The 72,089-nt window shown below is 43.3% G+C and overlaps 1 long non-coding RNA gene across 1 annotated transcript; it reads left to right on the forward strand.

Annotated features, from left to right (window-relative positions):
* The first annotated feature begins 16,817 nt into the window (after positions 1-16,817).
* On the forward strand, positions 16,818-60,276 carry LOC134914793 (uncharacterized). Its single transcript, XR_010177382.1, has 2 exons — positions 16,818-16,908; positions 60,183-60,276. It is a non-coding gene; the product is annotated as an uncharacterized LOC134914793 (long non-coding RNA).
* Positions 60,277-72,089: the final 11,813 nt, after the last annotated feature.

Consider the following 72,089-nt stretch of genomic DNA (forward strand, 5'->3'; position numbering starts at 1 on the left):
GCTACGTGCGATCAACTCGGAATAACCCCACAGAATTGGAGAGACAGAATATGACATTGGCATTGGAGCCATAAAACTGCACAGGTTCAGGAATAATGGAGTTGGATTACACACAAAATGGATCAAGAGCAGAAAGCTTGCCAGTTAATGGCAAGTAGTTGGGACCAATACAGGAGCCATACTGTACAAAACCAGTTGAATAAAGAAAGTAAAAAAAAAAAAAAGTCTGGAGTGACAGAAATCTGCAAGGTTAAGGTGAAGCTGAAAGTGAGGGTTCAAAAAAATCACTGAGGAAATACAACAGCATGCTCAGACATTGCACCCAACAAATGACTTCTGATAAAAGATGTGAGATCGCTTAAGGCTAATTGTGGGGCCCGTTCACTTGCAAATAGTATGAGCATGTGCACCGGCCCATGCTAAGTGCAAGAAAGATGGGGCACTAATGGTAAACACGTGTCAGACCTTCATATGGTGCACAGTCTGTGCACGGACAAGCAGCTAGAGGTGAGAACGGTATCTTTTATTTATCCACCAATTTACTTATAATGTTACATTGCTGAGCATTACAGTTTTTTCACAACAATCTACAATACTTACAGTATATTATTTAGACTCCAATAGCAGCTCTTACCATTCATATTGTTTTATACCATTAAAATGGATAATATTACAGAACCTTGGTTTATATTATCCACTGGGTTATATTAACCATTGCCTCTCTTTTTTAGCTTAGCTCTTTATATTTTCATATTGATGTTGTAATGGTTAGCATTACTGCCTCACAGCACAGAGGTCATGGGTCCTATTCCTACCATGGCCCTAACTGTGCAGAGTTTGTATATTCTTCCCGTACTTGCGTGGGTTTCCTCCGGGTAGTCCGGTTTCCTCCCACAATCCCAAAATATACTGGTAGGTTTAATGGCTGCAAACCAAAATTAACCCTAGCATGAATGTGTGTGTGTGTGTGTGTGTGTGTGTGTGTGTGTGTGTGTGTGTGTGTGTGTGTGTGTGTGTGTGTGTGTGTGTGTGTGGCGGGGGGGGGGGGGGGCAGGGACTAATGTGAATGGACATATATTCTCTGTGAAGTGCTGCAGAATATGTGTGCGCTACATAAATTACAGATATTAAATAAATAATAAATAATTTTCTCTTTGTGATACGGAGTAACTGCTGAGGCCTGCATTGGGATTTTCTAACAGGTCCTTTTCTCCAAAGCTGTCCAAAAGCAGATCAACCTTACTATCTGATGGTTTGATCAGGAAATGGCACAAAGGTCAACAGGTTCATATAATCGACATGACAATGGTTGACACATGTTTTTCGTATTTTCTGACTTTCTCCTTCCTTGACTATCCATGTCATAAATCATAACCTTTAGTACACTTGTGGCGAGTGAAGCAGAACAGAGTGGGACACCATGCCCGAAGCATGGTGGGCGAAATGAGGCAGTGAGTGGACGTGTTTCAACAGTTGGTGGTCCCAAACTCTCCACACTAACCCCAAAAAATGCAAAAAGGTATGTTGACCATTTCTGTGTCGACCATTGCAATATTGACCTTTTCCAATGTCCACCTTTCATAGGTCAAACTTTTGTCCATGTCGACCTAGTGCCTGTCTACCTTATGGGGTTAACCTAATGACTGTAGACCAATTGCATGTAAATCTTCCATACCACACCCAGTTCAAAGTGCACGCCTACTTCCTACTGTCGTAAGAGGCTCCATTAAGCCTGGGTGTATAAATTACTTTGACAAAGGTGTAGATGTGACAATACCCCTTTTCCACCTCTGTAGCACGGGTCGCAGCCGTGTCGCCTGACACTGCTGCGACCCGTTCTACAGCCCCCTTTCCACAGCGCTCACAACCCGGCATATTGCCGGTTTGGTGACGCTGCTGCTGACGTGGCAGGGGCGGCACTGGGAGATCACATGATCTCCCAGCGCCGCCCTCCCATACACTGTGAACGGGAGCCATGTCGCCTCGACACGGCTCCCGTTCACACTAGACAGCTTACCGGGTTGAACACGTGTTCAACACGGCTAGCTACCCGGGTAGGATTCCCAGATCACTTGATCCGGGAATTTGCAGGGGGACCCTTTTCCACTAGGGAAAAACACGGGTAAATGCACGCCCCCACGCATTTACCCGTGTTTCTCAGAGTTAGTGGAAAAGGGGTATTTTAATGATGCTTGCTGGCTACTAATTTCTGTTTTAGGAGGTCATTCCGAGTTGTTTGCTCGCAAGGCGATTTTAGCAGAGTTGCTCACGCTAAGCCGCCGCCTACTGGGAGTGAATCTTAGCATCTTAAAATTGCGAACGAAGTATTCGCAATATTGCGATTACACACCTCGTAGCAGTTTCTGAGTAGCTTCAGACTTACTCGGCATCTGCGATCAGTTCAGTGCTTGTCGTTCCTGGTTTGACGTCACAAACACTCCCAGCGTTCGCCCAGACACTCCTCCGTTTCTCCGGCCACTCCTGCGTTTTTTCCGGAAACGGTAGCGTTTTTTCCCACACGCCCATAAAACGGCCTGTTTCCGCCCAGAAACACCCATTTCCTGTCAATCACACTACGATCGCCTGAGCGAAGAAAAAGCCGTGAGTAAAAATCCTAACTTAATAGCAAATTTACTTGGCGCAGTCGCAGTGCGGACATTGCGCATGCGCACTAAGCGGAAAATCGCTGCGATGCGATGAAATTTACCGAGCGAACAACTCGGAATGAGGGCCTTAGAGTATGTGCCAGCAAAACAGTAAACTACAAATGCCCCATGGATTGATTCAATTATTTCTAATCATGTTTTCTACCATTAAACATCATCTTTATTTTTAAGCTATTATAGTTTTATGTGCTATAAGGCAGGAAGTAGACCATAATTATAAATTGCAATGTTTCATAATGCTTTTGTTTCAAACAGGAGCAGGTATAGTGCATGATATAGGGGATTACTGATCTGATAACACACAGAATATTTTCTTAAACATATAGTGCCTCCTGAGCCATTTATCTCACCGCACGTCCCTGGGCTACACTCTTCCACACTATAGGTATACTGTACTCAGCATAGCATTTTATCATTTTGTCATTTATTAAGATTTAATATATCCTTCAGGCTAATCAGTTTACTGCTCATAATAAAAGAAACCTTCATGTGGAAGATCGGACATTTTGTTGGAAAGATGCCATCTCGTCACAGGTCAACATGTGTCTTTCTCACAAAAAAGTTTGGACAGAGAACACTCAAATCTATCAGTGTTGAGATACCTGATGCTAAACCCTTTAATCCAATTCTAAAACACAGGCAGCATTTTTTTGTTCACTTCTTATTGGATGGAAAATGATTTCTGGAATTTCTGGGAAAATGTAGACAGGTATTGTACTAAAACAAGATAGAAGATAGAGGGACATAGAAGCAAATAACTGTGCACCTTGGTAAAACCATGCTGCACTGCAGGTGGGGCAGATTTAAAATGTGCAAGAGATTTAAATTTGAAACTCAAATCTGAATTGCAGTGTAAAATTAAAGCTGTCCAGCATTTGTGGGCTACATGCAAAAGCAGCCAGTATTTACCGAACATGCAAAAAAAAGTGTGCATTTGTACCCCTTGCATTGCAACATGGCTCGTCCTTGTACATTTGCTCTATTTTGCTTTATTCCCAACTCAGAATCAGCCCATAGAGAAGAATACAGAACAGTGACATATATGCAAATTATGTTGCAACTTAGTTATTCTGATTGTAAATGATCTGCATGCTTAGTTGACATACAGTATTAAGTGACTTGTGATTAGCATAGAGTAAGTATTATAAAAGAAAAAATATATTAGAAGTGATATTATTATCTGGGGTGGCCACCTTCATAAATAATTGAGAAATTAATCTAGCACTGGGGAATGAGGTTTGATTGTTACTAAGGAAACATTTTAACAGGTTTTACTCTTTCCCAGTTATACATGGTCAGAGTTCCCAGGAGCTGATTAGTGCCTTTAGCTTTGGGTCAATTATCTCTAGGGCATCGCTAGTTGCAGAAGTATGGGGGCCCAATCACTTGTGATGTGTGGATAAATAGAGCTAAGCAATAAAATTCCTATAATATTATTGAAATAAACATGGAATGTTTATTTCAATAAATGTAATGGAGTCCAAGATCCCCTGGGTCCAGGGGGGTGCACACCGCACATACTACACCATTGTTTAATTACTTACCTTTCCGGAGACCTGTGCAGCGCTGCACCCGTGGCAAAACTACCACCAAAATGGTCACTGCTCATGCACAGTACTGATTGGACCCAGGGACTCATGTGCACTGCACACATTCCCAGGGGTGTAGCGAGGGTGGCTCCAGTGGCGCGCGAGCTCCGGGCGCCTGCCACCTCCCCCCCTCCCTCCGCTATACCGTAAGTTGCTGCACAGACAGCTGCAGAGCAAGAGGAGAAGCAGAGGGGCACACACTGACTCGGAGACTAGGTAGGGATCAGGGCAGGCCAGAGGCAACAGCAGGAGACACAGACAGCCAGAACATGCCAGAGCTCTGCCACCCTCTTTTTATGTCTCATTGTCTGCTTGTACCTGTGCAGCAGGGTTACTTCTGTCCGGCTACATACCTCTCTGCCCTGTCTGCTGCAGCACCTCTCTCTGCATTAGAAGCTGCAGTATAACATATATAAGCAGCTCTATTGTGGCTCTACTGTGGTGTAACGTGTATAAACGGCTCTACTGTGGTGTAACGTGTATAAACGGCTCTACTGTGGTGTAACGTGTATAAACGGCTCTACTGTGGTGTAACGTGTATAAACGGCTCTACTGTGGTGTAACGTGTATAAACGGCTCTACTGTGGCATAACATGTATAAGAAGCTCTGCTGTGTTGTGTCATGTGTATAAGCGGCTCTGCTGTGTTGTGTAATGTGTATAAGGGGCTCTCCCGTGTGGTGAAAAGTGTATAAGGGGTACTACTGTGTGGTGCAATGTGAATAACGGACACTACTGGTGTCATGTGAATAACAGACACTACTGTGAGTTGTAATCTGAATTTGTACTATTTTGTGGCCATGCCCTCTCCCCAAGAAGCCACGCCCCTATATATTGTTGCTCGCCTTTCGGCATGCACTGTCCCTATTTTACACACAGGGATTATTAAATATTTTTTCTTTTCAAATGTGACATTTCAGTACAGGAGAGGGGGCACCGAAACATACCCTTGCTTCGGGCACCATGGCACCTAGCTACACCTCTGCACATTCCACCCATTATAGAAACGCCATGGCTCAGGGATGTATGTATGGTGAACGGAAACTGATATCTGATATCAAAGTCAAAAATCACCGGCAAAATGGCTGCTGCGTATGCACAGTGCCATGTTTCTGAAGATCTGCACATGTGCAGCAGACTCTGGCACAATGTCAGAGTCTACTGCACTGTGGAAAGGAGGAGGCCCACCTGAAGTCTGCACACAGACCCCCTCTTCTGTCAAAATGTCCCTGTCCTAGGGATACTTAACATTTGTGGGTAAATGGGTGTTTTGGGTTGATAATGCACAGATATTAATATATACATAGGCCCCTTAATCTTCCCTACATTGCAGAACTATGTATTTGTTCAGACTAGACCTCTGTCCATAAGTGAGTATCCATGTGCCAAAGGCATTTGTTAGGAAGGCCACCAAAAATACCTATAACAGTGGCGTATAGTCAGGGCTGGATTAAGCCTTGGGGGTGCCCGGGGCACTTAAGATAAGGGGGCCCCCAGTGGAAGGTGGGGGAGTGTATTTTAGATTGTGCATACCCCCCAACAGGAGGGATAGAATGCTGTTTACCTGGACTTCCTGGACTAAAATACTTCCTGGACTAAAATGCTGTTTACCTGGACTTCCTTCTTAATATATGATTGGTGTCACCTGTGTCAAACTATTTCATAGATATGAAAGGTGTTTCAACACAGGTGATTGCAACCATAACTTAATATACAGTAGCATGTTATCCCTCCAGGACTGAGTCATGTTAGGATGTATGGATTGTGTATATTAAATTTAATCCAATAGGGTATATTAGATTTAAACTAATAGTTGAATAATGCCAGGTTACACAGGACCCATACACCCAGGCAGGGAGCAGGAGAAGATGGGATCTCTGTGTCACATACAGCTCTCTCCACCCTCCTCTGGTCGGAAAGCTTAATCGGTAGTTCATAAAACCTGATACTCTGCCTGCAATGCATACTGCCCTCCTTGCATTCTGGCTGTCTGGTCCTGCTACTGCGTGAGAGGGAAAGCTAGCGATGGTGGTGTGCTCTGTATTGGGGGCCCCCTAACAAAGTGGGGCCTGGGGTACTGTATGCCCTTAATCTGGCTATGCGTATAGTAGCTGGTGGAAACTGTTCACTTGACTACAATAGCCCAGTCATATAACAATTCTGCACTTTAAGTGATTGTAGCTAAAAGAAAAGTAAACCGTAGTTGATTAAAATGCAAAAGTTGTATCACAGTTGCATGCAATTCCAAACGCGGACAGTCACATGATTTTCAGCTTACTACACATGCATACGCAGCTTAGAGTATTTAGTAGTGATTCTGAGTTGTACGCCTCTCGGTTGCTTCTCATTTATAGCCGAATGGCTGTTACTGGACAGCAATGAGGTCAGCAATGGGCACATTGAAGCATCCTATGGGCATATTGTGGGAATGTGGACAGAGTTGCAGGTTATTTAGAGATGAACATATGCAGAGGTCTGTCCAATATAAGTTTGATATCCTGCACAAGGATGGAGCTAATGCAAATTAGAGATGAGCGGGTTCGGTTCTCAGAGAACCGAACCCAACCAGACTTCACGCTCTGAGCCCGGTTCCGAGTCAGGCTCTGGTTTTCCAGCCTGACTTGGAAACCCGAACGCGCCAAAACGAAGAAGATGGAGAAGGTGGAGAAGATGATGTTCATCAAAATGAACTATAAATTCCTTTGGTAAGACCTTTACCAGCAATTGCCTCCAGAAAGTACACAGGGACCTGTGATGGTGGATTCCAGTGGGGACGAATTAATACTCTGTGAGGAGGATGTACACAGTGAAGGGGGTGAGGAATCAGAGGATGATGATGAGATCGACATCTTGCCTCTGTAGAGCCAGTTTGTGCAAGGAGAGATTGATTGCTTCTTTTTTGGTGGGGGCCCAAACAAACCAGTCATTTCAGCCACAGTCATGTGGCAGACCCTGTCGCTGAAATGATTGGTTTGTTAAAGTGTGCGTGTCCTGTTTATACAACATAAGGGTGGGTGGAAGGGAGGGCCCAAGGACAATTCCATCTTGCACCTCTTTTCAGTGGCGGAAGTTTGACCCAGTTGCCCGGAGGCAAGGAAAATATTGGTGCCCCCATATATATATATATATATATATATATATATATAGCAATGTAGGGACCGGCACTCTCACAAACAGCACATAAATGCCCAGGTGCCTCCACAAATGGTCAATCGGCCATGGATATCACTGGAAAAGAGTGGCACTCTCAGGACTTCAATCAGGTAAAGAAGGACACAGCGGTCACAAAGTTGGTCTAATCGACGTTTCGATAATTTAATATCATCATCAGGATGACGATATTAAATTATCGAAACGTCGATTAGACCAAGTTTGTGACCGCTGTGTCCTTCTTTACCTGAATGAAGTCCTGAGAGTGCCACTCTTTTCCAGTGATATATATATATATATATATATATATATATACACACACACACACACACTTGCTCCTGCATAGCAAGCCTGCAGATTCTAACTATTTGAAGCTACTACAAAACCGTTGCAACTAGGCAGATCTATGTAGGGGTCCAGCCACATACTACATAGATCTGCTCAGTCACTCCCAATGCTGATTATTTCTCTGACAATTAATTTGCAAGTGTCATATCCAGGATTAGAACCCACAACCTATTACACTGGAAGCATGCACCTTACTGATGGAGATATGTGCTCTTGCACAGGAAGTGTGAGAATTCTAACTATATGAAGTTACTTGTAATTGTCAAAGAAATAACTTCATATTGTTAGAATTCTCATGCTTCCTTTATAGGAGCAAATAGCTTCATCAGTAAGTTGTCTGCTTCCAGTGTATCTGTAATAAAGAGGGTGTGATTTGCAATGTGTAGTGACTAGTGGGGAAGTCGGCTACGGAAGAGATACCGGCTGCTGTCAATTAACTTAATTGATTAATGTCGCTGAACACATAGAACAGGAGAGGTGCCCCCCTTCAAAGCAGGTGCCCGGCGGCAGCTGACTCCGTTGCCTCCCAGAGTTCTGCCTCTGCCTCTTTTTCTTCTTTGCATCATGTGCTGTTTGGGGACTAGTTTTTTTTTGTGCCATCCTGTCTGTAACTGCAGTGCCACTCCTAGATGGGCCAGGTGTTTGTGCCACACACTTGTGTCGCTTAGCTTGGCCATCCAGCTACCTCATTGCACCTCTTTTTCTTCTTTGCATCATGTGCTGTTTGGGGACTAGTTTTTGAATAGTGCCATCTTGTCTGCAACTGCAGTGCCACTCCACTTGTGTCGCTTAGCTTAGTCGTACAGTGACCTTGGTGCAACTTTTAGGACTAAAAACAATATTGTGAGGTGTGAGGTGTTCAGAATAGACTGGAAATGAGTGGAAATGAATGTTATTGAGGTTAATAATACCGTAGGAACAAAATTACCCCCAAATTATGTGATTTTAGCTGTTTTTATGTTTTTTTCAAAAATCATCCAGATCCAAAACTAAAACCAAAACCAAAACACAAAAGGGTGGTTTTGGCAAAACCAAGCCAAAACCAAAACACAAAAGTGGAATTAGAACCAAAACCAAAACACAAAACACGAAAAGTGCCCGCCGCACATCTCTATAATCCAGATAATAAATTAGATGGATGCTTTCACAAACAGAGGGATGGGGGTGGTACAGTGACATGAATGACGCCGAATAATAAATATAGGCAAATATTTGCATGGATTTCCAGTCACTCGCCCAGTACTTTTGCAGACTTTAGCCTATAGGCTACAATGGCTAATGCCATCTTCAGCAATAAAGCAGCTCCTAAAGAAACCTATGGGAGCTGCTTTTGCAGTCAAAAACAGGTGATCCCCAATAGATACCTGAAATATCTGCTGCAATTCCCAATTTAGGGCATAATCAATATTTGCAGGTACCATCCGAAAACTGTTGATCTTGAGGGACAGACCGTAAAGTTTAATTGATAAATATGCCCCCCAGTCTATACCAGGAAACTTATATACTTATATAAGAGGAGAAATATTTTACAGTATGATGAGACCAAACTCTTTTTTTTTTTTAGCTGTGTGCCCAATTTGGTGGAAGACTAACACAAAGCATTATCTCATGAACACCATCCCTACTGTGAGTCATTTTGGCAGGAGCATAATGCTATGATAATAGTTTTTTTTAAAGTGTTGAATGGGTAGAGGAAAATCTAGACAAACAGTGGAGGAAAATCTTCCGCAGTCCTCAGTAGACTAACAGTATGAATAGAAAATAAGATTTTAAACCTACCGGTAAATCTATTTCTCCTAGTCCGTAGAGGATGCTGGGGACTCCGTAAGGACCATGGGGTATAGACGGGCTCCGCAGGAGATAGGGCACCTAAAAAGAACTTTGACTATGGGTGTGCACTGGCTCCTCCCTCTATGCCCCTCCTCCAGACCTCAGTTAGAGAACTGTGCCCAGAGCAGATGGACAATACAAGGCAGGATTTAGCAATCCAAGGGCAAGATTCATACCAGCCCACACTAATCATACCATGTAACCTGGAACATACATAACCAGTTAACAGTATGAACAAAAACAACAGTAACGGTCCTAGACCGATGTCAAATGTAACATAACCCTTATGTAAGCAACAACTATATACAAGTCTTGCAGAGTTTCCGCACTGGGACAGGCGCCCAGCATCCTCTACGGACTAGGAGAAATAGATTTACCGGTAGGTTTAAAATCTTAATTTCTCTTACGTCCTAGAGGATGCTGGGGACTCCGTAAGGACCATGGGGTTTATACCAAAGCATCCAATCGGGCAGGAGAGTGCGTATGACTCTGCAGCATCGACTGAGCAAACGCTAGGTCCTCATCAGCCAGGGTATCAAACTTGTAGAATTTAGCAAAAGTGTTTGACCCTAACCAAGTCGCCGCTCGGCAAAGTTGTAAAGCCGAGATGCCTCGGGCAGCCGCCCAAGAAGAGCCCACCTTCCTAGTGGAATGGGCCTTAACCGAATTTGGTACCGGCAATCCAGCCGTAGAGTGAGCCTGCTGAATCGTATTACAGATCCAGCGAGCAATAGTCTGCTTTGAAGCAGGAGCGCCAATCTTATTGGCCGCATACAGGACAAACAGAGCCTCTGTTTTCCTAATTCTAGCCGTCCTGGCTACATAAATCTTTAAGGCCCTGACTACGTCTAGGGATCTGGAATCCTCCAGGTCACCGGTAGCCACAAGCACCACAATAGGTTGATTCATATGGAACGAAGAAACCACTTTAGGCAAAAATTGCGGACGTGTCCTCAATTCAGCTCGATCCACATGAAAAATCAAGTAGGGGCTCTTGTGTGAGAGAGCCGCCAATTCTGACACTCGCCTTGCTGATGCTAAGGCCAACAACATGACCACCTTCCAAGTAAGAAATTTCAACTCAACCTTGTTAAGCGGTTCAAACCAGTGTGATTTTAGGAACTGCAACACCACGTTCAGGTCCCATGGTGCCACTGGAGGCACAAAAGGGGGCTGGATGTGCAGCACTCCCTTTACAAACGTCTGGACTTCTGGAAGAGAAGCCAATTCCTTCTGAAAGAAAATCGAGAGGGCCGAAATCTGTACCTTAACCGAGCCTAATTTCAGGCCCATATCCACTCCTGTCTGTAGGAAGTGGAGAAAACGACCCAGATGAAAATCTTCCGTAGGTGCATTCTTGGTCTCACACCAAGTCACATACTTTCACCAGATACAGTGATAATGTTTTATCGTCACCTCCTTCCTAGCCTTTATTAAAGTAGGGATGACCTCTTCCGGAATCCCCTTTTTTGCTAGGATTCTGCGTTCAACCGCCATGCCGTCAAACGTAACCGCAGTAAGTCTTGAAATACACATGGCCCCTGCTGCAACAGGTCTTCCCTCAGAGGAAGAGGCCAGGGGTCTCCTGTGAGCATCTCTTGTAGATCCGAGTACCAGGCCCTTCGAGGCCAGTCTGGGACAACGAGTATCATCTGTACTCTTCTTCGTCTTATGATCCTCAACACTTTCGTGATGAGAGGAAGAGGAGGGAACACGTAGACCGATTCGAACACCCACGGTGTTACCAGTGCGTCTACTGCTACTGCCTGAGGGTCCCGAGACCTTGCGCAATACCTCCCAAGTTTTTTGTTGAGGCGTGATGCCATCATGTCTATTTGAGGGGTTCCCCAAAGACGTGTTACGTCTGCAAAGACTTCTTGATGAAGTCCCCACTCTCCTGGATGGAGATCGTGTCTGCTGAGGAAGTCTGCTTCCCAGTTGTCTACTCCCGGAATGAAGACAGCCGACAGAGCGCTTACATGATTTTCCGCCCAGCGAAGAATCCTTGTGGCTTCCGTCATCGCGACTCTGCTTCTTGTCCCGCCTTGGCGGTTCACATGAGCCACTGCTGTGACATTGTCTGATTGAATCAGAACCGGTAGGTTTCGAAGAAAACTCTCCGCTTGTCGAAGGCCGTTGTAAATGGCCCTGAGTTCCAACACATTGATGTGTAGACAGGACTCCTGGTCTGACCAAAGACCCTGAAAAGTCTTTCCCTGTGTGACCGCTCCCCATCCTCGGAGGCTCGCGTCCGTGGTAACCAGGATCCAGTCCTGAATCCCGAACCGGCGACCCTCCAGTAGGTGAGCACTTTGCAACCACCACAGGAGGGACACTCTGGTTCCTGGGGACAGAGTTATTTTCCGATGTAAGTGCAGATGGGACCCTGACCACTTGTCCAGAAGGTCCCATTGAAAAGTCCGTGCATGGAATCTTCCGAAGGGAATGGCCTCGTAGGCCGCCACCATTTTTCCCAGAACTCGAGTGCATTGGTGAACTGACACCCTTTTCGGTTTTAGCAGTTCTCTGACCATGTTCTGGATGTCTTGGGCCTTCTCTATTGGGAGAAAGACCTTCATTTGTTCCGTATCCAGTATCATACCTAGGAACGGTAGTCGAGTTGTCGGAATCAACTGTGACTTTGGTAGATTTAGAATCCAACCGTGTTGCTGGAGCACTCTCAGAGAGAGCGCCACACTGCTCAGCAATTTCTCCCTTGATCTCGCTTTTATCAGGAGATCGTCCAAGTATGGGATAATTGTGACTCCATGCTTGCGCAGGACCACCATCATTTCCGCCATTATTTTGGTGAAAATCCTCGGGGCCGTGGAAAGTCCAAACGGCAACATCTGAAATTGGTAATGACAATCCTGTACAGCGAATCTCAGGTATTCCTGATGGGGGGCATATATGGGGACATGAAGGTACGCATCCTTTATGTCCAGAGACACCATAAACTCCCCCTCCTCCATGTTGGCTATTATCGCTCTGAGTGATTCCATTTTGAATTTGAATCTTTTTATGTACAGGTTTAGGGATTTCAGATTCAAAATCGGTCTGACCGAACCGTCCGGTTTCGGGACCACAAATAGGGTTGAGTAGTAACCTCTTCCCTGCTGGTGCAGGGGAACCTTGATTATCACTTGCTGTATACACAGCGTTTGAATTGCAGCTAACACTACATCCCTTTCCGACGTGGTAGCTGGTAGGGCCGATTTGAAAAATCGGCGCGGGGGCACCTCCTCGAATTCCAGTTTGTAACCCTGGGAAACTATTTCCAACACCCAGGGATTCAGGTCCGAACTGACCCAGGCCTGACTGAAAAGTCGAAGACGTGCCCCCACCGGTGCGGACTCCCTCAGGGGAGCCCCAGCGTCATGCTGTGGGTTTTGGAGCAGCCGGGGAGGACTTTTGTTCCTGGGCACCTGCCGCAGCAGGTGCTCTCTTGCCCCTGCCCTTACCTCTGGCGAGGAAAGAGGATCCCCGACCTCTTTTGGACTTGTGCGACCGAAAGGACTGCATCTGATAGGGTGTTACTTTCTTTTGCTGTTGGGGAATATATGGTAAAAAATTTGATTTACCTGCTGTAGCTGTGGAAACCAGGTCCGTCAGCCCATCCCCAAACAATACATCCCCCTTATAGGGTAGTACTTCCATATGTTTCTTGGAATCCGCATCACCCGTCCATTGGCGAGTCCATAAGGATCTTCTCGCTGAGATAGCTATGGCATTGGCCCTAGAAGCTAGCAATCCAATGTCCCTTTGAGCATACCTCATAAATAAGGTTGAGTCTTTTATATGGGCTAGAGTTAGGAATATAGTATCCTTATCCATAGTATCAAATTGATCTGTCAGCTCATCTGTCCAAGCTGCAATTGCGCTACACACCCATGCCGACGCAATCGTCGGTCTTAGCCCAGCACTCGTATGAGAATAAATACCCTTTAAGGTAGTTTCTTGCCTGCGATCTGCTGGGTCTTTAAGGGCCGCTGTGTCAGGAGACGGTAGCGCCACTTTCTTGAACAAGCGCGTCAGGGCCTTGTCCACAGTGGGGGGTAATTCCCAAATCTCCCTGTCCTGCTTAGGGAAAGGGTATGCCATAAAAATTCTTTTGGGGATCTGCGGTCTCTTACCCGGAGTCTCCCAAGCTTTTCCAAAGAACTCATTTCATTCATGAGATGTGGGAAAATTAATAATCTGTTTCTTTTCCTTAAACATGTGTACCCTTGTGTCGGGGACTGAGGGTTCATCCACAATATGCAACACATCCCTTATTGCCACAATCATACACTGAATAGTTTTAGTCACCCTAGGGTGCAATTTTACTTCGTCATAGTCGACACTGGAATCAGAATCCGTGTCGGTAGTAGTGTCTTGTGTTAAGGGACGCTTTTGAGACCCCGACGTGCCCTGTGAGTCGGTCCAATCTGAGGATTGACCGCCTGATGTCCCCCCTAAACCAGCCTTATCAAGCCTGTTATGTAAAGATGCCACACTTGCATGCAACGTATGCCACATGTCCATCCAATCAGGAGTTGGCACAACCGCCGGGGACACACCACTCATTTGCTCCACCTCTTCCTTGGAGAAGCCTTCCGCCTCAGACATGTCGACACACACGTACCGACACCCCACACACACAGGGATTTACCTATAAGGGGACAAAACCCCAACCAGGCCCTTAGGAGAGACAGAGAGATAGAGTATGCCAGCACACACCCAACGCTTAAAAACACTGGAATATACAACCAGATAGCGCTTTTATATGTTTATAATCGTAATCTCCACTCACTGCGTCGCCAAAGTGCCCCCCTCCTCCTTTTTCCAACCTGTGAAGCTCAGCAGGGGAGAGAACAGGGAGCCAGCGTTTTCTCATGCAGCCTCTGTGGAGAAAATGGCGCTGGTTAGTGCTGAGGATCAAGCCCAGCCCACCCGACGGCGGGCTTCGGTCCCTTCATCATATATTAATAAAATGGCGGGGGTCCGCGGATTTACTGTCCCCCAGCCTAATCCACCTTATTTATTGCTGCCCAGGGCGCCCCCCCCCCTGCGCCCTGCACCCTTCAGTGCCTGCTTTGTGTGTGTGACTGGGAGCAATGGCGCGCAGCTTACCGCTGCGCGCTTACCTCATGAAGATCTGATGTCTTCTGCCGCCTGAAGTCTTTTCCTCAATACTCACCCGGCTTCTATCTTCGGCATCTGTGAGGAGGACGGTGGCGGCGCGGCTCCGGGACGAACCCCAGGTGAGACCTGTGTTCCGACTCCCTCTGGAGCTAATGGTGTCCAGTAGCCTAGAAGCAGTGCCCAACTTTACAAGCCAGCTCTGCTTCTCTCTACTCGGTCCCACGATGCAGGGAGCCTGTTGCCAACAGGACTCCCTGAAAATAAAAAACCTAACAAAATTATTTTTCCACAGAAAACTCTGGAGAGCCCTCTGCAGTGCACCCATTCTCCTCTGGGCACAAGATCTAACTGAGGTCTGGAGGAGGGGCATAGAGGGAGGAGCCAGTGCACACCCATAGTCAAAGTTCTTTTTAGGTGCCCTATCTCCTGCAGAGCCCGTCTATACCCCCATGGTCTTTACGGAGTCCCCAGCATCCTCTAGGACGTAAGAGAAAGAAGATTTATATTGCAGCAGGACCATGATCCAAAGGCTAAAGCAAATAGAGTGCCTTCATTGCAAGAATATCATTGTCCTGAAATGAATCAGCCCAGACCTTAATCTCAGTCATGAACATTGAGTTGTGTGCTCAATTATAGGTTTTATTTTTAATTTTGCAATGAATTACATTTTTATTTCCTGCTTATCATATTTGGTGTTATTTCACCATAGTTCTTGTAATAATATTGCCAGTTTTCATTGTTGAAAAATATATTGTAATAATGGGGGTAATTCTGAGTTGATCATAGCAGCAAATTTGTTAGCAGTTGGGCAAAACCATGGGGGTAATTCCTAGTTGATCGCAGCAGGAATTTTGGTAGCAATTGGACAAAACCATGTGCACTGCAGGGGGGGGGGGGGCAGATATAACATGTGCAGAGAGAGTTAGATTTAGGTGGGGTGTGCTAAAACTGAAATCTAAATTGCAGTGTAAAAATAAAGCAGCCAGTATTTACCCTGCACAGAAACAAAATAACCCACCCAAATCTAACTCTCTCTGAACATGTTATACTTGCCCCCCCCCCCCCCCCCCCCTGCATGTGCACATGTTTTTGCTCAACTGCTAACAAATTTGCGGCTGTGATCCACTCTGAATTACCCCCAAAATGTAGTGAAAAATGTAGCAATTATCAGGCAGCAGCGATAACAAATATGTATATTGGGGGGTCATTCTGCCCCGATCGCTCGCTGCAGATTATCGCAGCACAGCGATCGGGTCGGAACTCTGTCGTCGTTGCCAAGCGATCGCCTCTGCCTGATTGACAGGCAGAGGCGGTCGCTGGGCAGGAGGGGGCCGCTGTGCGATGCTTTTGCATTTCTGTGGGGGGGAGGGGGAACCGGCACTGACATGCGGGGCGGACTAGCCCTATGCCGGGCGTCCCCCTGCATGTCTGAGTACCTGATCGTAGCTGTGCTAAATTTAGCACAGCTACGATCAACTCTGAATGACCCCCATTATCTTGTGTATCACTTAATTGCCTTCTATGGAGGTAACTTATGCCATTACAGTTGGAGCATATTCATGATATATTTTATATATGAAGAATGAATACACCCAATATAATATAATATAATTGAATTTAGGTTGTCAAGTGTGTTCTTACAGAAGGAAAGTACTAACAATTGAATGTAATCATCTATCTGAGAGAGAGAGTTTCATGGAAAAAGAGGGATTGAGAGAAAGAGACAGGAGCGAGAGAGAGGGTGTCAGGGAGAAAGAAAGGGATGAGAAGGGGGAGAAAGAGGGTGTCAGCAGAGGCGGATTTACCGCAAGGTGGCCTAAGCAGCTGCTTAGGGCCTGGTGAGTCTGAGGGGGTCCCATGACACAGCCGGATCTGAGCAGGAGCTCGCACTTAGTGAAGAAACTGAAAATAAACTACAGCTCCCAGCAGTTTCTGTTTATTCACATAGTTTACTCTGCTGACTGGCCGGCACAAAACCCCAGCTGGCAGCCGCGCTTACTGGAAGCTGCTCGGGCAGTGAGATATACAAGCTCTGCAGGGGATGGGGCAAAATGGGACCCAGGGGGCGGGGCTACGCAGGACTGTCTCAGGCTGCCTGCTGACCACATGGCTGCTGCTGTTGCTGGGAGAGGGAGAGTAGATGCTGCTGCAGATGCATGGCCAGCCCAGCCAGCGAGACTGCGCTCTAATGTCGTTTATAAGGTAAGAGTGAGTGGAGGCAATTGTATGTGTGTGTGTAACGTGTGTGTGAGACTTCCATGTGAGTGTGTGTGTGTGTGTGTCTCCTTGTATAACCTCATTGTGTGTCTGTAGTGTGCAGTATGTGCTGTCTTTCCCTGTTTATCCTCATTGTGTGTGTCTCCCTGTGTGTCCTCATTGTGTGTCTGTAGCGTGCAATGTGTGTGTCTATCCCTGTGATCACTCAGCTATGAGATCTACCAGCTGCCCCTGGGGAAACGGATGGTGTAGAAGGATGTCAGGACAAAGTACATCTATTGAAAGAGAGTTTAAAGTGCCAGCTCATAGGCACAGCATGCCATGTTTTCCTCATGTGACAGAATGGTGCAGGTGCTGAGTAATACCCTTTTCACATCGCAAATGCCGGGTCCCACCCGGTAATTGGAAATGTGTCCTTACTGGGTGGGTCCCGGCATTTGACCCTACAGGCAACCTTCCTGACCCAGCATATTGCCGGTATTAACACTGCTTTATTCCCGGGTTTAATTACTGGGTCAGACGACACAGGAATTTGCCATGGGCACTTTCACATCGCACAACGACCCATGTCGACCACCAACATGCCAGGTCGATAATGGGTTATTTGTGTGAAAGGGGTATTAGAGAGGATATGGGCAGGCAGAGAGTACAGAGGGGAAAGAAAGGAGACAGACACAGATTAGAGTGCACAGGGAAGATGTAATACTGAAGGGGGCCCGTGAGCAGATGCCTCTAGGCTCCCTCCCTAGGCTCATACAAGGAAAAAGTGCACTGTAACTGTTCTAATAATCCAACATTATCTTCGTAATTACGCAGCCAGTGCAATATTTCTGAAAATATCCCGGAATAATGGTGCAAGAGGCAGTAGGACAGATAGGAGGTACCGTAACTTAAATGCCCACCCTGCACCACAACCATTATAAAGTAGATATACCAATAAGAGAACGGTATATATGTACTTATCAGAATGCAACTAAAATGTTCACCTAGTACTGTTCATTTGCTTATGCATAAAGAATAAAACATAATGATAAATATGAAGGTTGGAAGTACTCTTTTGGCAGTTTGGATACTAAAACTGGGTACACACTGGAGCAATGTCGTTCCAAAACGCCATTTTGGAACAACATATTGCTTAAATCGCTCAGTGTGTAACCAGGAATGAGAACTCCCACGGTCACTAGCAATGGACACTAGGTTTGATGTGCTGCACATCAAACCTAGCGATTTCGCTAGCCTCATTGTTTATGCTAATGAAGGACAGAACATGGTTGTTCCATCCTTCATTAAAGTCATCCCAGTGTGTACAGGCAATCAGGCCTGACAGGAATTAGTTCCGCACCCCTGGCTACGACGTAACAGTACCAACATTTGTGGTCTGTCCTACATTTCTATTAGTAAAAGCTACATAGCTCACTCATTGTGGTGTGAACCTTACGTAAACAGTGTGAGTTTGGCTTTGCAAGCTAAGGATGCATTTGGGGTGACAGACCAAGTGTTGTTGGTGCTTTTACTTGTATGGAGGACCATAGGGCAAGACCTGAGCAGGGGCCACACATATATGCTATGGCATTAGTGTTGCCACTGCCCAAAAATATTTGGAGGAGGTACATCCAGGGCACAGTCACCATGGAAGGGCATTGTAGTGGCATTAGCATGACATTGCAGATGCAAATGCAGCCAAAGACACAAGGAGGCTGCAACTGCATCCAATTCAGAATCAGGCCCAATGAGGAATGATCCCACCCGCCTCAATAGACCCCACCCCCTCGACATACCCTGCTCCCATTAGGACTACTTCTATAAATTGCCTGGGCTGGTTTTCCATCCCAATCTGCCCATGTCTTTGGCTGTTCTCCTGCTGTGTTCCTGTAGGCTGGAGAGAAAAGAAAAGGGATTGCAATTTTGTCGGTGTAGTTGTTTTGTGAGTATGTTTTGGTTGTTGTTGTGTTCAGAGCCGGCCCTAACCAATATGATGCCCTAGGCAAGATTTTGGCTGGTGCCCCCTAGCACCACCGCTGGTTCTGCCTCTGACCTTGCACCTCTTTCCCAGCACCATCACCCCTCACCCATATCAGTCCTTGTACCCCCTATATTTTAAATAGGAACAGTTCGCACATTTGACGCACAGCCCAAAAAGGGGCATCTTCTTGCTGGGAAGGGGCATGGCCACACAATAGTAACCCCAATTCCAATTATGCCACACAGTACTGCAAATTCTTTCACATTTTATCATGCGATAGTGTCCATAATTCATATTACATCCCACAGTAGTATCACTTTACCTTATAAACGTTACTCTTCACAGTAGAGCCCTTTATTCACATTACATCACACTGAATTGCTCCTTATTCACATTACACCTCACCTTATTGCTCTTTATTCACATTACACGACACAGTAGTGCCCTTTCTATATGCAACGCCACATAGTAGAGACCTTATACACATAATGCCACACATTAGTAATGCATTTATACACAATTCCACACAGTAATGCCCCTTACACATATGAAACACATTAATGTCCTTATAAACATAATGCGCCTTACACATTATGACAACCTTTATTAATGCCCTTTTACACATAATGTACCTTACACATATGGCGCACATTATTAATGCCCTTATACACATAATGACACACACAGTGCCCCCTACACATTTGCTGCACATTATTAGTGCCCCGCTACACATAATGACACACATACAGTAGTACCCTGTTACACATACGCCGCACATTATTAATGCCCTTATACACATAATGACACACATAGTGCCCCTTACACATATGTTGCACATTATTAAATCATTTTTACATGACACACATAATACTACTTACACATATTCTGAACACTACTGCACAACCAACCAACTCACATGCACACAGCACTCACACTGCCACTAACACTGTGACCTCTGCCTCTGCTTGGATGCAGATGTGTCCTCACAAATCTTGCATCAATGCTAAGGTCGGGCACCTTTTTTTAATGAAAATGCATCTTATTTGCATTGCTATGTGGCTAGGATGTACAAGCTGCTTCTGCTGATTAAAATGATATGCGGCATGCCTATATACTGTGTGAGACTGTGGCTGTATCTGCATATGAAATGCTACACACAGAATATAGGCATGCCGCATATCATTTTAATCAGCAGAAGCTGCTGATGCCCCTAGGCATATCAAATGCCCTAGGCAATTGCCTAGTTTGCCTATGCCTATGGCCGGCTCTGGTTGTGTTGATGCTTTGTGCATACCTCCCAACATGACCCTCTCCAGGTGGGACAAAATGTTCTACTCCTGGATTTTTCTCTTAATTTATGATTGCCTGCACCTGTTTTAAACAGGTTAATGGATAAGAAAGATGTTTCAGCACAGGTGATGGCAATCATAAATTAAGAGGGAAGTCCAGGAGCGGAGCATTCTGTCCCTCTCGGAGAGGATCATGTTGGGAGGTATGCTTTGTGTGTTGTGTCTCTTTTGTGGTAAAGCAAGGTATTTGGTGCACTCCTTAGGTATGTGTTATTACCCTTAAAATTTTGCTTGGCATCGTGGTATTGCCATAGTGGGAGCAGCTACTAAAGGATATTTAGACATATATTTAACCAAACGTTCTTGAAGGCTGTTTTTAGCGCTAGGGGTTTTCTTCTTTTTATTGATATCCATGCAGCTGACCTAGAACCATTGCAATCTGGTGGACAACTATGCAATAGATAGCACCTATCTTTGGGCATCAATGCCTATTTCCCTATAGGTTGTAAGCTTGCGAGCAGGGCCCTCCTACCTCTATGACTGTTTGTTATTACCCAGTTTCATCTAATCATTGTGTCCAGTTGTAAAGCGCAACGGAATTTGCTGTGCTATATAAGAAACTTAATAATACAGGTTGAGTATCCCATATCCAAATATTCTGAAATACGGAATATTCCGAAATACGGTATTTTTTGAGTGAGAGTGAAATAGTGAAACCTTTGTTTTTTGATGGCTCAATGTACACAAACTTTGTTTAATACACAAAAGAATTAAAAATATTGTATTAAATGACCTTCAGGCTGTGTGTATAAGGTGTATATGAAACATAAATGAATTGTGTGAATGTACACACACTTTGTTTAATGCACAAAGTTATTAAATATATTGGCTAAAGTGACCATCAGGCTGTGTGTATAAGGTGTATATGTAACATAAATGCATTCTGTGCTTAGATTTAGGTCCCATCACCATGATATCTCATTATTGTATGCAATTATTCCAAAATACGGAAAAATCCGATATCCAAAATACCCCTGGTCCCAAGCATTTTGGATAAGGGATACTCAACCTGTAAACCATAAGAATAATTACTTAGTCACTGCTGCTGCCTGGCCTCACCGTCCACTGGCTCCTTCTTCCCTGAAGGTGAGGGTGGCTGGCAGGACACATAAAGACATAGAAGAAGGAGGTGACACACACACATAGAGAGACATAGAAGAGGGGCTGCAGAGAAAGATAGAAGGGGGAGGGGACACACACACATTGAGAGACATAGAAGAGTGGGTGCAGAGAGACATAGAATGAAGGGGGGAGACAGAATAAAGTGGGGAGGCTGTTTGACACAGTGAATGGAGGGAGACATGGTGAGGGACGCAGGCTAAACATGTTGGTGTGGCAGAGAGAAACATTTGGGAGATGATGATGTGGCTGAGAGAAGCAGGGGATGATGGTATAGCTGAGAGGCAATGCAGGTAGAGATGATGGTGTGGGTGAGAGAAGCAGGGGATGATGGTATAGCTGAGAGGCAATGCAGGAAGAGATGATGGTGTGGGTGAGAGATGCAGGGAGATGATGGTATTGCTGAAAGGCAGTGCAGTGAGGAGATGATAGTGTGGCCGATAGACGCAAGTGGGGAGATGATGGTGTGGCTGAGAGACGCAAAGGGGAGATAATGTGGCTGAGAGATGCAAAGGGGAGAAAATGTGGCTGAGAGATGCAAAGGGGAGAAAATGTGGCTGAGAGATTCAGGGGGCAGGAAGTGACAGAGGGGGCAGGATGTGAGTCTGGTTGAACTGCTGTTGTATAATGATGACCTTGGTAATATTCCTACACAAACAGACATGGATGATGCGATATCCTACATAAATAGTGACTAGCGACTGAAGATGCCATCTTCCCGGGGAGGATATATTTCTTCAGAGGTTCTCCATTGTGAGAAACCATCATATAGGTAAGGTGCATATGAAATGGAAAGGAATGTTCCCGTGGTGACTAGAAATGGGTGGTGTTGACACGCCCCATTTTCAGTGGCCATGTCCATGTTTTGGCAAACACCTTTGGCGCGTGCACAAAGTTTATTTTTTTATTTTTTTTTGGGGGGGGAGTTTGCTGCTCTTCCTCTTGCCGTGGGCACCAAGGACCCTAGTTACTCCTCTGCCTATGCCTCAGCACCTGGCAGCGACTGTCCCCTGCTCACCCAGTGCAGTGCCGCCACACTCCTCCTCTTCTGCAACTGTGAGGGCCTCTCATTGTCACTGCCCTAAGATGTGTGCACTGTGTACATGCAGCGAGCCAGTGTGACACCCTGTGCCTGCCTTCACTGTCCCTGCCGGCATCTGTGCCCTTGGAGATGGACTCTCATATACATGCTGTGACCCTGTATGTACAGGGTTCATTGTAACTAGTGGACATGATACCTGGGTGCAGGAATATGTGATGTGCACAGCATGTACTACGTATATAGATCACTTACTGAGATCATTGTGACACCATTGTGTGTGTTTCCCCCTTTTAGCAGTGTGTGTTCCCTGTGTCTGCAGTCAGGGGCGTTTTAAGAGAGGAGGAGGCCCGTGTGCAGCCTTCTGCTCCAGGGGCCCCTCCTCTCTGACTGTGCACAGCATTTAATACTTACCTCTCCGGAGTCCCCCGGCGGTGCCATCCTTCTTCGCGGCAGCGGCAATAGAGTCTGAGACCAGACTCTATTGCGTATGCGCAAACCTCCGGGAACACGGCGCAGCAGCCATTGCCCCGAAGATTTTGCTACTGTGCATGCGGGAAACTCCGGAAAAATGGCTGCCGTGCCATCTTTCTGGGGTTTTCAGCAGGCGCAATAGAGTTTGTTCCCCCTAGTGTTCAAACTCTATTGCGCTGCCGAGAAGGGATGGCTTCGACGGAGGACTTCAGAGAGGTAAGTATTAAGCAAATGGGTGCAGTGTGCACGGGGTGGGCCCCCCTGGACATGGGGGCCCGTGTGCCTCGCACACAATGCACCCATTATAGAAACACTAATGTCTGCAGTGCAGCAGGCCTTATAGAGAAGGTATTATCTGTGATTGGTATATCCTGGGAGGATCAGTCTGCAGTATTATTAATGTAGAAATAAGTTTGCACAGATGTTACTAATGCTGATCATAAGTGTATTCATGTTGGTTGTACATTAGCTTGTATTTGATAGACGTGTGGTCTGGTGTGAATCCTCACATCTTATGCAGGCCTTCAAAAAGCTGTGTTTGATTTATTTCAATGCAACTGGTAAAGCTTGCTGGTCCTATGCTGGCAAGATGATTTAATTTGCTCTTCGTCACCCCCTCCCTACCACCAGTACTGCCTGCCCCAAGCTCCCTCCTTGCCCCTGTCACTGTCTATCCTTACCCTCTCCCTACTCCCAACACTGCCCATAGTAGTGCCTATACTTAACCCCCTCCATGCACTACTGTGTGACATAATGTGTACAAGGGTTATTACTTTGTAGCGTAATTATTAGCAGTTTTTTATATAACGCAGCATATTCCGCTGTGCTTTACATGTTGATAAGGGTCTCTAATGTGTGTTGTAACGTGAATAAGGGACACAACTATGTGGTGTAATGTAAGGGGCACTACTGTGTGGCATAATTTGAATTGGGGTGGTACTATGTGTGGCCATGCCCCTTCCCCTGAATGACTGGAAGGGTTGTTATGGGTGGATTGTTTGAAGAAGGGGAGCCCCAAATTGGTGTCTTGCTTAGTGCCCCACAAGGTCTAAATCTGCCTCTTGGTGTCAGAGAGAAAATGGAGAGGAGGAAGAGAGAGCGAGAGTGAGAAAGTGTCAGGGAGGAAGGGAGAAAGAAAGAAAGTGAGGGAAGCAAAAGAGAGGTGAAGTGTCAGGGAGAGACAGAGGGAGAGAGAGAATAGAGAGAAAGGGTGTCAGGGAGGGAGAGAGAGGGAGACACTGCCAGAGAGATGGAGAGAAAGACAGTGTCAGGGAAAGGCAGTGGGAGAGAGACAGAGTCAGGTAGAGAGAGACAGTATCAGGGAGAGAGACAGAGTCAGAGAGAGAGAGCAAGAGATAGTGTCAGGAAGAGAGGGAGAGAAAGGCAGTGTCATGGAGAGAGAGGGGGTCAGTATGAGGTAGAGAGAGGGATAAACAGTGTAAGAGAGAGCGACAGACAGTGTCATGGGGGGAGAGAGAGTGTCAGGGAGAGAGGGAGAGAGAGACAGTGTCAGGGAGAGAGAGACAGTATCAGGGAGAGAAAGAGACAGTGTCAGAGAGTGAGAGTGTGTCAGGGAGAGAGAGAGAGAGAGAGAGAGAAAGAGAGAGAATCAAGAGAGAGAGTTTCATGGAGAGAGAGAGGGAGGGGGAACAATCAGGAAATACATTACCTGTCCTGAATACCGCAGAGGTATCTGATGGGGGAGGGCACTTCACAGAATTAGGCCCGCCCCCTACATACCCTCTGCAGCCGGGACTCAGAGCTGGCCATGTAGGGCCCCCACACCACTCTGTACATCCTCTGTGTGACTGCAGCCTGCACTATCGGCGGCGGTGGCAGCCATTCTCACCGTGGGCGGAGGTGAAAGGGGAGTGACAGGCCTTGGAGGCAGACCATGAATGGCCTCAGGGAGCCCATGACTGGTTGCTGGGGAAGCAGCGGGCCCAGGAAGCAGCTCAGGGCTCATAGCAGCTGCACCCCCTGCACAAACGGTAGTTATTTATTACTATCCTTTCTTTATATGGCGCCACAAGGGTTCTGCAGCGCCCAATTACAGAGTACATATGCACATAATCAAAACAGGAAAACAGTGACTTACAGTTGAAGACAATATAGGACAAGTACAGGGTAACTAAGCATAACTACACCAGTAAACGAGATAGAGATAAGTTCCAAGGTGGCCAAAAAACTGCGGGATTTGGGCAGTTGAGGATTATTAAAGTAAAAAAAGGATAAGCACATGAGGGAAGAGGGCCCTACTCGTGAGAGCTTACATTCTAAAGGGGAGGGGCAGACAGACAGGGGTGACACAGATGGGGTAGACCGAGCGTGTTACATAGGGTTAGGGTGAGATTTGGCTGGGTTTGGTAAAGAAGCGGGTCTTAAGAGCCAGCTTGATGTTTTGTAGAGAGGTGGAAAGTCTGAGGGGGAGAGGTAGAGAATTCCAGAGAAAGGGAGCAGCATACGAAAAATCTTGGCGATAGGAGTGGGAGGAAGTAATCAGAAGACAGGAGAGTCATTAGCAGAGCGAAGAGGACGGGTGGGAGATTAAAGGGAGATAAGGTCAGAGATGTAAATGGGAGAGGAGTGGGTGAGGGCTTTGTAAGTGAGTGTGTGAAGTTTGAATTGGATTCTGAAAAGGAAAGGAAAGCCAGTGAAGGGCTTGTAGGAGAGGGGAGGTGGATGTAGTGCATTTGGTGAGGAAGATGAGCCTGGCTGCAGCATTGAGCATAGATTGGAGTGGAGAGAGGTAATTGTCAGGGAGGACAGTTAGGAGGAGATTACAGTAGTCCAGTCTGGAATTATTCAGTGAGCCATGCTACATAAATGTAAATGCTGCAGAGTATCCTATCACATTGCACTTACTTTGGATTGATCAGCAGACCAGAAGACATAACACGTGCTTTGGCGATGTATGATGTCATCTTCCTTTAGCAGACAGGAAAAGTAATTGGGATCCTGGCTGTTATGGATCAGTTTCTGGACACGCCACTGCCATCAAGTTTGAGGTTTATTTGAATGGTCACGTTACAAACAAGAATAGTAAAATCAATGAACATGTTGGATTTGTATGTATAATGTTTCCATTTAATATTACATTCGCCCATCTAAATTTGAAATTAAACCCTACTTTTATTTTTAAATGTAGTGAATGTATATTATGCTTTTGACTAGGTGTCTACTTTTGTGTGAACATTTTTACAGAATATTCAAAAATTAGTGCATCAAAAAGGTTACATCAATAGGAATGCATAGATGTGCAACTTCTGATGCAAGGAATTAGGTATTTTCCACTAACATGCAAAAATCTTGTAGCAGGAGAATATTTAAATGAGCTTCAGAGGGTGGAGACTGCACATTTATGGAGATGTTACTAGAGAAGCTGGTGGCTTCTAAACCTTTTTTCCTAAAGCAATAGGACTTGAATTGTAGGCATTCTTGGACATGCCAAATATCACTTATTTACAGTACCTCCTATCTATTCACCTTGCTAATTTATAGGTCTGTCAATCAAACAGGATATCTTATTATATATGCTGAATGAAAAATCTACATAAATTGCAAAGAGACTATTCTATCATTTACAACTTGGCACTGGATAGTGGCCACACTGTTTGATTACTTTCCACCTGCTACAGTTCTCTCTAGCTCTATTAATTAAAATCAGTTATATTGCTAATACTTGTTTGAAAACTGTGAGTTTAAGTGGATACCAGCTTGGATTGTCATACTATTTCATCTTTTGATCTTAAGGGATAGCTAAATACATATGTTCATTAAGACATTTACATCTAATTAAGGATGAGATATCTCACTACTGAGAGCCAATTATCTAATAAGGCATTATAGTATTTGTAAAAAAAACCCAGCTTGATTGAATTGTTTTTTAAATAGCAATTTGATATGCCAATTATTGAATAAATTACTATCCCTTAACAGTGTATTACATAGCAACTTGGTATTGCATGGAACTTTGCGTTGTATGTGTCCTTTTAGTAAGCCTTTTAAATAGCATATGATTAAAAGTTAAGTTTTATTAAGAAAAAAATATTTTCTGTTACAAATAAAAGTGCACCAAAAAGGAGTTTATCTTCTGTGGGACCAATTCTTATGGTCCTTCACCTTTGAATATTCAGTACTTAACTTCATGGTGCACTATCAACTGAGATACTGTATATACAGTATTTGGGGACTTTGGAACTGAATTATAACTAGTTCTAAGGAGGTTGGTCAACTATATCATTATAAAAGAAATTATTTTGTTCCAGTGCTAATTCTATAACACTCTCTCTTAAATTCATAGATCTACCTGGATGTAAAACCTGTGTCTTATGTATTTCAGGAATATAGTAAAATATTGGAGTGATACAGTGATTTTCATATGCAATTAAATTGATTATTTTTTTTACTTGATTTAAGATTCCAAAAATGTATCTGCAGAAACTTTACGTAAGGTCTACATTCAATAGACTGTAAGTGTTTTTATGTAACAAAATTAAATTTTCATTAAGGTAAACTTCTTGCGCTGCAATTCTACTCCCTTTAAAGTCTATGCATTATCCATAAATTTCTGCAAAAAGTAGGTAATACAGGAGATATCACTGGGCCCAAAATACATCAAGCTCTGAGAATACAACATTTTTGAGTTTTAAAGTGGGAACCCCACCATCTTCAGATCAACAGTGCACCCACAATGTAGAACCGCTCTGGTGATTTTATATCTTCTGCTGCTATTTGCAAGGAGTTGAATACTTAATTATCGGGGAATCCTTTATCAGCAGTTTTTATTACCAATGTGGTGTCTTTTGTCAAAGTACTTTTAACTTTTTAGCTATTTTTAACTATTAACTTAATAACAGTACACAATGTCAAAATGCAGCAAAAGAAGGCAAGTAAGGTGCTTGCGTGCATTAAACAGGGTATTGAGACAAGGGACGATGATGCAATCCTTCCGCTGTACAAATCATTGGTACATCCGCACCTGGAATATTGTGTTAAATTTTGGGCACCACATTATAAAAAAGATATTGGGGAACTCGAGAGAGTTCAAAGGCGAGCTACTAAATTGATTAGAGGGTTAGAGGCACTGGAGTACGAGGAAAGGCTTACCAGGTTAAATAAGTATACACTAGAAAAGAGGCGTCTAAGAGGAGACATTAATATATTCAAATATGTAAAGGGTCATTACAAAGAGTTAGCAGGGGATTTGTTTATTAAAAGAACTCTGTATAGGACACGTGGGCAATCGCTGAGGCTAGAGGAGAGAAAATTCCGTACACAACGTAGGAAAGGGTTCTTCACAGTAATGGCAATAAAGATTTGGAACTCCCTGCTGGAGAAGGTAATAATGGCGGACTCAGTAAATGCATTTAAAAACGGACTGGACAAATTTCAAACTGAAAAAGTATCCAAGGCTATAGCATTTAATATATTGACATTAATTGTCTGGCAGTGATACGAATTATAGTTGTTAATTGGTACTAAACCATTCCTTCAGCAGGTACATTATAAGGTGCACAGCTTAATACAGAATACAGGTTGAACCCGATGGGCATTTTGCCTCTTTTCAACCTCATTAACCATGTAACTATGTTACTTTTATGATTTATTTTTCGAATTTGATTTTAAGTAATGTAAATCAAATGTCCACAGACCAGGCATTCCCAATATCGGTCCTCAAGGCACACTAACCATAGGCAAACGCGGGGGGGGGGGGGGGGTTCTGGTTGCCTGGAAACTCCCCTCCTCTTGGCAAGTGGCTCAAATTATAACAACAATAGCAATGGTATATAATATGGGTGTAGTATGGTTTGCCGGCAGTTGGGGTCCCGGCAACCAGCATACCGGCGCCGGAATCCTGACCGCCGGCATACTGACAGCTGGGCGAGCGAAAATCAGCCCTTGCAGGCTTGCTGCGATCACCATGCAGCGGGCACGGTGGCGCACCACGCTATCTATTCTCTCTCCAGGGGGGTCGTGAACCCCCAAGAGGGAGAAAAGATGTCGGTATGACGGTAGTCGGGATTCCGGCACCGGTATGGTGGTCACTGGGAGCCCGGCCGCCGGCAACCTGAAGACCACCCTATAATATGAAGGTAGCTGCCAGGAAGAAGAGACAGAAGCCTTTCCATTAGGTGGGAGAATGTGTGCTTAGAAAGTGCACTTCTATCTACTACTGGTTCTATTATGTTTATTTATTTAGTATGGTATGTTTATCCTTTTCCTGACCACTTATATTATTTATATTCTTTAAATATGTTAGATACTGCCTATACTATAGACAATCTATAGCGTTAAATATTAATACTCTATTCCATACAGTATCCAATGTATAAAAAGTACCAATGTTCAGGGTCCTTACTAGGTTCTTCTAGCGCTCCCCCAGACTCCTGCACTTGCTCCACAGAGTGGGAGATTATGGATTGCATTTGGAAACCCCCCTCTAGAAATCCTGCGTTTTCCACTGCTAACAGTGCAAGTTTTAGTGACATTCAGGCTTCAGCACATATGGTTACATCAAAATATCTGAGGTACTACTTAAGTCACCTGTGTTCAAGCCTGATCTCACTAAAACCTAGAATGTTAGTGTCTTGATGACCGAGGTTGGGAATGCCTGATTTAGACTTTAGATTTATAATTTTGTATAATTTGGTTTCTATACCACTTTCAGGCAAGGCAGAGCCGGACTGCACATCTGGCACTTCTGGCAAATGCCAGAAGGGCCAATGGGCCGGGGCCTGTCACACAGAGAGCTGGGAAAGCCGCGCCCAGTGCAGCCTCTGGCTCTATGGTTGTGCTACTTCCCCGCTGGTCTCCATGGAAATGGAAGTGTGGTGCGAGTCTACGCCCCCCTGAATCACGGCACGCCTCCATGGGTAGTGTCTGCATGCCCCCTTCCATGACGCATGCACCCCTTTCATGCCAGGGCCATCCGATTTCCTGTCTTAGTCCATTCCTGAGGCAGGGATTACTGAGGCCTTACACATTTCTCCAATCCATGCTGTGTCAAGACCAACTAAAAGTTAAGATAATCAAAAAAAGGAAAAAAAATTCCTGCGCACTGGAAAGGGTATACAGCACACCTTCTCAGGGTGTGATTAAAACCACAAGCAATTATTCTGATTTTATCCAAGTTGATTTCTCTATCAAACAAGTTAATATGTATAGCATTCGTCTTATTTCTCACACAAGAAGTAAAACCAAAGAAAAAAAGTCTCGTGATAATATCATAAAATATATGAAGTCCAATCAAAGTCCAATAGTCCGAAATGAAAAAACAATCAGTCGCTTATCTGGTATCCTCCTTAATGTTTGTAGTAAGTCGTCCCCACCGTTTGTGATTCCCTGTCTGGCTCCTCAGTTTAGGTGCATGCAAAACAAATAATAGGGAATCATGGTGCAGACTTCTACAAATTTATTCAAAAAGACAATATTTTACACTTAAAATGCGTACCACAAATGACCTTCCAGGAAGGCACAGTAAATAGCATACAAGGGTATTAGTGAAGCTCCCCCTTATAGAGCTGTACCTTCACCAGGTCCTGGGCAGCCAAGAGCACCAACGCGTTTCAACCAATCAGGTCTTTGTCAAGGTGTAAATAATCTAAGGATAACCAGATTTTTATAGCTGAACATTAAAAAACGCCCACTTCCTGTTGCAGGAGGCGTGACTAACAATTTTGGATTTTAAAAATCTTTTAAAACCATGCAAATGTTTCCCCACATATATTAATATTCCATAATCAAGTGTATTACTTAAATAACTATGTTTTCTTCACTGCCCGAGTTGTTATAAGTTCATTAAATGGCAGAAAAACGTGTGTTTTTCTTTTGCGTTCCACCCTTTGGAACGCATAGCGCCATTTCCGGTTCCGCCGGAAATGACGCTTATTGGCCGGGATTACGGTCCGGGGGCAGTGATAATACGCCGTACTGGCATCCCTTCCGCCGGATGTGCTTTTCGTTTCCGGCATTGGGCTTTATGTAGTGATGCGTTCCACATAGATGGAACGCATCCCGCGGCTTCCGATTTCGCCGGAACTAATAGTCCGGCTGATTCCGATGTTAAAAAGGCATTAAAATTAATACAGTGACAAGATGCCACATTGTCCTCCCTTCCGCCGGATATGCTCTTTGTTCCTGGCAGTGGGCTTTATGTAGTGGTGCGTTCCACATAAATGGAACGCATCCCGCGACTTCCGGTTTCGCCGGAACTGATGGTCCGGCTGATTACAAGGTTAAAAAATGATTTAAAAATTGATGCAGTGAAACAGATAAGACACATAACAATGGTCAACAAAGAAATTGATTTTGCTATAAACAGTCCCTATTGGTTTGAAATGGGTGTCCACTGCAGGGGTGAATATACACTACCACCCCGATTTAATGGGGGCACTTCCGTTTCCCCCTGGAGTATTCATAATTCATAAAAGATATTAAATAAATGATAAAACGTGTTGTACTTATCAAAAATGACATAAAAAGGGAACATTCAAAACAAGGATTGAAAAAACACTCCTTAAATAAAATTTCATTGTATAATATTCAAACCCCTGGAATACATATAGGTTTTCATGAAACATATGTGTAATCTGCTCAACTAGACTGGGCAGATCATAGAATTAGAATAAATTTAGAATAAATTTAAGAATTAAGGATTGAGAAAAATTGGATTAATTAAACCTTATTTATATTTTTACAAGAACCATTTGAGTTCAAACTCGGCGTTCAGGCCCCATGGTTCTAGGGTTTTTACCTCATGTATTGCTCTCATTTCTGCCTTCGCTAAAAAGGTTTCTTTGCCCTTGGTCCTCCAGTGACCGTCTACTTTTTTTTATCCCTATGATGCTTTTAATATTGGAAAGGGAGCAATTATGTTTTAACGAGAAATGTTGGGAAAGTGAATGGTTGGGGAAACCTTTTTTAATGTTTCTTATATGTTCGGACCATCTTTCTCTAAGTTTTCTAGAGGTTTTCCCTATGTATTGAAGGCCACAAATGCATTCTATTAAATAGATGCAATTTGGGCTGTTGCATGTGATAAATTCATTGATCTTGAATATTTTTTTAGTGGAGTTTGAAATATACTCAACCATTTTAGTGGGTTGTTTAGTATGAGATGTACACACGATACATGAACCACATCTGTGGAAACCTTTGGTCTTGATTCTTCCCGTCCTTTTCTCAGGTATGGCACTTTTAACTAGTCTATTTTTCAAATTGGGGGCTCTTCTATACACGAATCTGGGTTTTGGCGGTATAATATCTTTGAGAATGGGATCTTGTTTCAGTATATACCAATTTTTTCTCATGAGAAAAAATTGGTATATACTGAAACAAGATCCCATTCTCAAAGATATTATACCGCCAAAACCCAGATTCGTGTATAGAAGACCCCCAATTTGAAAAATAGACTAGTTAAAAGTGCCATACCTGAGAAAAGGACGGGAAGAATCAAGACCAAAGGTTTCCACAGATGTGGTTCATGTATCGTGTGTACATCTCATACTAAACAACCCACTAAAATGGTTGAGTATATTTCAAACTCCACTAAAAAAATATTCAATATCAATGAATTTATCACATGCAACAGCCCAAATTGCATCTATTTAATAGAATGCATTTGTGGCCTTCAATACATAGGGAAAACCTCTAGAAAACTTAGAGAAAGATGGGCCGAACATATAAGAAACATTAAAAAAGGTTTCCCCAACCATTCACTTTCCCAACATTTCTCGTTAAAACATAATTGCTCCCTTTCCAATATTAAAAGCATCATAGGGATAAAAAAAGTAGACGGTCACTGGAGGACCAAGGGCAAAGAAACCTTTTTAGCGAAGGCAGAAATGAGAGCAATACATGAGGTAAAAACCCTAGAACCATGGGGCCTGAACGCCGAGTTTGAACTCAAATGGTTCTTGTAAAAATATAAATAAGGTTTAATTAATCCAATTTTTCTCAATCCTTAATTCTTAAATTTATTCTAAATTTATTCTAATTCTATGATCTGCCCAGTCTAGTTGAGCAGATTACACATATGTTTCATGAAAACCTATATGTATTCCAGGGGTTTGAATATTATACAATGAAATTTTATTTAAGGAGTGTTTTTTCAATCCTTGTTTTGAATGTTCCCTTTTTATGTCATTTTTGATAAGTACAACACGTTTTATCATTTATTTAATATCTTTTATGAATTATGAATACTCCAGGGGGAAACGGAAGTGCCCCCATTAAATCGGGGTGGTAGTGTATATTCACCCCTGCAGTGGACACCCATTTCAAACCAATAGGGACTGTTTATAGCAAAATCAATTTCTTTGTTGACCATTGTTATGTGTCTTATCTGTTTCACTGCATCAATTTTTAAATCATTTTTTAACCTTGTAATCAGCCGGACCATCAGTTCCGGCGAAACCGGAAGTCGCGGGATGCGTTCCATTTATGTGGAACGCACCACTACATAAAGCCCACTGCCAGGAACAAAGAGCATATCCGGTGGAAGGGAGGACAATGTGGCATCTTGTCACTGTATTAATTTTAATGCCTTTTTAACATCGGAATCAGCCGGACTATTAGTTCCGGCGAAACCGGAAGCCGCGGGATGCGTTCCATCTATGTTGAACTAGAGATGAGCGCCTGAAATTTTTCGGGTTTTGTGTTTTGGTTTTGGGTTCGGTTCCGCGGCCGTGTTTTGGGTTCGAACGCGTTTTGGCAAAACCTCACCGAATTTTTTTTGTCGGATTCGGGTGTGTTTTGGATTCGGGTGTTTTTTTCAAAAAACACTAAAAAACAGCTTAAATCATAGAATTTGGGGGTCATTTTGATCCCAAAGTATTATTAACCTCAAAAACCATAATTTACACTCATTTTCAGTCTATTCTGAATACCTCACACCTCACAATATTATTTTTAGTCCTAAAATTTGCACCGAGGTCGCTGTGTGAGTAAGATAAGCGACCCTAGTGGCCGACACAAACACCGGGCCCATCTAGGAGTGGCACTGCAGTGTCACGCAGGATGTCCCTTCCAAAAAACCCTCCCCAAACAGCACATGACGCAAAGAAAAAAAGAGGCGCAATGAGGTAGCTGTGTGAGTAAGATTAGCGACCCTAGTGGCCGACACAAACACCGGGCCCATCTTGGAGTGGCACTGCAGTGTCACGCAGGATGGCCATTCCAAAAAACCCTCCCCAAACAGCACATGACGCAAAGAAAAAAAGAGGCGCAATGAGGTAGCTGTGTGAGTAAGATTAGCGACCCTAGTGGCCGACACAAACACCGGGCCCATCTAGGAGTGGCACTGCAGTGTCACGCAGGATGTCCCTTCCAAAAAACCCTCCCCAAACAGCACATGACGCAAAGAAAAAAAGAGGCGCAATGAGGTAGCTGTGTGAGTAAGATTAGCGACCCTAGTGGCCGACACAAACACCGGGCCCATCTAGGAGTGGCACTGCAGTGTCACGCAGGATGTCCCTTCCAAAAAATCCTCCCCAAACAGCACATGACGCAAAGAAAAAAAGAGGCGCAATGAGGTAGCTGACTGTGTGAGTAAGATTAGCGACCCTAGTGGCCGACACAAACACCGGGCCCATCTAGGAGTGGCACTGCAGTGTCACGCAGGATGTCCCTTCCAAAAAACCCTCCCCAATCAGCACATGATGCAAAGAAAAAGAAAAGAAAAAAGAGGTGCAAGATGGAATTGTCCTTGGGCCCTCCCACCCACCCTTATGTTGTATAAACAAAACAGGACATGCACACTTTAACCAACCCATCATTTCAGTGACAGGGTCTGCCACACGACTGTGACTGATATGACGGGTTGGTTTGGACCCCCCCCAAAAAAGAAGCAATTAATCTCTCCTTGCACAAACTGGCTCTACAGAGGCAAGATGTCCACCTCATCTTCACCCTCCGATATATCACCGTGTACATCCCCCTCCTCACAGATCATCAATTCGTCCCCACTGGAATCCACCATCTCAGCTCCCTGTGTACTTTGTGGAGGCAATTGCTGCTGGTCAATGTCTCCGCGGAGGAATTGATTATAATTCATTTTAATGAACATCATCTTCTCCACATTTTCTGGATGTAACCTCGTACGCCGATTGCTGACAAGGTGAGCGGCGGCACTAAACACTCTTTCGGAGTACACACTTGTGGGAGGGCAACTTAGGTAGAATAAAGCCAGTTTGTGCAAGGGCCTCCAAATTGCCTCTTTTTCCTGCCAGTATAAGTACGGACTGTGTGACGTGCCTACTTGGATGCGGTCACTCATATAATCCTCCACCATTCTATCAATGTTGAGAGAATCATATGCAGTGACAGTAGACGACATGTCCGTAATCGTTGTCAGGTCCTTCAGTCCGGACCAGATGTCAGCATCAGCAGTCGCTCCAGACTGCCCTGCATCACCGCCAGCGGGTGGGCTCAGAATTCTGAGCCTTTTCCTCGCACCCCCAGTTGCGGGAGAATGTGAAGGAGGAGATGTTGACAGGTCGCGTTCCGCTTGACTTGACAATTTTGTCACCAGCAGGTCTTTCAACCCCAGCAGACTTGTGTCTGCCGGAAAGAGAGATCCAAGGTAGGCTTTAAATCTAGGATCGAGCACGGTGGCCAAAATGTAGTGCTCTGATTTCAACAGATTGACCACCCGTGAATCCTTGTTAAGCAAATTAAGGGCTGCATCCACAAGTCCCACATGCCTAGCGGAATCGCTCCCTTTTAGCTCCTTCTTCAATGCCTCCAGCTTCTTCTGCAAAAGCCTGATGAGGGGAATGACCTGACTCAGGCTGGCAGTGTCTGAACTGACTTCACGTGTGGCAAGTTCAAAGGGCATCAGAACCTTGCACAACGTTGAAATCATTCTCCACTGCACTTGAGACAGGTGCATTCCACCTCCTATATCGTGCTCAATTGTATAGGCTTGAATGGCCTTTTGCTGCTCCTCCAACCTCTGAAGCATATAGAGGGTTGAATTCCACCTCGTTACCACTTCTTGCTTCAGATGATGGCAGGGCAGGTTCAGTAGTTTTTGGTGGTGCTCCAGTCTTCTGTACGTGGTGCCTGTACGCCGAAAGTGTCCCGCAATTTTTCTGGCCACCGACAGCATCTCTTGCACGCCCCTGTCGTTTTTTAAAAAATTCTGCACCACCAAATTCAAGGTATGTGCAAAACATGGGACGTGCTGGAATTTGCCCATATTTAATGCACACACAATATTGCTGGCGTTGTCCGATGCCACAAATCCACAGGAGAGTCCAATTGGGGTAAGCCATTCCGCGATGATCTTCCTCAGTTGCCGTAAGAGGTTTTCAGCTGTGTGCGTATTCTGGAAAGCGGTGATACAAAGCGTAGCCTGCCTAGGAAAGAGTTGGCGTTTGCGAGATGCTGCTACTGGTGCCGCCGCTGCTGTTCTTGCGGCGGGAGTCCATACATCTACCCAGTGGGCTGTCACAGTCATATAGTCCTGACCCTGCCCTGCTCCACTTGTCCACATGTCCGTGGTTAAGTGGACATTGGGTACAACTGCATTTTTTAGGACACTGGTGAGTCTTTTTCTGACGTCCGTGTACATTCTCGGTATCGCCTGCCTAGAGAAGTGGAACCTAGATGGTATTTGGTAACGGGGGCACACTGCCTCAATAAATTGTCTAGTTCCCTGTGAACTAACGGCGGATACCGGACGCACGTCTAACACCAACATAGTTGTCAAGGCCTCAGTTATCCGCTTTGCAGTAGGATGACTGCTGTGATATTTCATCTTCCTCGCAAAGGACTGTTGAACAGTCAATTGCTTACTGGAAGTAGTACAAGTGGGCTTACGACTTCCCCTCTGGGATGACCATCGACTCCCAGCGGCAACAACAGCAGCGCCAGCAGCAGTAGGCGTTACACGCAAGGATGCATCGGAGGAATCCCAGGCAGGAGAGGACTCGTCAGAATTGCCAGTGACATGGCCTGCAGGACTATTGGCATTCCTGGGGAAGGAGGAAATTGACACTGAGGGAGTTGGTGGGGTGGTTTGCGTGAGCTTGGTTACAAGAGGAAGGGATTTACTGGTCAGTGGACTGCTTCCGCTGTCACCCAAAGTTTTTGAACTTGTCACTGACTTATTATGAATGCGCTGCAGGTGACGTATAAGGGAGGATGTTCCGAGGTGGTTAACGTCCTTACCCCTACTTATTACAGCTTGACAAAGGGAACACACGGCTTGACACCTGTTGTCCGCATTTCTGGTGAAATACCTCCACACCGAAGAGCTGATTTTTTTGGTATTTTCACCTGGCATGTCAACGGCCATATTCCTCCCACGGACAACAGGTGTCTCCCCGGGTGCCTGACTTAAACAAACCACCTCACCATCAGAATCCTCCTGGTCAATTTCCTCCCCAGCGCCAGCAACACCCATATCCTCCTCATCCTGGTGTACTTCAACACTGACATCTTCAATCTGACTATCAGGAACTGGACTGCGGGTGCTCCTTCCAGCACTTGCAGGGGGCGTGCAAATGGTGGAAGGCGCATGCTCTTCACGTCCAGTGTTGGGAAGGTCAGGCATCGCAACCGACACAATTGGACTCTCCTTGTGGATTTGGGATTTCGAAGAATGCACAGTTCTTTGCTGTGCTGCTTTTGCCAGCTTGAGTCTTTTCATTTTTCTAGCGAGAGGCTGAGTGCTTCCATCCTCATGTGAAGCTGAACCACTAGCCATGAACATAGGCCAGGGCCTCAGCCGTTCCTTGCCACTCCGTGTGGTAAATGGCATATTGGCAAGTTTACGCTTCTCCTCCGACAATTTTATTTTAGGTTTTGGAGTCCTTTTTTTTCTGATATTTGGTGTTTTGGATTTGACATGCTCTGTACTATGACATTGGGCATCGGCCTTGGCAGACGACGTTGCTGGCATTTCATCGTCTCGGCCATGACTAGTGGCAGCAGCTTCAGCACGAGGTGGAAGTGGATCTTGATCTTTCCCTAATTTTGGAACCTCAACATTTTTGTTCTCCATATTTTAATAGGCACAACTAAAAGGCACCTCAGGTAAACAATGGAGATGGATACTAGTATACAATTATGGACTGCCTGCCGACTGCAGACACAGAGGTAGCCACAGCCGTGAACTACCGTACTGTACTGTGTCTGCAGCTAATATAGACTGGTTGATAAAGAGAAGATGTCTATGTAACTATGTATGTATAAAGAAGACTGAAAAAAATCCACGGTTAGGTGGTATACAATTATGGACGGACTGCCTGCCGAGTGCAGACACAGAGGTAGCCACAGCCGTGAACTACCGTACTGTACTGTGTCTGCAGCTAATATAGACTGGTTGATAAAGAGAAGATGTCTATGTAACTATGTATGTATAAAGAAGAATGAAAAAAAATCCACGGTTAGGTGGTATACAATTATGGACGGACTGCCTGCCGAGTGCAGACACAGAGGTAGCCACAGCCGTGAACTACCGTACTGTACTGTGTCTGCAGCTAATATAGACTGGTTGATAAAGAGAAGATGTCTATGTAACTATGTATGTATAAAGAAGAATGAAAAAAAACCACGGTTAGGTGGTATACAATTATGGACGGACTGCCTGCCGAGTGCAGACACAGAGGTAGCCACAGCCGTGAACTACCGTACTGTACTGTGTCTGCAGCTAATATAGACTGGTTGATAAAGAGAAGATGTCTATGTAACTATGTATGTATAAAGAAGAATGAAAAAAATCCACGGTTAGGTGGTATTACAATTATGGACGGACTGCCTGCCGAGTGCAGAGACACAGAGGTAGCCACAGCCGTGAACTACCGTACTGTGTCTGCTGCGACTGGATGATAAATGATATAAAAAATATATATATATCACTACTGCAGCCGGACAGGTATATATTATATATTATATAATGACGGACCTGCTGGACACTGTCTGTCAGCAGAATGAGTTTTATTTTTATAGAATAAAAAAAAAAAACACACAAGTGAAGTCACACGACGAGTGTTTAACTTTTTCAGGCAATCACAATATAAGTATACTACTAACTATACTGGTGGTCAGTGTGGTCAGGTCACTGGTCAGTCACACTGGCAGTGGCACTCCTGCAGCAAAAGTGTGCACTGTTTAATTTTAATATAATATGTACTCCTGGCTCCTGCTATAACCTATAACTGGCACTGCAGTAGTGCTCCCCAGTCTCCCCCACAATTATAAGCTGTGTGAGCTGAGCAGTCAGACAGATATATAATATATATAGATGATGCAGCACACTGGCCTGAGCCTGAGCAGTGCACACAGATATGGTATGTGACTGACTGAGTCACTGTGTGTATCGCTTTTTTCAGGCAGAGAACGGATATATTAAATAAACTGCACTGTGTGTCTGGTGGTCACTCACTATATAATATATTATGTACTCCTGGCTCCTGCTATAACCTATAACTGGCACTGCAGTAGTGCTCCCCAGTCTCCCCCACAATTATAAGCTGTGTGAGCTGAGCAGTCAGACAGATATATATAATATTATATATAGATAATAGATGATGCAGCACACTGGCCTGAGCCTGAGCAGTGCACACAGATATGGTATGTGACTGACTGAGTCACTGTGTGTATCGCTTTTTTCAGGCAGAGAACGGATATATTAAATAAACTGCACTGTGTGTCTGGTGGTCACTCACTATATAATATATTATGTACTCCTGGCTCCTGCTATAACCTATAACTGGCACTGCAGTAGTGCTCCCCAGTCTCCCCCACAATTATAAGCTGTGTGAGCTGAGCAGTCAGACAGATATATATAATATTATATATAGATAATAGATGATGCAGCACACTGGCCTGAGCCTGAGCAGTGCACACAGATATGGTATGTGACTGACTGAGTCACTGTGTGTATCGCTTTTTTCAGGCAGAGAACGGATATATTAAATAAACTGCACTGTGTGTCTGGTGGTCACTCACTATATAATATATTATGTAGTCCTGGCTCCTGCTATAACCTATAACTGGCACTGCAGTAGTGCTCCCCAGTCTCCCCCACAATTATAAGCTGTGTGAGCTGAGCAGTCAGACAGATATATATAATATTATATATAGATAATAGATGATGCAGCACACTGGCCTGAGCCTGAGCAGTGCACACAGATATGGTATGTGACTGACTGAGTCACTGTGTGTATCGCTTTTTTCAGGCAGAGAACGGATATATTAAATAAACTGCACTGTGTGTCTGGTGGTCACTCACTATATAATATATTATGTACTCCTGGCTCCTGCTATAACCTATAACTGGCACTGCAGTAGTGCTCCCCAGTCTCCCCCACAATTATAAGCTGTGTGAGCTGAGCAGTCAGACAGATATATATAATATTATATATAGATAATAGATGATGCAGCACACTGGCCTGAGCCTTATAAAGTAAACTGCACTGTCCTCACTAGTAAACTCTCTCCACTCAGTCTCTACACTTCTACAGTAACAGTACTCCTCCTAGTCAGCTCCAGTAAATCTCTCTCAGTCTCTTATAATCTAAATGGAGAGGACGCCAGCCACGTCCTCTCCCTATCAATCTCAATGCACGTGTGAAAATGGCGGCGACGCGCGGCTCCTTATATAGAATCCGAGTCTCGCGATAGAATCCGAGCCTCGCGAGAATCCGACAGCGTCATGATGACGTTCGGGCGCGCTCGGGTTAACCGAGCAAGGCGGGAAGATCCGAGTCGCTCGGACCCGTGAAAAAAAACATGAAGTTCTGGCGGGTTCGGATTCAGAGAAACCGAACCCGCTCATCTCTATGTGGAACGCATCACTACATAAAGCCCAATGCCGGAAACGAAAAGCACATCCGGCGGAAGGGATGCCAGTGCGGCGTATTATCACTGCCCCCGGACCGTAATCCCGGCCAATAAGCGTCATTTCCGGCGGAACCGGAAATGGCGCTATGCGTTCCAAAGGGTGGAACGCAAAAGAAAAAAACACGTTTTTCTGCCATTTAATGAACTTATAACAACTCGGGCAGTGAAGAAAACATAGTTATTTAAGTAATACACTTGATTATGGAATATTAATATATGTGGGGAAACATTTGCATGGTTTTAAAAGTTTTTTAAAATCCAAAATTGTTAGTCACGCCTCCTGCAACAGGAAGTGGGCGTTTTTTAATGTTCAGCTATAAAAATCTGGTTATCCTTAGATTATTTACATCTTGACAAAGACCTGATTGGTTGAAACGCGTTGGTGCTCTTGGCTGCCCAGGACCTGGTGAAGGTACAGCTCTATAAGGGGGAGCTTCACTAATACCCTTGTATGCTATTTACTGTGCCTTCCTGGAAGGTCATTTGTGGTACGCATTTTAAGTGTAAAATATTGTCTTTTTGAATAAATTTGTAGAAGTCTGCACCATGATTCCCTATTATTTGTTTTGCATGCACCTAAACTGAGAAGCCAGACAGGGAATCACAAATGGTGGGGACGACTTACTACAAACATTAAGGAGGATACCAGATAAGCGACTGATTGTTTTTTCATTTCGGACTATTGGACTTTGATTGGACTTCATATATTTTATGATATTATCACGAGACTTTTTTTCTTTGGTTTTACTTCTTGTGTGAGAAATAAGACGAATGCTATACATATTAACTTGTTTGATAGAGAAATCAACTTGGATAAAATCAGAATAATTGCTTGTGGTTTTAATCACACCCTGAGAAGGTGTGCTGTATACCCTTTCCAGTGCGCAGGAATTTTTTTCCTTTTTTTGATTGTCATTTTGTGATTGGTGTAGTCACTTAAAAGTTCCAGCAGCCAGTTCACTAGCAAGGATCGCAGGTGGTATCACTGTCTTTTTTAAAAGTTAAGATAGCCTGATGTCCATTCTGGGCATGGCACATGAGGAATATACTGTAACTACAGTATTGTGTGATAACAACGTGTACTGTTTTATTAGTAATAATGCATGTTTTAAATGTTTACAGGTTGGTGTTAAATGATATTCCAATAGTGGTACCAGAAGTTCCCATGAGGTAACCTAAACATTGGACTGATACGTTAAATAGCAAAATAGTGAGGGATAATCAGGTAAAATATGGATTACACCCCTATTGTTTCCTGTGCTTACCACTCATTATTAAACTCTGGGTCCCAGTAGACTTTTTAGAGCAAGATCCAGCAGGGAGTAACCTGGAACAAGACACTTGGGGGCTCATTTATCAACGAGTGATAAAACTTGTTGCATTTGATAAATGGTGCTCCAGCTCCCAACTGTCATGTGTTCAGCTCCTAACTTTCATGTGTTTAAAAAATTACAGTTGGGAGCTAAACACCATTGATCATACGCAATGAGGGTTGTCCAGTTACCCTTAGTACATTACTGCGGGTAATGATATCGCCTGTAGGTATCCGATTAGCACTGATAAGCCGACATGAGCTGCGGCTTATCGTGGTTTATGTGTTACTGCACCAAGTGTCGGCTTCTGGCAGCGGCTCCTGACTCCTGAAGTGCTGCACTTGTGGTTCCCTGGTCACATGACTGTTCCACCGTTATGTGACCGCCGCCAGGGGCGGGGGAAGAGAGAGCTGTTGTGGGTCACAGCGCTGCTCCGGCTTCCTCACCATGGATCACATTGCTGAGTGCCTGCTCCCGGGCACCCTTACTGCAGTCCTAGCCTCTGCTGCTGTGGCAGGCATGGAACACTGATGAGTCATCGTGGTTTATCAGGGATTTTGTTTCGCCTGCCTCAGGCAGACAAATCCAATTCGCTGGAAACAGCACTGTTTTCAAGAGAAAATGGGTGTACTTCTCAAGAAAACACAAAGGTTTCCCTGAACCTGTGTGTTTTTGGGAAGAAAACTGTGTTTTTTTTACATGCAAATCTAATTGGATAGCCTGTAAAAAAACATTGGTGAAACTTTAGAAAAATCTCCTCTAATACCACCCAATGCATTTTATCATTCAGTCATTGATAAATAGGCCCTTTAGTGAGGAAAAGGGGATCATGCCTGGCATTATCCCCACCAATTGGAACTTTTATTCTACCTATGGGAGGAGTCTTCCCACGAGTGGGAAGGTGAGTTAATGGAAGGGGGATATCAGGTTCAGTGTGCTATTCTTTGGGACTAAGAATTGACGCACTGTCAGGTATTCACCTGTGGACTGTTTTTCTGTGGTATCTCATACATTTTCTGTGGGCTAGACTTTGTATGCAATTGCTCATGTTAATCTGTCTGTTAGCATTTGGCATTCAGTGCCCTGCAACCAAAATCTTAGTGCCCTACATTTGGTTCCTTGGACTTGGTAACTCACCTGGAAATTGGTAATGTGAGATTTATAGATTCTGAGTGAAACTTGTAGTTAAATAAATTATGTTTTATATTGTTTCCAACTGTGTTGCCTGAGTGATCTGTTTCCAGCAAAATAGGCTGCCAGGAGCAGACAGCTGGTTTGAGATATTGCAAAGGTGTTAGTTTAACCCTGGTGTCCTCATATACACAAACAGTTTGGATTAATTTTGGTAACTGGACGGAGCAAAAATGTGATTATGTCTGACTTGCTCTAAGTGTTTTTCTAGTCAAGAAGAAAATTCCTGTGTATTAGGGTCATATTTAGCAATATTAGTTTTAGTAAAATAATGTAAAAACTCTTTATATTACTTTAGTATTACATAAATGTATGCAAGGGCAGTTGGGGGAGAATTCACAAAAATCTCCAAGCCAATTTTTTAAGTAAGCAGATCACATTTCTCAAACTTGTAATGGGAAATGTGATCTGCCCATATGTATCAAAATTAAATTGTAAAATATAGCGGAGGGAGCCCTGTGATAATAACGCCATATTCAGATGGCACTATTAAGGCTTCCCTCCTGTTCCCATACTCCTGCTCTGCTCTGACATTCAGAATAGAGCAAGGAGTCTGCACCTGTTATCAGTCGTGCATGCCTTAATAGACGACAGGCTGATCACTGAAGAAAATAAAAAGTAAAAAAAAAAATGAAAAAAGTAAAACTGACCTGCATGCTGCTGCAGCAGCCAGAGATAAATTTCTGGCTCCTTCTCTCTCTGACCATAGTCAGTTAATGCTGTGAAACTCCCAGGTGGCATTTCAATTTACACTACAGAACTGATTAGCTGACCGGGGTTCCAGAGAGAAGGAACCGGAGACTGATCCCTGGGTGCACCAGCATGAGGTTAACTTAGCAGGGAGAGGGCAATCATAGGTGCAGGGAGTGCAGCTGCTATGGGGCTCAGAGCTGAGAGGGACCTACCTTCCCTATCACCATTACATATTTTATATACATATGCCCCTGGTGCTGCATATTGTGATATACATGTACAATGAACTAGAAAGCATTATAATATGAAGTGGAGGCACTGTATGTCATAAGGTGAATTCGGGATACTGTGTGACATACAGTATTATGTATTGTCAGCCTTATAATGTGAAATAGGGCACTACTAAGGGGCATAACTAGGGTTGCCACCTCATCCCTTTAATTCTGGAAAAATATTAATTACACAGGTTCTGTGGCTGACTAAAAGTAGGTGAAATGGAGTCTTGAAGTCAGCCAGCCGCAGAACCTGTGTAATTAATTAGTGTCCAGAATTAAAGGGATGAGGTGGCAACCCTAGGCAAAACATTAACAACTGCTGTGGATAGGTGTTTCTCTAGAAGGATTGGGACAGGGGCCCCTTCTAAGTGTTGCCATAGGGCCCACAAAGTTCTGGCTATGTCCCTGGGAGAGGGGGAGGGGGCTTCGGAATATACACTGAGAAATGGGGGGACAGATTTACAATTACTTTTTCACAAGCTCTGTCCCTGCATACGATATTTGATACATCCACGCAATACGAATCTGGGCAAATTTATAACATCCCATCTGCATCTGAGATGCGGATTGTGATAAATATGCCCCTTAGTGTTGCATAAATATGGTGGGCTGCCCGTTTTTGTTGTGTTTACTTTTTGGAAAATTTGTCTCCTCTTCTACTTCCTTCTCATAACGTAATTTTATTCCTAGTGAATAATGGATTTCTGGGTAAAGTGTATTTCTTCCTAATATTTAATATTTTTTTTGAATCTGTGGTTGTCCAGAGGTAAAACTGTTCTGTTTCATATAAATTCCTTAATATAGATATAGACCCATACTTAATAGAAAGCCATTTGGAGGGATTGGAGCAATTGAAGCAATTTAGCCTGTAGATTTAAAGTGGGAATAATTGAACAACACAAAATAATATGCACGGAAGTCTGCATACCGATTTTCAAGGTACCCCACCTTCATGCAGGTCCTACACTATCACAGAGTCTTAAAACCTGACTACTTCACTGCTGCATCATCTGCCTGCTAGATGTAATGTGTACCTGCCACAGACTTTATGGCTTTTAAAAGGCACACTAGTCACCTATTGCACTGGCTCAAAGATGATTGCTAAAGAACAGCTGAGACAGGTTCAGGATAATAAAGTCCACACAGGGGTGCATGAGAAAGCTAGTGGCCACGGTTAATAAGAGCTAACAATAGATTAACCCCTTCATATACACACAGAAGCGGGGTACACAGCTTGAATTGAATTGTTGAGGATAAGTGAGTTTACCTTGGTGAGTGCTGGGTTCTCTGTTTGTATTTATTAGAGCGATGTGGTCATGGGCTACATGCACCCCGCCCTGTGAGTGGTTAGTACAGCTGTGTACCCTGCTTCTGTGGTGGAGAGTGCAGTGTTACATGCACCCCACCCTGTGAGTGTTAAGTGCATAGCTGTGCCCCGCTTCTGGTGTGGTGAGTGCTGTGGTTTTTCCTCTGTGTGTATATGAAGGGTTTAATCTATTGTTAGCTCTTATTAACCGTGGCCACTAGCTTTCTCATGCACCCCTGTGTGGACTTTATTATCCTGAACCTGTCTCAGCTGTTCTTTAGCAATCATCTTTGAGCCAGTGCAATAGGTGACTAGTGTGCCTTTTAAAAGCCATAAAGTCTGTGGCAGGTACACATTACATCTAGCAGGCAGATGATGCAGCAGTGAAGTAGTCAGGTTTTAAGACTCTGTGATAGTGTAGGACCTGCATGAAGGTGGGGTACCTTGAAAATCGGTATGCAGGCTTCAGTGCATTGGCCAATCCACCAACTAAACCCCCATCATTTATTTATTGAATTGTTGAGGATAAGTGAGTTTACCTTGGTGAGTGCTGGGTTCTCTGTTTGTATATATATATATATATATATATAGTCAGTAAACAGAGGATACGGCACTCCAAGACTATTACAACATACCCTCAGGCAGCAAAAGACCAAAGCTGACAGCGCAGCATAATGAAGTCAACGTTTCATTTAATAGGATAAATTTCGTCAGGACAGAATCAAAGAACAAGTGAACAAAGCTTACCTTAAATAGTAGTCACATACCACCACCACATACAGATTATTCCATACACGTGCGGGTCCTGGACGGGGACTGATGACGTCACGGTCAAGCGACGCGCGCCCTCCGGCGCTGTAGTCATAGCAACCCGTCTGGTAGCCGCACCAATGCTGAGAGTAAAAATAAACACACATTAGACAAAAAGCATGTAGCAATCCCCAAGAAAGGAATAATTGTAACAATATGTACCAAGGCAGAACATGAAAAGAATACTAGATAATTAGGTACAGTCCTGTAAATTGTATCCCTAAGAAAATCTTTAGTCTGATTAATTGGAGATATGTCAAAAAACTGGAACGGACCCAAGGGGTATTTACAGAAAAATATACAGAAATTAAATCTGAGGATTACCTCAGCCCGAAAAGGACCAATGCTGGTATACCAGATTATGACCTATGAAAATGAGTATTGATGACGCACAACACAATCATAAGGTATATGTGTTGCAAAAAACATAGCATAGCAATGAAAATGGAGCGTAAGTATAGTATATGAAAAAATATATAAAACAAAAAAATATATATATATGCAGTATCTAAAAAAAGAAAATAGTGAAACAAAAAATTATAAAAAACAGCCTAAATTATTAGATTCATTAAGTCCATAAGGTGCCAAGGTACGTAGCTCAAAGATCCAACGAGCTTCCTTGCGGAGTAGTGCTGTTCCACGGTCACCCCCTCGGATATCATTGGGGATGTGATCGATGATTTTATGTCGCATGCTAGCCAGGGAATGTTTAGCCTCACGGAAATGCCGAGCTACAGGTTGTTCTTGATGAGTGCCTTCTAAAGCAGCACGGATGGCCTGACGGTGTAATGCCATTCTTTCTCGGAATTGGCGTATGGTTTTGCCAATGTATAGCAAACCGCAAGGGCATTTAATATAATAAATTACAAAAGTGCTTTGACATGACAGGATGTGAGTGATACGGATTTTCTTTCCGGAATGTGGGTGGTTGAAGGTAGAGCCGCATTCCATAGACCTACAAGTGGTACAGCCCAAGCACTTGTAGCACCCCGGCTGTCGGGACAAAAAGGTCTTTTGAACGGTGCTTTGCATATTTGAAATGTCATTTCTGACTAAAATATCCCTGAGATTTCTTTTGCGTTTGTAACTGGGCATAAGTTTGCAGTGTTTAATGGCTTTAAGATCAGGGTCAGCGGTTAATACAGGCCATAGGGTTTTACTCACCTCCATGTTTCTTTGATTGAAGGGATGATATTCTTGCACAAACGGGATTCTATTATCCTTAATTTGACCAGATGTTTTGATGGCCAAAGTGTGCTGTCTTGGAGTATCCAATACTTGTTTTTTAGTTGCCTGTAATCGGGCTACATCATAACCACGGGCCACAAAATCCTGTATCATCATGTCAATTCTTTTTTCAGCCTTAGCCGGAGTATCGCAAGTGCGGACTGCACGTAAGAACTGGGATTTCGGTAGACTACTTATGACAAAACCAGGATGTTGGCTGTCCGCCCTCAGAATTGTGTTGCGGTCAGTAGGTTTTTTGTAAAGATCAGTGGTCACGAGTCCATCTTGTATGGATACTTCGACATCCAGATACTGAACCACTGAGTCACTGATCTGATAAGTAAAATGTATATCAGCATCCATCTCATTGATTTCTTGCATCGCTGATTGGAATTCCGAGCTGGTACCCGACCAGATGATGAACAAGTCATCTATGTATCTGGTTAAGTATACTATTTTAGATTGCATGCTTGGGTTCAAAAGAAAAAAGTCACGGTCCAGCTCAAACATAAAGATGTTCGCTAGCGACGGCCCCACACAGGATCCCATCGCACATCCTCTTTGCTGGATGTACCACTGCTGGTCAAATAAAAAATAGTTCCTTGTTAAGGATAGCATTAACAACTCACAGAAAAAATTAATGTCAGGACCTTTATAAGCCAAGTTGCCCATGAGGAATCTGCGAACTGCCTGTACTCCTCGGTTATGGGGAATGTTGGTGTATAGTGATATAACATCCAGTGTGCATAAAAAGCAGCCTGTCGGTAAGGTAGGTAAATTGGTCAATTTCCTTAGGAAGGTTGATGAATCCTTGAGGTAGGTAGGTTGATCCTGGATGAGTTCTTGTAAAAAACTGTCCAAATATTGTGAAACAATGTAGTAAATGGAGTCTCGGGCACTAATGATGGGGCGTCCAGGTGGATGTGTAGAATTTTTGTGAAGTTTAGGAATTGAATACAGGACTGGAGTTCTGGATGATCTGTAATAAGTGCTTGGCAGACTTTATCCGTAATAACCCCACTTTGGGTGGCTTCTTGCAAAATGGCATCCAATTCTTTCTTGAATGTCACAGTGGGGTCCGAACTTAAAAGTCTGTATACTTCGGTGTCATTTAGTTGTTGGAGGATATCTTGTCGGTAGTATTCTAAATCTAGCACCACAACCCCCCCACCTTTGTCGGCGGGGCGAATGACTATGTCATTATAACTTTGTAAATTTTTTAGTGCTATGCGTTCACCTTTAGTTAAGTTGTTCCTGGGTGGCAGAGAATTAGTAACGTGTTCAGTGACACATTGATTGAGAGTTCTCGTGAATACTTTTAGAGAACTATTGGATGAAGAGGGATCAAAAAATGATTTAGGTCTGAACCTTTGTGTCTGTGAAGATGGAAGTTGAACTGGTTGTTTGTCAAAAAATTCTTTCAGACGTATCTGCCGGGAGAACTTATGGAGGTCTACTGTCCAATTGAAAAGGTCAAATTTTGATGTGGGGATGAACGAAAGTCCCCTGTCAAGTACACTCAACTCGTCATCAGTTAGAGTCCTGTTGGACAAATTGAACACGATGTTCATTTTTTTGCTGCGCGCTTCTTGTTGGAAGATCCTTTTCCACTGGCCGCCTCTCCTACTTTTTTTGGTGGAATGCCGCGCTGAGCGCGGGTGCGTACTCCTAAAGGGGGCTTGCCTGTGGTTTTAGTGGTATCACTGTCGCGTTCACTCTGGGAAGATTGAGAACCAGATGAATCATTAGTGCGTTCACGAGCTTGACGCCATCTTGATGATCTGTTCGATTTAGACGAGATTCCCGGATTATTGACCCACGGGTAAACAGTGCACTGTTGATAATCCCTCTGAACAGTAGTTAATTTCTCACGTTTAAATCTGAGTAGGTCCGCACGGTATTTCTCAGTTTGATCCTTCAGTTTAGCCATCCAATCGGTTTCCGGATCTTTACTAAATGTGTCATTAATATTCATTTCAATTTCAGAGATACTGGTCTTAATGCGGGTTAATTCACGCTGAGACTCTTCTATCACCAACAGAAGCAGGTCAAAGCTGCATTTGTTGAGAACAGCCACCCAGCGTCGGCAAAACTCCGGATTAAATTTACCGATGGTGGGGGTGTTCTTGATTCTAAAGCCCCTAGGGATCAATTTCTTGCGATAATAATCACTAAGGGTGGAACCATGAAGGAAATAGTCAATTTCTTTCTTTTTCAATTTTAGAAGTTTGAAAAAAAGCTGCCCATTAGGCATGGTAATATCAGGAGTGTCAGGAATTTCTGGAAACAAAATCCCTTCAGCTTCACTTTCTGAGAGAGAAAGCATTTCTCCAGGAGGTAGAGGCACGTTCCTATAGCCACTAGTGCTAGGTTGCTCAGTGCCTGTTGCCATATTGCAAAATTTCACCAGAAAGTCTTTGTGAAAAAATGTAAAAAAATAAGTGAATAAATAAAAAATGTGGATAATCTGTATCCTGGAGATAATTCCAAGGGTGCCTTGTCAAGAAAAATGCGGAGGAAAGGGGGTGTCCGTCGCTTACAAAACGGACATCTGCACAAACCCCCACATAATATAAGAAGCAAACAAGGACTGGCACTCCTATACTCCACAGAGGTGTGTAGTGCCCAGGTGCCGGTAAATAATAGTATAGTCAGTAAACAGAGGATACGGCACTCCAAGACTATTACAACATACCCTCAGGCAGCAAAAGACCAAAGCTGACAGCGCAGCATAATGAAGTCAACGTTTCATTTAATAGGATAAATTTCGTCAGGACAGAATCAAAGAACAAGTGAACAAAGCTTACCTTAAATAGTAGTCACATACCACCACCACATACAGATTATTCCATACACGTGCGGGTCCTGGACGGGGACTGATGACGTCACGGTCAAGCGACGCGCGCCCTCCGGCGCTGTAGTCATAGCAACCCGTCTGGTAGCCGCACCAATGCTGAGAGTAAAAATAAACACACATTAGACAAAAAGCATGTAGCAATCCCCAAGAAAGGAATAATTGTAACAATATGTACCAAGGCAGAACATGAAAAGAATACTAGATAATTAGGTACAGTCCTGTAAATTGTATCCCTAAGAAAATCTTTAGTCTGATTAATTGGAGATATGTCAAAAAACTGGAACGGACCCAAGGGGTATTTACAGAAAAATATACAGAAATTAAATCTGAGGATTACCTCAGCCCGAAAAGGACCAATGCTGGTATACCAGATTATGACCTATGAAAATGAGTATTGATGACGCACAACACAATCATAAGGTATATGTGTTGCAAAAAATATAGCATAGCAATGAAAATGGAGCGTAAGTATAGTATATGAAAAAATATATAAAACAAAAAAATATATATATATGCAGTATCTAAAAAAAGAAAATAGTGAAACAAAAAATTATAAAAAACAGCCTAAATTATTAGATTCATTAAGTCCATAAGGTGCCAAGGTACGTAGCTCAAAGATCCAACGAGCTTCCTTGCGGAGTAGTGCTGTTCCACGGTCACCCCCTCGGATATCATTGGGGATGTGATCGATGATTTTATGTCGCATGCTAGCCAGGGAATGTTTAGCCTCACGGAAATGCCGAGCTACAGGTTGTTCTTGATGAGTGCCTTCTAAAGCAGCACGGATGGCCTGACGGTGTAATGCCATTCTTTCTCGGAATTGGCGTATGGTTTTGCCAATGTATAGCAAACCGCAAGGGCATTTAATATAATAAATTACAAAAGTGCTTTGACATGACAGGATGTGAGTGATACGGATTTTCTTTCCGGAATGTGGGTGGTTATCCTGAACCTGTCTCAGCTGTTCTTTAGCAATCATCTTTGAGCCAGTGCAATAGGTGACTAGTGTGCCTTTTAAAAGCCATAAAGTCTGTGGCAGGTACACATTACATCTAGCAGGCAGATGATGCAGCAGTGAAGTAGTCAGGTTTTAAGACTCTGTGATAGTGTAGGACCTGCATGAAGGTGGGGTACCTTGAAAATCGGTATGCAGGCTTCAGTGCATTGGCCAATCCACCAACTAAACCCCCATCATTTATTTATTGAATTGTTGAGGATAAGTGAGTTTACCTTGGTGAGTGCTGGGTTCTCTGTTTGTATATATATATATATATATATATATATATATATACATATATAGTTATGGCACTCACAGTCCCAAAGCCATCCACCTGGGTGCCCTCCTCAAAAAACTATAGACCAATGGAGAGTTCCTTCAAATGTAACAGCATATCCCCTAGCTGCAATAAAGGAACCTGGCAGCACTCCAAGGATTTGATTCAAGCAAAAAAAATGTATTCAATGAAGGTGCAAAATATTTCAAACAGGCATAGTGCAAACCACCAACGTTTCAACGCCCGACTGGCGTTTTTGTCAAGGTGCTATGCTGTAAAAGTGCAACGTGCACATACTTATATACAGTACATTAACTTATAACGTTGACAGCAGAGACTGAGAACATTTACTTACAGTACAGTACATCCATACATAGCATGGTTTAACCATAGTAACAAAAGCACTGTATATATAGGGGGTCATTCCAAGTTGATCGCTCGCTGACGATTTTTGCAGCGCAGCGTTCAGGTGAAAAAATGGCATTTCTGCGCATGCCCCGCAATGCGCACGCGCGACATACGGGTACAAAGCTCTTTGTGGTTGTGCTCAGGTTCTAGCGAAGTTTCAGTCGCACTGACGGCTGCAAGAAGATTGACAGGAAGGGGGCATTACTGGGTGTCAACTGACCATTTTCAGGGAGTGTTTGCAAAAATGCAGGCATGTCTGAAAAAATGCAGGCGTGGCTGGGCGTTCGCTGGGCGGGTGTATGATGTCAAATCCGGACACGAATAGGCTGAAGTGATCACAAGCGCTGAGTAGGTTCAGAGCTACTCAGAAACTGCACAAACTGTTTTTGTAGAGCTCGGCTGCACAAGCGTTCACACTTCTGCTAAGCTAAAATACACTCCCCAGTGGTCGGTGGCATAGCGTTTGCACGACTGCTAAAAACTGCTAGCTAACGATCAACTCGGAATGACCCCCATTAATTGTTATTATTGCCCATGATAATGAATTGAGGCATTACCACCAATGTAATATTAAAACAGCAGTAAACACTGCCAATAACAGCTATTTAGTTCAATATTGTAGCATCTCTAAGTTCAATAAAGTATGTGGATAAGATAAGAGGGGAACACTAGCCAGCAATTAAATAATATTAATTAAAATGTTGAGAACTTATATATTCAGGATGAGGCAATAATGCTCATTGATCCACTTTGACTAATTTTGAACCTATAGACAAAACATTGCACTCTGTGAATTTGAATCAAAATATACAAATAAAGAAGTACAAAAGACATATTATTATATTGAAGAAATTTATTTGAAATACCAAACACTCTTAGGGCACAGAAAATATTATTGGAGGTTATAATACCCAGAAAATGATGATTTATTAATACAGTGCCAACACATGGAGTATAACGTGTGATTTTAATATTAGGCACCATATGTGATAGAGTGAGAGTTTCAGAAAGTGAGAGATTTGGTAAGGTTTTTCAGTTTTTTTTAAAGTGGCAATCATTTACACTGCAATACCAGGTATTTCTTGCTGTGTAAATGATTGCCACTTTAAAAAAAAAAAAAAAAACTGCAAAACCTTACCAAATCTCTCACTCCATTACATTTGGCCCCATATGTTACACTTTGTCTTTTCACTTGTCATTGGTTTTAATATTTCACAGTTACAGGCCTTTTAAAGAAAACTATAATAAAAGTTATATTTTATGTGTTTATTTAATTTATGCATGTGCACCACTACAAGACCAATTCTTTCTTCTTCTTAGACAATTTACTAGCTATTGGCAACAATATATTTTGTGACAGCACCCCCTAATCTGATTTGAATTAAGGATACTGAATATAATATGGGTTTCTCTATTTTACGATTTATCTAATAATACTAGTGCAGTAGATCTCCCATTCCCTTTCCCTACTAAAAGTGACCCCTGGCGAATAGGGATGAAAGATTGTATAATCTAATTCATATATGGTATAAGTGCTAGTCTCCAAACACCAGATGGATACGTATCTGAAGAAGAGAGCCCGTGAGTAGAGGAGGAGGTTTGGAAACCCCAAACCTCCTTCTTTTGCCTTGATATTCTGGGTTTTTCCGATTGCCAGATGAATATCTTAAACACTTTGGTGACCTCCTTGATATCCATAGGAGATAACTTTATCGGCAACATTTGCATAACATAAGTAAGCCTAGGTAGTAAGAAAAATCGAATTACTTCTATACGTCCAAGAAGGGAGAGGGGTAACTTTTGCCAGTTATCGAGAGATTTCAAAATATTAGACAGGGCAGGAGTAAAGTTATGTTTATACAGATGTGAAAATCTACAGGGTATATTAATACCTAAGTATTTAAGGTGTGATGGCATAATCCTGACTGTGTCTAGTTGATCTCTAGGCGGCAACGAGGGAGGTGGACCCTTGAGAATTAGTTGTTCAGATTTATTAATATTTATTTTGTATCCTGAAAAAGCACCAAAATGATTAATAATATCAAAAGCTTTACGGATAGAAAGGTCAGGGTTGGATAAAAATAATAGCATTGTCTGCAAATAGGGTTAAGCGAAGGTCAAGACGTCCAATCTGAATACCTTAATATAAGGGTGAATGCCTTAGGGCAATGGCCAGAGGTTCTAGCGCTATGGCGAAAAGCAAGGGCGAAAGTGGGCAGCCCTGCTGAGTGCCTTGCAGCACTGGAAAGTAATCTGATAACATGCCATTGAAAATAATCTGGGAGGAGGGTTCAGTGTATAGGGTACGAAGAGAAGAAATAAAACCTACGGGAAACCAAACCTCGTCAGAAAGTCGAAAAGGTGATCCCAGCGCACTATTTTGAAAGCCTTTTCAGCATCAAGAGAAAGAATAGCCCTCGGAGTGTTCAACATAGAGCGCTGAGAGTTCTCCACTGCCGCCAAAAGCCTCCTAATATTAGCAACTGGATTCCGAACAATAATGAAACCTGTCTGATCCCGGTGAATCACTGAGGGTAATAAGAGCTTTAGGCGATCAGCAAGAATTTTAGTCAGAAGTTTATAATCAATATTAAGGAGGGAAATCGGGCGATAAGAACCGGAATCAGACATGTCTCTACCCGGTTTCGGAACAATTCGTAGCACCGCAGAATTAAAGTAGGCAGGTATCCTTCCCAAAGTGAGTATAGTATTGAAAACTGTAGTAAGAATAAGAGAGATTGTAGGAGCAAGAAGTTTATAAATAGTCTGGCATGAAACCGTCGGGACCTGGGGCTTTGCCTGATTTCAGTCCTGATATGACCCGTAGGACTTCCTGTTCAGTAATGGGAGCAGTCAGAGAGAGACCCTGATAGTGGGAGAGTTGGGGAACAGGGAGGTCAGTCCAAAAGCTGGAAGGATCAGTCTGGAGTACAGGGGGGGAAAGAGTACAGAGCAGTATAAAAAAATTTACAAAATATTCGTGGTTTCCATCACATGTTTTCAGAGGGTGTGTAACTGTCGAGGGGCGCTGGCCTCTCAACAGATTAGACAATAGTTTGCTTGATTTTTTTCCAAATTTGTGGAATCGGTATTCCTTGTGGAAGGTATAGGATGCCTCCAACTTTGAAAACAAACCATCATAAAGGGATTTAGCGTCAAGGTACTTTCGCCTATTAGAGCAGGTTGGGGAAGCTTTACAGAGATGAAAGGAAGAAGTCAGAGTTTGTTGTGCCTGTAAAAATAATCAGTCATAAGGGTCTTTCTAGAGGAAGTAGTGAGGGAGATGATATGGCCTCGGAGAGTGGCCTTGGAGGCCTGCCAATACAATAAAGGATCATAATCAAAATATTCAATATTATATTAATGGAAATCATCCCAGGCAGCTAGGGTTGCTTAGCGTAGAGAGGGGGAAGTAGCCATCCCCGAGAGACAGCGCCAGGAGATTATGTCTCCCTTTTCTTTCGCAATATGTAAGTCCATCCAGATCACTGCATGGTCTGAGAGGGAGATTGGTTCTGTTTCGGCAACAGGTATTTTGGGTAGCAAGAAATCCAAAACCAATATATAATCAATACGGAACATAGTACTTCGTGCTGCCAAGAGACAAGTAAACTCCCTATCTACAGGATGGAGTACCTGCCATATATCTATAAGTTGAAGCTGCTTTGCTAACTTTGGGACACCAAATTTAGAGGCCTTACTGCCTTGGTCTCTAGAGAATTGTTTGTCAAGGTGTGCCGATGAGACCAGATTAAATTAAAGTCCCTGCATAGGAGAATTGCTAAATTAGCATGGGGGGGGGGGGGTCAGCAACGTTAGCAAGGTTTGGAAAAAGGCTCTATCATAGACATTAGGTGCATAGACATTACAATAAATAAACATTTGTTTTTCGATTTGAACATGGCAAAGAACATATAGGCCATTGGGGTCAGCTGTAAAACTCACTACTTCTATCGGCAAATGTTGTTTCGCTAAAATAACACCACGGGCTCTAGAAGAGAAGGAGGGGGGAGGCAAGCACTTTCCATTTCAGAATATTTAGCTTTAAAACCTCAGATGGAATGAAATGTGATTCCTGTATAAAGCTATAACAGGATCTTCTTACGTTTTTGAGGGCAATTTATCCCTCCCACATTCCAGCTACCAATCTTAATTGTAGACATCAATCAATAATAAAAAGGATAAATGACAGGCATCCATGCATTATAGTACAATGACATTAAGAAATAAAACATCTCCTATAAGCAGACAAATAATGCAGTGTAGTATTGTGGTAAAGGGAAAAGACAGAGTGGGGAAACGAGGGGTGAGCTGCTTAAAGTAGCAGAAAAGGAAGAAAAAAAGAGCAAAGAATAAAAGAAAAAGAGGGAGCAACCAGCTCCAAATATAGTCAGTTACAGACTTCACGGGGCAGGTCCCCAGAAAAAACATTACACAGTAGAGTGTAGTAGAAACTCCTAGATTTCCACCTGCCTCTAGTGAGGTAAAAGAAACCCTGACTCCATATCAGTATGAAAAACAGGACAATAACATAAAAAGAAAGAATCACTTTGGTATAACATAGGGAAGACAGGATCCCCAGATAGGGTACTCAACAGCATCCCAGCAAAATAAACACCTAGAATAATAACAACAGACATAATAAGTTGTCCAGCAAATGAGGCCAGAAGTGCCCATCAGATGTTGTAGGCATCTGAGGCAATGCCATCAATGTTAATAAAGATTTGCAACCAATGAGGGGTAACATAAAGGGTCAATCATCATCAAAGCCAACTTCAGATTCCTACTGCAGAAAAGCTTCAGCATCCTGGACTGATGTGAAATCCTTGAAGGAGCCACCTCCGTACAGATGCAGTTGAGAAAGGTACAGGAGGACAAATTTTTGGTTAGAACGTGCCAGCTTGGAACAAACCTTGGATAATGCTTAAAGTTCTGCAGAGTAATCTTGAAATATTAGTCGTTTGTGTCCGTCCCAGGTAATGTTTCTCATATTGCGGGAGGTGGACCAGAGCGCCTCCTAGTGGAGATAATTGAGTGTTTTAAAGATGACCACACAAGGTCTGCTTCCCTCTTGTGCATGAGTGAGACCATTTCTGTAGGCACGCTCAACAATCAGGCCTGTGCAAGCATATTTAACATCAAGCAGGGCTGACAATGTGGAATGTATAAATTCAAACTATTCCGACCCTTTAAGAGATTCTCGGAGACCTACAGTACGATGCGCAGACTGTTGTGCTAGACCTATTCTCAAGGTCGTCGATCATATTTTGCAAGTAATGAATCTCTTTAGCATGACTTGAAACCACTTTTTTAACATCAGCCACATCAACAAAAGCTTCTCATAATTTCTGCTCAGTGTCCAGCACCCTCTGGGTAAGCTGAGAGAGCTGCTTGTTGATGCCATCGGTCTGCACTTGTAGTAGACCAATAGCCACTCTCATTGCATGCATCATGTCTCTATATGTGACAGGCACATCAGGAGGAGGGAGAGATTTTTCCTCAAGTTCAGGGAAGTCAGAGACAGAATCCCTGCTGTGGTAGTCTGGAGAGGGTATGGGAGAGGTAACCCAGTGCTGCGCTGGAAGGGAGCTCACAGGAGTGAACACAAGCTCACTTGGAAGCAGTACGACTCTGCTCCTTCTGCTTGCGGTTCTTACCAAAGGGCATTTGTGGCAGTAGGAATCTGTGCATACAGTGGACAGGTGTCCAGGCACACAGCGGGGTCGGGTGAGCAGGGTTTGGAGGCTGGGGAGCCTAGTAAAAGGTATGTGGCAGGCGGGAGTCAGCAGAGCTCACTCTCCTAGCTGCGTTTCATGCAGCCGGCTAAACCAGAATCATGAAATAGGCCCTTAATCAGCATTCTCAATTTTGCTTACAGACTGTCAGGATTTAAATCTGTGGTCCCTAGTGACTCTAATTGTCGTATTTGTAATACTGTACTTCAACAAAAGGTGCTGTTTGCTTTGGACCAAGTAATTATTTCCACAGGTGTTTTTCCAGATTATATAGATAGTTAACATTGATCAGTAGTAGTGTTTTCACTTTCTGATTTTAATTAATTCATTTATTTATTTTGCTGAATACAGGAAAATTTGATTCCTGACAGCAAAATGTTGTACTTTTTAGCTTTTTTGTGTGTACTACTGTAGATTTGGTTAGCTTTTATATTATGTACAGTATGTGTTACTGCATTTTAAGTGCAATTTTTTAGAAATATTGACCAGGAAGGCAGGTGCAGATCAATAAATCTGGAAATATCAGAGTGCTAACAGAGAGCCCACATCTTCTGTTATTTTGTACTATTAAAAGCTCTGCTGACTCTGCTACCACTGTTTGAGCCATAGATTTTGAGGATGTTTTCTTCCATGGTGCAATCTTCAGTATCTCTTACAGTATTTTCTGATACCAGTGGTTAAAAGTCAGCTCCTGTTATCCTCTGCTACCAGTGTGAAATTCGAACCTACTTTGGCTCTTTGCTACCTTGTGCAATCCTCAGCTTCTTTGACCACTGGATTCATAATTATCTGTGTACAATAAAGATTACTAAATATTTTAACTTTCTATGACAATTTCACAAATTACTGACACTGTTTATCAATCTCTTAGAGAGAAATTTACTAAAGGGTGATTATGGTTGCTTTGGTGTTTTCAGTGATTTCCCATCAATTTTGCAAATCAGAGATTTACTAAAGACCACAACAACAGAAATCATGGGTGAAACTTGACTTAAAATGCCAATAGATGGCAATATACCATCGGACCTATACACCATCGGACCAAAACAAATAGAAAGCACATATAACATAACTTTTAGTCCGTCACAGGGTATGTGGTTTGGATATTCCAATCCACATGTAGTCAATACCTCACCCACGTTCTGACAACCCTCAAGACTTTTGGACAATTAACAGCTAGGTGTAGGTGCCTTGACATTGTGCTCTGCTGCTGTCTATTGTATAATCTGGCCTTGCCACAACCTGCACCGCCAGAATATGCCATAGACTTTCAACAGGCAGGATTATTTACAAGTACAAGTAAATAACCATTTATGAACAGTCTTTCAAACCATATCCCTTAATTAAGTTAAGTACATGTAAAAAGTATTAATAGTTGCAAAAATGTGAGTTTTTAAATTGTTTTGGATTTATGTGTCCCCAAACCAAAGATTATGATTGTTTAGCACACATGGAAAACTACATGAAAAAAGAGCTTTCTATTGTCGCTGTTTTGACTCTGTGAATAGTTTTTTTAAAATAAACAATGCCTTTAATCGGTGTGTACAACTTTCAGCAATGTATGACACATATTTGCCAACCTAATGTTTGCACAATAATTAAGCCTGTTTAGACAGTTGTATATCATAGTGTGAAAAGTAAAATTTAATTTATTTTTAAATGAACATTATATATTGAACAAGTTATCAGGATGTAAACAGTGCAACAAACTGTACCTTAACACACAGAAAGGAAACATTTTTATAACTTTTTTATTAAGTCACACCTACTGTAATGCAATTTAATGCACAAGCTTAATAATGCTCATTACAATTGTAAACAATGGGATAAATTGACAAAAAATCATAAGAAAAAAAATTAGATTTGGAATGTTGTAAGCAAACTTTTTTGCTATTTGAAAATACAGGTTGAGTATCCCATATCCGAATATTCTGAAATACGGAATATTCCGAAATACGGAGTTCTTTGAGTAAGAGTGAACAGGTGAAACCTTTGTTTTCTGATGGCTCAATGTACACAAAGTTTGTTTAATACACAAAGTTATAAAAAATATTGTATTATAAGACCTTCAAGCTGTGTGTACAAGGTGTATATGAAACATAAATTAATTGTGTGAATGTACACAGACTTTGATTAATGCAAAAAGTTATTAAAAATATTGGCTATAATGATCTTCCTGCTGTGTATATAAGGTGTATATGAAACATAAATGCATTCTGTGCTTAGACTTAGGTCCAATCGCCATGATATCTCATTATGGTATGCAATTATTCCAAAATACAGAAAAATCTGATATTCAAAATACTTCTGCTCCCAAGCATTTTGGATAAGGGATACTCAACCTGTATACCTTTTTTTATCTTTGTCTTTTAGGAGACTGAATAGTACCACTCACCTGTGCAGAGTAGAAGCTGGGGAGAGAGTGACTTGTTTGCAATTCATAAATATGCTGGAAAGATTCCTGGAAGCATGTATTGGTATTTGCTTGGGACTCAAGATACTGTACGCGGGAAAGTTTCCTGGATGTGGGTATTTGTATCCAGAGTGCGATTCTATGTAACATTTCCATTCTCCACACTTGCACAGAGTTGCATGATGAATGCATTGAGGGCAGAAAGTGTGTGGTGGCACCTATGCATCAATTTTTTTTAATTGTGCTACTTGCCTCATTTGAATTTCCGTTAGGGCCATGTTACTGTCCTGAAATGCAGCCATATATTGTATGAAGGCAGTGGATAGCAGCAGGAGTGGGAGGTTTCTCTTCCATCTCTAGACTGGGTGGCGATGGCATTGAGGGCATTGCTACTAAACTATAACAAAGAAGTTACTGAAGTACATAGGACACAGGTTCTGCTAAATGCACACATTACAGTCACTGTTTGTAAAAATAATAGGACACTCACTAGACCTGGGTGGGGCATCAGTGTCTAGCACATGTTAAGCCTGCACAACTTCTGGTGGTATTATGCTCCACATACGCTCTTCATAGTCAAGGCCAAAGGGGAGCTGGCACCTTTCCACCTGTAAGCCTTTGCCTTGTTTGTCATTTTGACTTTCACCCTGTACTTTATATTGCTGAAGCACTTCTAGCAGAATTTAAAATGCCGCTTGATTTTGTGCACATAATTGACCTCTGCAACCCTAGCCATCCAAATGTGAGCTTTCCTGTGCCAGAAGTACGGGCAGCCATATGGCCAATTGACACCTTGTAATCAGTACTGGCTCCAGACATGTTTGATGGGAGCCGCCACATGGGGTGCCAGGCTGGTAAGGGTGCGTGAGCATTTCAAATGATCTACTGGATGTCAGCCAATCAGAGCTTGTGAACCGGCAGTAGCAGATCCTAATTGGCTGCCAGACCTTGAGCTTTGACTGGCTTGTAGGCCATATTTCAAGTGGCCGCTGCCTGTCCGCCAGAGACTGGAATCTGTGAAGGGTAGAAGAGATGTGCACTGTGCTGTGCTCTCCTCCCCTTCCACACCAGTAGCAGCAGAATCAGTATCAGGAACAACAGCAGCAGCAGCCCAAGTCCAGCTGCGGTGAGCACTATTGGGGCTATTACATGTATCTGGCACTGCTGGGGGTATTATGTGTAACTGGCACTGCTAGGGGGTATTATGTGTATCTGGCACTGTTTGGGGTATAACATGTAACTGGCACTGTTGGGGGTGTTATGTGTATATGGTACCTCTGGGGGTGTTACATGTATCAGGCACTGCTGGGAGTATTACATGTATATGGCACCTCTGGGGCATTTGTGTGTATCTGGTACTGCTGGGGGTAGTACATGTAACTGGCACTGCTGGATGTAACATGTGTATCTGACACTACTGGGGGCACTACCTGTACCTGGCACTGCTGAGGGTATTATGTGTAACTGGCACCTCTGGGGGCATTATGTATATCTGGCACTAAGGGTATTGTGTTATCTGGCACTGCTGGGGTATTATGTGTATCTGACACTACTGGGGGCATTACCTGTATCTGGCACTGCTGGGGGTATTACGTGTATATAGCACTGCTGGGGGTATTATGTGTTACTGGCACTGCTGGAGGTATTACATGTAACTGGCACTACTAGGGGCATTCTGTGTATCTGGCACTGCTCAGGGTATTATTTGTAATTGGTACTGTTGGGGTATTACGTGTAACTGTTACTATTGGGGGCATTATGGTATTCACCCAATCCTCATTTCTGGAGCAGTATGTGTAAACAGCTATTACTGTGTCAATTATGTGTAAGGCTACCAATTGAGCATGTTGAAGGGGGGTGATTTTATATATATATATATATATATATATATATAAATATATATATATATATATATATATATATATATATATATATATAAGAATAGAAAGAGATTATTGCGCCACTTGTGTACAACAACAGCAATTTAAGAACCAAAGGTATAAATATACCCAAAAAATAAAAATAAATGACACTCCCTAAAGGCTAATACAGGGCGTCAGCTGGCCCCTAAAAACAGGGATGGGGGTTCTCTGTAGCAAGAAATTAATAACACACAGGGGGTGGGGGATATAGCGACCAATGGTGTCTTAGAGAGATTCAATAAAAGCAGGTAGATAAAAAAATATATACTATAATATTGTAATTAAAGAATAATGAAAGTGAGTAGATCTAATAAATGTATTAACAAATACAAATAAGAATAGAATTAACAACTATGATAAAATTTGAGCAGCAAATCTCTTTAAAAAATGGGATAAAAACAGTATACACAATACAATATAGTACCAGTTAAAACATGTAAAAAGATTTTTGCTTAACTTGGTATGAGGTCACTGCCAGGTTGCCCAACGCGTTTCGTCATTCAGACTTCATCAACCCCTTGATGAAGTCTTAATGACGAAACGCGTTGGGCAACCTGGCAGTGACCTCATACCAAGTTAAGCAAAAATATTTGTACATATTTTAACTGGTACTATATTGTCTTGTGTATACTGTTTTTATCCCATTTTTTAAAGAGATTTGCTGCTCAAATTTTATCATAGTTGTTAATTCTATTCTTATTTGTATTTGTTAATACATTTATTAGATCTACTCACTTTGATTATTCTTTTATTATAATATTATATTATATATATTTTTATCTACCTGCTTTTATTGAATCTCTCTAAGACACCATTGGTCGCTATATCCCCCACCCCCCTGTGTGTTAAATAGATAGATAGATAGATAGATAGATAGATAACATAATATATAGTTGTGAGGCCATGCCCACTTTCCCAGGAGCGCGCTTTCGGCATTGGAGGTGGTGTCACTCGGGGTGCAAGTTGGGCTATAGCCGGCCCTGCTCATAATAGCACATTACTGATCTAACTAAGGACACATTTTCATCAAAAGTAAAGTGCACATTATGACCACTCTCTGTTTTTGTGTGTAGGGGGACTTATCATTATCATCATGAGCATCATCCTCTGAAACACACACAGGCTGCTGGATTACCTCCTCCTCCAACTAAAGTTCTGCCTCTTCAGCCCTTACTCCTGCAGCTCTCACCCTTCATAACACAAAATAACCCTAAACACAGAAGAAACTACAAACTAAATAAAACAAACATTAACACTAAACACATATTCTTCAAATACACACCACACCTACACACAAACACTAACAAGACAAAAAAAGACATTAAGAAGACAAACATTAAACAGACACAAAACAACAGATAAAGAAAACTCAGAAACACTCACCAAACACTGAAATTGATTATTAGCTGCTCTACTGCTGTACTCAAGTGCTGCCTCCATCCACCAAAGCCACAAAAGCGCATTGTTGGATAGTTTGGGGCATTTTCATAAAGGAATTATGTTGTCACATGTGATGCCTTCTACTAATAGGAAAATAATGGGAAATTAATTCATATTTGAGTTAGTTTTAATTGGTTTTATTAGCTTTTCATCAGTTTTAAGCACGTCTTAGTTAGTTAGTGAAGTTGAACGTAATCAGAACAATCCGACTGAAATCGCACATGCCAGAAACCGATGCTATCACCATTTGAACAATATAGACACTTAAAAATGCCCTTTGGTAAATTTATGATTTTGACCTTTTAAACTGTGGTGTTGTCCAATAATTTGGTTTAGAAGCCAAATACGATTCTTAGTAAATTTTGCCCTACAGTAAGTCTCTAGCTAGCAATCATCGCTCACTCTCTGATGAGACTTTAGCTCTTGCTTTCTGTTTCCTCACCCATGATGACTATTCCACTTTTAGCTTTCCAGCCATAGACCAAAGCTCTATGCTTACTCGCCAATATGTTTTCTTTCTTGAGGACTAGCTTAAAACATATTTTTTTTGTTCCTGATACAACAACCATTATTAACTTGGATCCCATATTACTCTTTTATCACATATCCCTAAGGCAATGCTTCTTCTGCCTAAATCACTTATGTCCTAGAGCATAGGTGCATGTTTTGCAGGTCTCCTCACAGAATCACAATTTAAATAATTTACTCCACCTGTGGACCTTTTAAAATGTGTCTGTGAGTAATTAATACACCTGTGCACCTGCTGGGTTACCTGCAAAACATGCACTGTGTGGGCTCCTGAGGACCGAGTTTGAGAACCTGTGTCCTAGAGCATACTAAATTGGCATGTGACTGCTCAGCCACTCCAACTAGGCTTTACTACCCAGCTCTTACTTGCCAGCTTTGTAACACTTACCTGCCATCCCAAGGGGGTATGGCCACATGCACTTGCATCAAAGCTATCAGGTAACCCTATTTTTAGCTATGAGTAAATTGTTTATTTCTCTGACGTCCTAGTGGATGCTGGGGACTCCGTCAGGACCATGGGGATATAGCGGCTCCGCAGGAGACAGGGCACAATAATAAAAGCTTTAGGATCAGGTGGTGTGCACTGGCTCCTCCCCCTATGACCCTCCTCCAAGCCTCAGTTAGATTTTTGTGCCCGACGAGAAGGGTGCAATCTAGGTGGCTCTCCTGAGCTGCTTAGAATAAAAGTTTAAGTTAGGTTTTTTATTTTCAGTGAGTCCTGCTGGCAACAGGCTCACTGCTACGAGGGACTTAGGGGAGAGAAGAAAACTCACCTGCGTGCAGGATGGATTTGCTTCTTAGGCTACTGGACACCATTAGCTCCAGAGGGAGTCGGAACACAGGTCTCACCCTGGGGTTCGTCCCGGAGCCGTGCCGCCGACCCCCCTTGCAGATGCCGAAGTTGAAGAGGTCCAGAAACAGGCGGCAGAAGACTTTCAGTCTTCATAAGGTAGCGCACAGCACTGCAGCTGTGCGCCATTGTTGTCAGCACACTTCACCAACAGTCACCAACTGTCACTGAGGGTGCAGGGCGCTGGGGGGGGCGCCCTGGGCAGCAATGTATAATACCTTTTTATGGCTAAAATACATCACATATAGCCCTTGAGGCTATATGGATGTATTTAACCCCTGCCAGATCTCACAAACTCCGGGAGAAGAGCCCGCCGAAAAGGGGGCGGGGCCTATTCTCCTCAGCACACGGCGCCATTTTCCTGCTCAGCTCTGCTGTGAGGAAGGCTCCCAGGCTCTCCCCTGCACTGCACTACAGAAACAGGGTTAAAACAGAGAGGGGGGGCACTTATTTGGCGATATGATTACATATATAAAAATGCTATAAGGGAAAACACTTGTATAAGGGGTTGTCCCTGTATAATTATAGCGTTTTTGGTGTGTGCTGGCAAACTCTCCCTCTGTCTCCCCAAAGGGCTAGTGGGTCCTGTCCTCTGTCAGAGCATTCCCTGTGTGTGTGCTGTGTGTCGGTACGTGTGTGTCGACATGTAGGAGGACGATGTTGGTGAGGAGGCGGAGCAAATTGCCTGTATTGGTGATGTCACTCTCTAGGGAGTCGACACTGGAATGGATGGCTTATTTAGGAATTACGTGATAATGTCAACACGCTGTAAGGTCGGTTGACGACATGAGACGGCCGGCAAACAAATTATTACCTGTCCAGGCGTCTCAGACACCGTCAGGGGCTTGTAAAAACGCCCATTTACCTCAGTCGGTCGACACAGACACGGACACTGACTCCAGTGTCGAAGGTGAAGAAACAAACGTATTTTCCTTTAGGGCCACACGTTTCATGTTAAGGGCAATGAAGGAGGTGTTATATATTTCTGATACTACAAGTACCACAAATAAGGGTATTATGTAGGGTGTGAATAAACTACTTGTAGTTTTTCCTGAATCAGATAAATTAAATGAAGTGTGTGATGATACGTGGGTTTCCTCCGATAGAAAATTATTGGCGGTATACCTTTTCCCGCCAGAAGTTAGGGCGAGTTGGGAAACACACCTTAGGGTGAATAAGGCGCTCACACGCTTATAAAAACAAGTGGCGTTACCGTCTCCAGATACGGCAGCCCTCAAGGAGCCAGCTGATAGGAAGCTGAAAAATATCCTAAAAGTATATACACATATACTGGTGTTATACTACGACCAGCAATCGCCTCAGCCTGGATGTGCAGCGCTGAGGGGGCTTGGTCGGATTTCCTGACTGAAAATATTGATACCCTTGACAGGGACAAGATTTTATTGACTATAGAGCATTTTAAGGATGCATTTCTATATATGCGAGATGCGCAGAGGGATATTTGCATTCTGGCATCAAGAGTAAATGTGATGTCCATATCTGCCAGACGACAGTGGTCAGGTGATGCAGATTCCAGACGGCACATGGAAGTATTGCCGTATAAAGGGGCGGTCCATCGGACCTGGTGGCCATGGCAACAGCTGAAAAATCCACCTTTTGTTACCCCAAGTCACATCTCAGCAGAAAAGGACACAGTCTTTTCAGTCTCAGTCCTTTCGTCCCCATAAGGGCAGGCGGGCAAAAGGGCCAGTCATATCTGCCCAGGGGTAGAGGAAAGGGAAGAAGACTGCAGCAGGCAGCCCATTCCCAGGAACAGAAGCCCTCCACAGCTTCTGCCAAGTCCGCAGCATGACGCTGGGGCCGTACAAGCGGACTCAGGTGCGGTAGGGGGTCATCTCAAGAGTTTCAGCACGCAGTGGGCTCACTCACAAGTGGACTCCTGGATCCTACACGTAGTATCCCAGGTGTACATTGGAAATTCGAGACGTCTCCCCCTCACAAGTTCCTGAAGTCTGCTTTACCAACGTCTCCCTCCGACAGGGAGGCAGTATTGGGAACAATTCACAGGCTGTATTCCCAGCAGGTGATAATCAAAGTACCCCTTCTACAACAAGGGAAGGGGTATTATTCCACACTATATTGTGGTACTGAAGCCAGACGGCTAGGTGAGATCTGAAATATTTGAACACTTACATACAAGCGTTCAAATCAAGATGGAGTCACTCAGAGCAGTGATAGCGAACCAGGAAGAAGGGGACGATATGGTGTCACTGGATATCAGGGACGCTTACCTACATGTCCAAATTTGCCCTTCTCACCAAGGGTACCTCAGGTTCGTGGTACAGAACTGTCACTATCAGTTCAGACGCTGCCGTTTGGATTGTCCACGGCACCCCGGGTCTTTACCAAGGTAATGGCCGAAATGATGATTCTTCTTAAAAGAAATATGGACGCTTTCCTGATAAGGGCAAGGTCCAGAGAACAGTTGGAGGTCGGAGTAGCACTATCTTAAGTAGTTCTACGACAGCACGAGTGGATTCTAAATATTCCAAAATCGCAGTTTTTTCCGACGACACGTCTACTGTTCCTAGGGATGATTCTGGACACAGTCCAGAAAAGGATGTTTTCTCCCGGAGAAGAAAGCCAGGGAGTTATCCGAGCTAGTCAGGAACCTCCTAAAACCAGGAAAAGTATCAGTGCATCATTGCACAAGGATCCTGTGAAAAATGGTGGTTTCTTACAAAGCGATCCCATTCGGTAGATTTCACGCAAGAACCTTTACGTGGGATCTGCTGGAAAAATGGTCCGGATCGCATCTTCAGATGCATCAGCGGATAACCCTGTCTCCAAGGACAAGGGTGTTTCTTCTGCGGTGGCTGCAGAGTGCTCATCTATGAAAGGGCCGCAGATTCGGCATTCAGGACTGGGTCCTGGTGACCACGGATGCCAGCCTGAGTGGCTGGGGAGCAGTCACACAAGGAAAAAATTTCCAGAGAGTGTGATCGAGTCTGGAGACTTCTCTCCACATAAATATACTGGAGCTAAGGGCAATTTACAATGCTCTAAGCTTAGCAAGACCTCTGCTTCAAGGTCAGCCGGTATTGATCCAGTGGGACAACATCACGGCAGTCGCCCACGTAAACAGACAGGGCGGCACAAGAAGCAGGAGGGAAATGGCAGAAACTGCAAGGATTCTTCGCTGGGCGAAAAATCATGTGATAACACTCTCAGCAGTGTTCATTCCGGGAGTGGAAAACTGGGAAGCAGACTTCCTCAGCAGGCATGACCTCCACTCGGGAGAGTGGGGACTTCATCGGGAAGTCTTCCACATGATTGTAAACCGTTGTGAAAAACCAAAGGTGGACATGATGGCGTCCCGCCTGAACAAAAAACTAGATATTGCGCCAGGTCAAGGGACCCTCAGGCAATAGCGGTGGACGCTCTGGTAACACTGTGGATGTACCAGTCAGAGTATGTGTTCCCTCCTATGCCTCTCATACAAAAAGTACTGAGAATCATAAGAGGGAGATGAGTAAGAATGATACTCGTGGTTCCGGATTGGCCAAGAAGGACTTGGTACCCGAAACTTCAAGAGATGTTCACGGAAGACCCGTGGCCTCTACCTTTAAGAAAGGACCTGCTCCAGCAGGGGCCTTGTCTATTCCAAGACTTACCGCGGCCGCGTTTGACGGCATGGCGGTTGAACGCCGGATCCTGAAAGGGCATTCCAGATGAAGTCATCCCTACCCTGGTCGAAGACAGGAAGGATGTAACCGCAAAACATTTTCACCGCATTTGGCGAAGATATGTTGCGTGGTGTGAGGCCAAGAAGGCCCCTACAGAGGAATTCCAACTGGGTCGTTTCCTACATTTCCTGAAAACAGGACTGTCTATGGGCCTAAAATTAGGGTCCATTAAGGTTCAAATTTCGGCCCTGTCGAATTTCTTCCAGAAAGAACTGGCTTTAGTGCCTGACGTTCAGATGTTTGTAAAAGGGGTACTGCATATACAGCCTCCTTTTGTGCCCCAGTGGCACCTTGGGATCTCAATGTTGTTTTGAGTTTCCTAAAGTCACATTGGTTTGAACCACTCACCACTGTGGACTTAAAATATCTCACATGGAAGGTGACGATGCTATTAGCCCTGGCTTCAGCCAGGCGTGTGTCAGAATTGGCGGCTTTATCATATATAATGCCCTTACTTAATTTTTCATTCTGACAGGGCAGAATTGAGGACTCGTCCTCAATTTCTCCTTAAGGTGTTTTCTGTTTTTCACATGAACCAACCTATTGTGGTACCTGCGGGTACTAGGGACTTGGAGGACTCCAAGTTACTTGACGTTGTCAGGTCCCTGAAAAATATGTTTCCAGGAAGGCTGGAGTCAGAAAATCTGACTCGCTGTTTAGCCTGTATGCACCCAACAAGATGGGTGCTCCTGCTTCTAAGCAGACGATTGCTCGCTGGATTTGTAATACAATTCAGTTTACACATTCTGTGGCAGGCCTGCCACAGCCAAAATCGGTAAAAGCCCATTCCAAAAGGAAGGGGGCTCATCTTGGGCGACTGCCCGAGGGGTCTCGGCTTTACAACTTTGCCGAGCAGTTACTTGGTCAGGGGAAAACACGTTTGCTAAATTCTACAAATTTGATACCCTGGCTGAGGAGGACATGGAGTTCTCTCATTCGGTGCTGCAGGGTCATCCGCACTCTCCCGCCCGTTTGGGAGCTTTGGTATAATCCCCATGGTCCTGACGGAGTCCCCAGCATCCACTAGGACGTCAGAGAAAATAAGATTTTACTTACCGATAAATCTATTTCTCGTAGTCCGTAGTGGATGCTGGGCGCCCATCCCAAGTGCGGATTGTCTGCAATACTTGTACATAGTTATTGTTACAAAAATCGGGTTATTCTTGTTGTGAGCCATCTTTTCAGAGGCTCCTTCGTTGTTATCATACTGTTAACTGGGTTCAGATCACAGGTTGTACGGTGTGATTGGTGTGGCTGGTATGAGTCTTACCCGGGATTCAATATCCTTCCTTATTATGCACGCTCGTCCGGGCACAGTATCCTAACTGAGGCTTGGAGGAGGGTCATAGGGGGAGGAGCCAGTGCACACCACCTGATCCTAAAGCTTTTATTATTGTGCCCTGTCTCCTGCGGAGCCGCTATATCCCCATGGTCCTGACGGAGTCCCCAGCATCCACTACGGACTACGAGAAATAGATTTATCGGTAAGTAAAATCTTATTTTCAGTAATACAATTGCTGCACTTTGTCCGCTTTCTGTCTGGTACATTGCACTCTTCACATAAAAATATTATACACAGTTATCCTCCATAATGAAGATTTAGAATGTGCAAGTTATCTGTATTGTCTACTGACTACAGTAGTTCCAAGATCTAAATTTACACAGTGGAGTGACCATAACAAAATCCTATTACAAATAGAGAAAGAGAAAAAGGCTGTATTGTCGATGCACAAAAGGAAGAGTGACCTAATTATCACATCCACCTATATATTCATAAAATTTAACTTTTATTGTTATCATATTAAAATAGTGTGACAATGAATAACACACAAACTACGAGTATAAGCGAAACATAGAGGTTAAAATTGTGACACATACAACACATACAAAAAAGTGCAATGGGAATAATAAATGTGATTAAAGATTAAAATGTGTGTCCGCATGTTTATTCTGATGCCTAAATACACCTATTTGGGCATGATATTTTTGTATAACAGCCCTTACTTACTACTCATTACCTAACTTCCACTTACTGTACATAACTCCTAACTTTGCTGCATCTTCAATCAGAAGGTGATGCATACATCACAATTTGGCATGACTAAATTCTTGGGTTCCTCTCTAGAGTTAGCTGACTTTCCCTGCACATACTCATTCACACTTAATCCAGTCACTGAAAAGGAGATACAGCCAAACTTTTTGACCCTTAGAACAAAGCAGCCCCAATATGGACAGTGGGAAAAAAACATCAAATTGGTCTGTCCCACTTACACTGGATGTATTTGTCATCTGACTAGATTTATGTTTCTAATAGCTAGAGAATTTCCTAAGGTGTTTAATTAGCTGATTTTTTCTCATTTGGCCAATATAGTCTCTCTCAATGTTTTACTGATTTTACAGGCTTCCTATACACAGAATAAGGATGCAGTCAAAATATAAACAATGAAATTATAGACAATTATAAAGTTGACACCAAATGTTGACTGACGTAATGTCGACATGGTCAAGAATGTAGTTAAAAATGCCAACATGGAGATAAGATTGACAGGTTCATTAGTGTGACAGTTAAAATGTAGATACAACGTTGACAGACATCTGACCATATCGTTGTATTTTCTCCATGCTATCATGACAAATAATAATATATGATTTTGATGCTTTTGCTTTGCAGCCTCACATTAATTTCTGTTTTTAAGATTTGGGCAATTTGTTTATATTATCATTACTCATGTTCTCATCATTAACATGTGCTTAATTTTATCTGCAGTAAGATTTTCTGCTGGCAGTCACATGTACTTCCTTATATACTCCACAAGGCTCCCAGCATGACAGCTTTGTATATCCTTGATGCTTGGTAAAGGTAAACATATGCAGACCAGGATTTCATTTCTCTACTGCATCACATTGCTGTATTTTTGTTTTGTTGCTGCTATGGTGATGGTAGTCATGGTTACATCTAATACTTATCACTAGTGGTTAGTTCTTACTAACCCAATAGCTATAGCCCTAAGATAATTTATCACAGTCGTTGTTGGTACGACCATTATTACTTAAATCTTAAATCCAAATGCTTCAATTATGTTTTACTAGCAATGTGGTGGTAAACCCAAAAAGTAAATAAATGTATATTAACCAAATATGTCATACTTCAAGTATGAAGCCAATTTTCACAAAAAAAAAACATAGGTCTACTACATTTTAGAAAGATCTCCAACAGATCTCTTCTTCCCTTGTAATCCCACTAAAAGTACTTGGGAACAGAGGAGAGGGATTTGCTGCCAACAGAGAAGAAGATGGGTGGAGGAGGTATAACTTTGGAGGGAGGAAATAAAGACAATGGCCCTCATTCCGAGTTGATCGGTCGCAAGGCGAACTTAGCAGAGTTACACACGCTAAGCCGCCGCCTACTGGGAGTGAATC

The sequence above is a fragment of the Pseudophryne corroboree genome, chromosome 1, assembly GCF_028390025.1.
Source record: "Pseudophryne corroboree isolate aPseCor3 chromosome 1, aPseCor3.hap2, whole genome shotgun sequence".
Taxonomy (NCBI): domain Eukaryota; kingdom Metazoa; phylum Chordata; class Amphibia; order Anura; family Myobatrachidae; genus Pseudophryne; species Pseudophryne corroboree.